At 45.0% G+C, this 72,089-nt stretch overlaps 1 protein-coding gene and 1 pseudogene across 1 annotated transcript; both read right to left on the bottom strand.

Annotated features, from left to right (window-relative positions):
- Positions 1-33,053: 33,053 nt before the first annotated feature.
- LOC125548876 (uncharacterized) lies at positions 33,054-33,903 on the bottom strand. Its single transcript, XM_048712401.2, has one exon. It carries the CDS (start codon positions 33,728-33,730, stop codon positions 33,287-33,289), a length of 444 nt encoding a protein of 147 aa, XP_048568358.1. The 5' UTR covers positions 33,731-33,903; the 3' UTR covers positions 33,054-33,286.
- A 2,074-nt stretch (positions 33,904-35,977) lies between these two features.
- On the bottom strand, positions 35,978-36,482 carry LOC147980758 (uncharacterized; annotated as a pseudogene).
- Between the last annotated feature and the right edge of the window lie 35,607 nt (positions 36,483-72,089).

Raw genomic sequence — 72,089 nt, 5'->3', positions numbered from 1 at the left:
AGCAACTAGCAAGCAAAGATAGAAGTGATTTTGAGGGTATGGTCATCTTGCCTGAGATCCCGCAAGGAAGAAGAACGAGTCCATGAAGAAGACAAACGGACGGAGTCGAACGAATCCTCACAAACGTGATGTTAACGGAACCAACCCGAAGAAGCACACCGGAAAGAAGTAAACAACATGGTAAACAACCACCACATAAACAACATGGCATGATGCACAACCAAGTATGATGCATGTCTGGTTTAAAGGAGCATGGCATGGCAAAGTGCACAAGCAAAACTACAAGTTAAGTGGAGCTCAATATGCAACGAGTTGCATATTGACGGAACACCACATGACTTATTTAGTTCTCTCTTGTTTAAGTACCCAACAATATTAAATGTTGATTAACATGGCAAGAGGTGAATCATAAATAAAATACACAGTTAGGCATTTTAAATGAGGTTGGAAACATCAAACAAAAATTCCGGTAAATCCTCATAAGCATTTAGCAATTTAATGCAAACAACAATTTTAAACATTCTTGATGTTGTTATCATGATGCGGATGACATGTGCAAGTTTTATGCAATTTTTATTAAAATTTGACATGAGCATGATGAGAGCATTTGTGTCACCGTGGTAGAAAGAAAGGGGTGGCACGGCGACGAAACGGAAATGATGTCGCGACAACATTTCGATGATCCGGTAGCTCACGGGGATACCGGTGCAAAAGGAAGTGGGTGCGAGTGTGTCATGCAAGAAGATGGGGTGCTCCCGGATATCGGGTTCCCACGGGTCGACGACAGTGCCAAGCGAGGGAAAACAACTAACATTCTTGGGAGCATACAACATCCAAACATGCATCTCATACAACACATGCCTTCGTTCACGGGTAGTCGTCTCGGGGTTATACCTTTCGAAGCGTGCATTATCGGAACGGATCAAGTTCGTAGAGGGAAGTAGGCGTTCTCGCGACGGCGGTAGTGGAAGTAGTCGTTCTCGCTTCATAGATGTTCACACTTCGTAGGTGTTCGGGGTCAAAACAAGGAACTTGACGTCCACAGGTCTTCGAGGGTCGACGGTACATGTTCTGTAGACGTTCGTGTTGGGGATCGTAGCAGAAATTTAAAATTTTCTACGCATCACCAAGATCAATCTATGGAGTCATCTAGCAACGAGAGGGAGAGGAGTGCATCTACATACCCTTGTTGATCGCGAGCGGAAGCGTTCAAGAGAACGGGGTTGATGGAGTCGTACTCGTCGTGATCCAAATCACCGATGATCCTAGCGCCGAACGGACGACACCTCCGCGTTCAACACATGTACGGAGCAGAGACGTCTCCCGTGCCTTGATCCAGCAAGGAGGAGGGAGAGGTTGAGGAAGAGAGCTCCAACAGTAGCACGACGGCGTGGTGGTGGTGGAGCGGCAGTACTCCGGCAGGGCTTCGCCAAGCTCTTAACGGAGGAGGAGAAGTGTTGGGGAGGGGTGGGGCTGCGCCATTGATGTGGTGTGCAGCCCTCCCCTTACCCCTCTATTTATAGGGGAAGGGGGAAGGGGGCCGTCCCCCTCTAGATGAGATCTAGAGGGGGGGCGGCGGCCAAGGGGAGGGGCTTGCCCCCCAAGCAAGGGGGGGCGCCCCCTCTAGGGTTTCCCCCCAACCCTAGGCGCATGGGCCCAAGGGGGGATGCGCCCAGCCCTCCAAGGGCTGGTTCCCTTTCCTCTACGGCCCATGAGGCCCTCCGAGAGAGGTGGCCCCTCCCGGTGGACCCCCGGAACCCCTCCGGTGGCCTCGGTATAATACCGATATGCCCCCGAACTTTTCCGGTGACCGTATGACAACTTCCCACATATAAATCTTCACCTTTGAACCATTTCGGAACTCCTCGTGACGTCCGGGATCTCATCCAGGACTCCGAACAACATCCGGTAATCACATATAAGTCTTCCTAATAACCCTAGCATCATCGAACCTTAAGTGTGTAGACCCTACGGGTTCGGGAACCATGCAGACATGACTGAGACAACTCTGCGGCCAATAACCAACAGCGGGATCTGGATACCCATGTTGGCTCCCACATGTTCCACGATGATCTCATCGGATGAAACACGATGTCGAGGATTCAAGCAATCCCGTATACAATTCCCTTTGTCAATCAGTATGTTACTTGCCCGAGATTCGATCGTCGGTATCCCAATACCTCGTTCAATCTCGTTACCGGCAAGTCACTTTACTCGTTCTGTAACACATCATCCCGTGACCAACCCTTAGTCACATTGAGCTCATTACGATGATGTCTTACGGAGTGGGCCCAGAGATACCTCTCCGTCATACGGAGTGACAAATCCCAGTCTCGATTCGTGCCAACCCAAGAGACACTTTCAGAGATACCCGTAGTGCACCTTTATGGTCACCCAGTTACGTTGTGACGTTTCGCACACCCAAAGTATTCCTACAGTATCCGGGAGTTGCACAATCTCATGGTCTAAGGAAAAGATACTTGACATTAGAAAAGCTTTAGCAGACGAACTACACAATCTTGTGCTATGCTTAGGATTGGGTCTTGTCCATCACATCATTCTCCTAATGATGTGATCCTGTTATCAATGACATCCAATGTCCATGGTCAGGAAACTGTAACCATCTATTGATCAACGAGCTAGTCAACTAGAGGCTCACTAGGGACATGTTGTCGTCTATGTATTCACACATGTATTACCATTTCCGGATAACACAATTATAACATGAACAATATACAATTATCATGAACAAGCAAATATAATAATAACCATTTTATTATTGCCTCTAGGGCATATTTCCCGCAGTCTCCCACTTGCACTAGAGTCAATAATCTAGTTACATTGTGATGAATCGAACACCCATAGAGTTCTGGTGTTGATCATGTTTGGCTCGAGGAAGAGGTTTAGTCAACGGATCTGCGACATTCAGGTCCGTATGCACTTTACAAATATCTATGTCTCCATTTTGAAAATTTTCACGAATGGAGTTGAAGCGACGCTTGATATGCCTGCTCTTCCTGTGAAACCCGGGCTCCTTGGCAAGGGCAATAGCTCCAGTGTTGTCACAGAAGAGAGTCATCGGGCCCGACGCATTGGGAATAACTCCTAGGTCGGTAATGAACTCCTTCATCCAGGTTGCTTCTTGTGCTGCCTCCGAGGCTGCCATGTACTCCGCTTCACATGTAGATCCTGCCACGACGCTTTGCTTGCAACTGCACCAGCTGACTGCCCCACCATTCAAAATATACACGTATCCGGTTTGTGACTTAGAGTCATCCAGATCTGTTTTGAAGCTAGCATCGACGTAACCTTTTACGACGAGCTCTTCGTCACCTCCATAAATGAGAAACATATCCTTAGTCCTCTTCAGGTACTTCAGGATATTCTTGACCGCTGTCCAGTGTTCCATGCCGAGATTACTTTGGTAACTTCCTACCAAACTCACCGCAAGGTTTACATCAGGTCTGGTACACATCATGGCATACATAATAGACCCTATGGCCGAGGCATAGGGGACGACACTCATCTTTTCTCTATCTTCTGTCGTGGTCGGGCATTGAGCCATGCTCAATCTCACACCTTGCAATACAGGAAAGAACCCCTTCTTGGACTGATCCATATTGAACTTCTTCAATACCTTGTCAAGGTACGTACTTTGTGAAAGACCAATGAGGCGTCTCGATCTATCTCTATAGATCTTGATGCCTAATATATAAGCAGCTTCTCCAAGATCCTTCATTGAAGAACACTTGTTCAAGTAGGCCTTTATGCTTTCCAAGAATTCTATATCATTTCCCATCAATAGTATGTCATCCACATATAATATGAGAAATGCTACAGAGCTCCCACTCACTTTCTGGTAAACACAGGCTTCTCCATAAGTCTGCGTAAACCCAAACGCTTTGATCATCTCATCAAATCGAATGTTCCAACTCTGAGATGCTTGCACCAGCCCATAGATTGAGTGTTGGAGCTTGCGCACCTTTTCAGCATTCTTAGGATCGACAAAACCTTCCGGTTGCATCATATACAATTCTTCCTTAAGGAAACCATTAAGGAATGCCGTTTTGACGTCCATTTGCCATATCTCATAATCATAGAATGTGGCAATTGCTAACATGATTCGGACGGACTTCAGCTTCGCTACGGGTGAGAAAGTCTCATCGTAGTCAACCCCTTGAACTTGTCAATAACCCTTAGCGACAAGCCGAGCCTTATAGATGGTCACATTACCATCCGCGTATGTGTTCTTCTTAAAGATCCATTTATTTTCTATGGCTCGCCGATCATCGGGCAAGTCAGTCAAAGTCCATACTTCGTTTTCATACATGGATCCTATCTCGGATTTCATGGCTTCCAGCCATTTGTCGGAATTTGGGCCCGCCATCGCTTCTTCATAGTTCGAAGGTTCACCATTGTCTGACAACATGATTTCCAGGACAGGGTTGTTGTACCACTCTGGTGCGGAACGTGTCCTTCTGGACCTACGAAGTTCAGTAGCAACTTGATCTGGAGTTTCATGATCATCATCATTAACTTCCTCTCTAGTCGGTGCAGGCACCTCAGGAACATTTTCTTGAGCTGCGCCACTCTCCGGTTCAAGAGGCAATACTTCATCAAGTTCTAATTTCCTCCCACTTACTTCTTTCGAGCGAAACTCTTTCTCTAGAAAGGATCCATTCTTGGCAACAAAGATCTTGCCTTCGGATCTGAGGTAGAAGGTATACCCAATAGTTTCTTTAGGGTATCCTATGAAGACGCATTTTTCTGATTTGGGATCGAGCTTTTTAGGTTGAAGTTTCTTGACATAAGCATCGCATCCCCAAACTTTCAGAAACAACAGCTTAGGTTTCTTACCAAACCACAATTCATACGGTGTCGTCTCCACGGATTTCGACGGAGCCCTATTTAAAGTGAATGCGGCAGTCTCTATAGCAAAACCCCAAAATGACAGCGGTAGATCGGTAAGAGACATCATAGATCGTACCATATCCAATAGAGTGCGATTACGACGTTCGGACACACCATTACGCTGAGGTGTTCCAGGCGGCGTGAGTTGTGAAACAATTCCGCATTTCCTTAAGTGCGTGCCAAATTCGTGACTCAAATATTCTCCCCCATGATCTGATCGTAAGAACTTGATTTTCCTGTCACGTTGATTCTCAACCTCACTCTAAAATTCCTTGAACTTTTCAAAGGTCTCAGACTTGTGTTTCATTAAGTAGACATACCTATATCTACTCAAGTCATCAGTGAGGGTGAGAACATAACGATAGCCACCGTGAGCCTCAACACTCATTGGACCGCACACATCAGTATGTATGATTTCCAATAAGTTGGTTGCTCGCTCCATTGTTCCGGAGAATGGAGTCTTGGTCATTTTGCCCATGAGGCATGGTTCACACGTGTCAAATGATTCATAATCAAGAGACTCCAAAAGTCCATCTGCATGGAATTTCTTCATGCATTTGACACCAATGTGACCAAGGCGGCAGTGCCACAAGTATGTGGGACTATCATTATCAACCTTACATCTTTTGGCATTCACACTATGAATATGTGTAACATCACGTTCGAGATTAAATAAGAATAAACCATTGACTAGCGGGGCATGACCATAAAACATGACTCTCATATAAATAGAACAACCATTATTCTCAGATTTAAATGAGTAGCCATCTCACATTAAACGAGATCCAGATACAATGTTCATGCTCAAAGCTGGTACTAAATAACAATTATTGGGGTTTAAAACTAATCCCGTAGGTAAATGTAGAGGTAGCGTGCCGACGGCGATCACATCGACCTTGGAACCATTCCCGACGCGCATCGTCACCTCATCCTTCGCCAGTCTCCGTTTATTCCGCAGTTCCTGTTTTGAGTTGCAAATATGAGCAACTGCACCGGTATCAAATACCCAGGAGCTACTACGAGCGCTGCTTAGGTACACATCAATAACATGTATATCACATATACCTTTGGCATTGCCGGCCTTCTTATCCGCTAAGTACTTGGGGCAGTTCCGCTTTCAGTGACCGTTTCCCTTGCTATAAAAGCACTTAGTCTCAGGCTTGGGTCCATTCTTTGGCTTCTTCCCGACAGCTTGCTTACCGGGCGCGGCAACTCCCTTGCCGTCCTTCTTGAAGTTCTTTTTACCCTTGCCTTTCTTGAACTTAGTGGTTTTATTCACCATCAACACTTTATGTTCCTTTTTGATTTCCACCTCCGCTGATTTCAGCATTGAATATACCTCAGGAATGATCTTTTCCATCCCCTACATATTGAAGTTCATCACAAAGCTCTTGTAGCTAGGTGGGAGCGATTGAAGGATTCTGTCAACGACCGCATCATCTGGGAGATTAATTCCCAGCTGAGACAAGCGGTTGTGCAACCCAGACATTTTGAGTATGTGCTCGCTGACGGAACTGTTCTCCTCCATCTTACAACTGTAGAACTTGTCAGATACTTCATATCTGTCGACCCGGGCATGAGCTTGGAAAACCATTTTTAGCTCTTGGAACATCTCATATGCTCTGTGTTGCTCAAAATGCTTTTGGAGCCCCGGTTCTAAGCTGTAAAGCATGCCGCACTAAACCAGAGAGTAATCATCACTACGCGTCTGCCAAGCGTTCATAACGTCTTGTTCTGCTGGGAAAACAGGTGCTTGACCTAGTGGTGCATCAAGGACATATGCTTTCCTGGCAGCTATGAGGATAATCCTAAGGTTACAGACCCAGTCCGTGTAGTTGCTGCCATCGTCTTTCAGTTTGGTTTTCTCTAGGAACGCGTTGAAGTTGAGGGCAACATTAGCATGGGCCATTTGCTCTACAAGACATATTGCAAAGATTTTAGACTATGTTCATGATAATTAAGTTCATCAAATAAAATTATTTAATGAACTCCCACTCAGATAGACATCCCTCTAGTCATCTAAGTGATACATGATCCGAGTCAACTAGGCCGTGTCCGATCATCACTTGAGACGGACTAGTCATCATCGGTGAACATTTTCATGTTGATCGTATCTTCTATACGACTCATGTTCGACCTTTCGGTCTTCCGTGTTCCGAGGCCATGTCTGTACATGCTAGGCTCGTGAAGTCAACCTAAGTGTATTGCGTGTGTAAATCTGGCTTACACCCGTTGTATGCGAATGTTAGAACCTATCACACCCGATCATCACGTGGTGCTTCGGAACAACGGACCTTAGCAACAGTGCACAGTTAGGGGGAACACTTTCTTGAAATTATTGCGAGGGATCATCTTATTTATGCTACCGTCGTTCTAAGCAAATAAGATGTAAAACATGATAAACATCACATGCAATCAAATAGTGACATGATATGGCCAATATCATTTTCCTCCTTTTGATATCCATCTTCGGGGCGCCATAATCATCATTGTCACCGGCATGACACCATGACCTCCATCATCATGATCTCCATCATCGTGTCTTCATGAAGTTGTCTCGCCAACTATTACTTCTACTACTATGGCTAACGGTTAGCAATAAAGTAAAGTAATTACATGATGTTTATGTTGACACGCAGGTCATAAATAAGTTAAGACAACTCCTATGGCTCCTGCCGGTTGTCATACTCATCGACATGCAAGTCGTGATTCCTATTACAAGAACATGATCAATCTCATACATCACATATATCATTCATCACATCCTTTTGGCCATATCACATCACACGACATATGATGCAAAACAAGTTAGACGTCCTCTAATTGTTGTTGCAAGTTTTTGCGTGGATGCTGTAGGTTTCTAGCAAGAACGTTTCTTACCTACGCCAAAACCACAACGTGATTTCTATTTACCCTTCATAAGGACCCTTTTCATCGAATCCGATCCGACTAAAGTGGGAGAGACAGACACCCGCTAGCCACCTTATGCAACTAGTGCATGTCAGTCGGTGGAACCAGTTTCACGTAAGCGTACGTGTAAGGTCGGTCCCAGCCGCTTCATCCCACGATGCCGCCGAATCAAGATAGGACTAGTAACGGCAAGTAAATTGACAAAATCGACGCCCTCAACAACTTGTGTTCTACTCGTGCATAGAAACTACGCATAGACCTAGCTCTGATACCACTTTTGGGGATCGTAGCAGAAATTTAAAATTTTCTACACATCACCAAGATCAATCTATGGAGTCATCTAGCAACGAGAGGGAGAGGAGTGCATCTACATACCCTTGTAGATCGCGAGCGGAAGCGTTCAAGAGAACGGGGTTGATGGAGTCGTACTCGTCGTGATCCAAATCACCGATGATCCTAGCGCCGAACGGACGACACCTCCGCGTTCAACACACGTACGGAGCGGAGACGTCTCCCGCGCCTTGATCCAGCAAGGAGGAGGGAGAGGTTGAGGAAGAGAGCTCCAACAGCAGCTTGATGGTGTGGTGGTGGTGGTGGAGCGGCGGTACTCCGGCAGGGCTTCGCCAAGCTCTTAACGGAGGAGGAGAGGTGTTGGGGAGGGGAGGGGCTGCGCCTTTGAAGTGGTGTGTAGCCCTCCCCTTTCCCCTTTATTTATAGGGGAAGGGGGAAGGGGGCCGGCCCCCTCTAGATGAGATCTAGAGGGGGGGCGGCGGCCAAGGGGAGGGGCTTGCCCCCCAAGCAAGGGGGGGCGCCCCCTCTAGGGTTTCCCCCCCAACCCTAGGCGCATGGGCCCAAAGGGGGGATGCGCCCAGCCCTCCAAGGGCTAGGTCCCTTTCCTCTATGGCCCATGAGGCCCTCCGAGAGAGCTGGCCCCTCCCGGTGGAACCCCAGAACCCCTCCGGTGGCCCCGGTATAATACCGATATGCCCCCGAACTTTTTCGGTAGCCGTATGACAACTTCCCACATATAAATCTTCACCTCCGGACCATTCCGGAACTCCTCGTGACGTCCGGGATCTCATCCGGGACTCCGAACAACATTCGGTAATCACATATAAGTCTTCCTAATAACCCTAGCGTCATCGAACCTTAAGTGTGTATACCCTACGGGTTCGGGAACCATGCAGACATGACTGAGACAACTCTCCGGCCAATAACCAACAGCGGGATCTGGATACTCATGTTGGTTCCCACATGTTCCTTGATGATCTCATCGGATGAACCACGATGTCGATGATTCAAGCAATCTCGTATACAATTCCCTTTGTCAATTGGTACGTTACTTGCCCGACATTCGATCGTTGGTATCCCAATACCTCGTTCAATCTCGTTACCGGCAAGTCACTTTACTCGTTCCGTAACACATCATCCCGTGACCAACCCTTAGTCACATTGAGCTCATTATGATGATGTCTTACCGAGTGGGCCCAGAGATACCTCTCCGTCATACGGAGTGACAAATCCCAGTCTCGATTCGTGCCAACCCAACAGACACTTTCGGAGATACCCGTAGTGCACCTTTATAGTCACCCAGTTACATTGTGACGTTTGGCACACCCAAAGTATTCCTACAGTATCCGAGAGTTTTAGCAGACGAACTACATGATCTTGCGCTATGCTTATGATTGGGTCTTGTCCATCACATCATTCTCCTAATGATGTGATCCCGTTATCAATGACATCCAATGTCCATGGTCAGGAAACCGTAACCATCTATTGATCAACGAGCTAGTCAACTAGAGGCTCACTAGAGACATGTTGTGGTCTATGTATTCACACACGTATTACGATTTCCGGATAACACAATTATAGCATGAACAATAGACAATTATCATGAACAAGGAAATATAATAATAACCATTTTATTATTGCCTCTAGGGCATATTTCCAACAGTTCGGGCGGCGGTAGTGGTACACGTTTTCACGTCGACGGTAGTTGTTCACGGTTTGTAGACGAACTTGACGGATCCGAGGGGTCCGGGGTTCAGCGTTGAACTTGACGAAACCCACGGCGACGGAGAGGTACGCGTCGGCGGGAGTCGTTCGGGCGGCGAGCGTCGTCGAACTTGGCGGGTGTCGTGTAGTCGTACAATTCGATGGTAGTCGTTCGTATTGGTACTTGGCGCCATTGTTTCTCGAGTACTTGATGGTTCCAGTCGGGACAGCAAAACATAGTCGACCGTGAAGATGTTTCGGTGCGGAACTTGGCGAACCAAAACAAAGCAGCACCATGCGGTCTTGGCGGCCAACAAAGGGGTCACGGTGACAACGATGATGAACAGGGGCGCGACACCATGGCGGGGAGGCGGCGTGCCCGTTTCGTTTGTCACGGGAAAACCACGGCAGCAGCAGGGCCTTGCTGGAATCAAGGGCGCATTGTAGGTACTTGGCGTGATGCAGGGGCGTCGGTCGCGGGACGCCTGGACCCGAAGCAGAGGAGTGGGTGCTGTTCCGGCGATGCAGCAGTGCAGGGAACGGAAGGAGGTGTCGTGGAGCTGAGCAGCAGCAGTAGGGGAGGTCGCACGTGAGGTGGAGGAGCTGCAGGGGGCGGCTGGAGAGTCGACGGGGCGGCGCTCGCCGGAGTCGGGGCCAAAGGGAACGGATCGAGGGGATCCTCCCCTGGCGACGGAGCTGACGAGTCGGTGGCGCCGGGTAGACGAGGAGGCGGCGAGGAGGTCCTGGACCGGCTGAGGGACACGAGGCGCTTGAGGGCGCGGCGATGCCATGGTCGTGCGACAGGCGAGCTCACGGGGCTGCGGGGTGGTTGGCTTGAGCGAGAGGAGAGGGAGAGGTCGCTATGAGGGGGAGGCGGCACAAGGGAACGAGGGAAAGGATGCGGTCAGGTCGAGGCAGAGGACTGCGCCTGCGAGCGTGCCTCTGGCGGCGATAGAGGAGGAGTCGAGGGAGATGGCTTCTGGCGGCGGTGGGAACGAGCAGGGGAGCGAGAGGGAGAGGTTGGTCGATGCTATGGTAAGGTGTGGTAGGGCCGTGGGAGATGGGCCTAGGGATAGGAAGGAAGGGCCGCGAGGATGGTTGGGAGGCCCAGGTGGCCAGAGGCCTGGCTGGGCTCTCTCTCTCACAGTTTTTTTAAAAAATAGGATCAAAGAGAAAAGAATCCAGGGCTTGGCAATAATATGGAAGATATAAAAAAATGTCGATGGAATCCCGGATTTAACTAGTATTTGAATAAAATTCCTTGGCAATTTTTAGAGGCTGCAATTTTATGCAAGTTTGAAAATAACTCAAACTCGAATAAATCCTTAGCCCAACCAAAACACTTCCAAAAGACCTGAAAAATGGAGGAGGTGGTCTTGGCATGGTCTTGGCAATATGAAAGAGGAGAAAGCCACTTGCAATAAATGGGTGAGAATTTAAAGAAAGAAACTATTGATGGGGGTGATGCACTTGATGAGGGATTGGTGGCAAGAGAAAGATGCAAGTGTATTTTGGTTGATTCCATAAGAATGGAATATTTATTATAGCTCCCTAATAATATTGGGAGTATATGTTATAAAGAGAAGTCACCCTTCCCTCGATTTAAATGGACCGAAGATCCATGCAATTTATTTAGTTGATTTAAGAAAAAGAAAATGACATGATGGTATGATGACATGATGCAATGCATATGATGCAATGATGAATGCAAAGAACCAAACAAATCACACGACGAAACCCGAAAACCCTGGAAGGCATCTGAAGCTCCGGTCTTGGGGCGTCACAATAGAACTGCGAAGTTAAGCGTGCTCGGGCTGGAGTAGTGTGAGGATGGGTGACCTTTCGGGAAGTTTGACCACAGAGTGTGATTTGACTTGAGATTAAGCATATTGACCCGAGGTTAAGCCATAGTGACCTGAAATTAAGAAAAAAATCAAAAAAAAATTTCAATTTTTTTTAAAAAAATTGTTACTAATGGCGCACTTCTATGTGGTGTGCCATTAGTATACCAGATACTAATGGCGCACCTGTGGGATACTAATGGCGCACCTGTGGTGCGCCATTAGTAAAAAATACTAATGGCGTGGTACTAGTAGCGCACCTGTAGTGCGCCACTAGTAGCGAAAACAGGTGCGCCACCAGTAGGCCTTTTCCTAGTAGTGCGGAATTCTTCAATAAAAGTTCACTCGACAAAAACTAAGAATGGATCAAGGCGACTGAAAAAGAAGTTGGTGTCGTCACCTCAGATTGTTGATCCAGAACAAGATATACTCATAGCACGAAAAATGAGTCGGAAGTGTTCTCAACTCCTTCCTCACTCAAACCCTGATCCATTCGGGGGCTAATGATGAAGCTATGTACCTAGGGTAGGGTCATGGATCTGTCCAAGATACCCTTCCCAAGGACATCTCTAAAAGAACCAGAAGCATTCGAAGAAAAATCATCATCCACTCAACCATGAAGCTATGTTCCACTCGACAGTATTGAAGACACTCGACCGTATGGACAATCACTCGATTACCAGAAGATCTAGAGCCACTCCACTCTGCAACGGTCAGGAATTAAGTCATAGCTTTAATGGTCATTATGTATCTTTATTGCAGGCGTTACCAGTAACGTCCCCAGCTTTATGTACCTTAAACCCTTTGTAACTGAGGGCGGGAGGGGTCTGGCGAACTCTATATAAGCCACCCCCCTCCTCAGGGACAGGGGTTCGCACCCTCTGTAACACACACACATATAATCTAGTCGACCTCCTCCGAGCTCCGAGACGTAGGGCTGTTACTTCCTCCGAGAAGGGCCTGAACTCGTAAAACTCGCGTGTACAATTCCTCCATAGTTAGGACCTTGCCTCTACATTCCTACCTCCCATTCTACTGTCAGACTTAGAACCACGACAGTGCCTCCACCTAACACCAAAGGAGGCGACAACAGCCGCAGTTCATTTGAACTACACCATCTTTGGAAAAAATCCTTGCGCAAAACAGTCTCGATTTCATGAAGATTGTGTCCTCCGCATCTGGTATGGGAAGCCCTAATAGGATGTAGTTCAATTCAGCGGGAGACAAGATCTTTGTATAGAAATTCGCTTCCAAGTGTGACAAGGACCATGCTCGGTATGGCTCATTGATACGGGTGATTAATCGGCCGTCCTTGTAAGTGTACATGGATGGTTAAGAGCTTATCTTTGTGAAACAGTCCAGATACACAAGGAAATAGCAAGGTAACATAACTAACAACAAGATAAAATAATATATGCTCCAATGTTGTAACCTAACATTTCCTAGACATCTCTATATTAAGTTCGCTGGGAATAGAGAACTGTGAGCGCTTCAAACTTTGATCACACCGTGGACCCCATGGGTCAGATGGAAAGGAACCAACAATGGACCCCCTATGGTCCCTCCATGCTTTTATGCGGATGCTAGGGACTCGATGATGCACCACTTTCTAAAATCCGGTTGGCTTCTACTCCCTCCGATTCTCTTTAGTCCGCGTATAACTCACATCACACATACCAAGGAGTGCTGCTCGAAATTGATTTCGGACGGAATTACCCCCGCGCTGGATGAATTGCGACGACCTGAAAAGCTGCAAAGCGGTAATCACGCGAGGCAGTTAATTAGCCCGTCCGCCTTGTTTCCCCTGCACATTTCTCTGCGTGGTTGTCGTTGGCCCATCCTCCTTTGCATGCGCTGCATGCGTGGCCGGAATTAATGCACAAGAGGAGGCAGCCTTGCATGCAGTGACGAAGAGTAGGGATAGATTTGGAAGAAATCGCTACAAATCTGGATCGCGCAGAGCATTGCAAAAAAAATGAGAAAAACTTATGCGCAGACTAAAAGGGATCGGAGGGAGTACTTTACAAAGCTCACTATGAATAGAGCGATGTGAATACTTCGAGCTTAGATCACGATGTTCACCCCACATGTCAAATAGAAACGAAGACACCCTTGGACACTGTGGTCCCTCCAAAGCTTTCATTTGGCTGTTAGGGACTTAATGCACCACTTTCGGCAATTTTGGTCTCCACATGTTTAACTATGCTACACATCCTTTAGAGTTGGGTGTTTTTCCTTCTCTACTAAAATTAATGCCCTAGGTCCAACTTGTTGACGATCTTGCATGACAGTCTTGGTCCATCTCCTAGCCTGCTTGTGGTACGAAGGCAAAAGCAATATACTTGTGGTTGAGACTCGCTCCTTGGGTATGTTATTTTGGCTAGCATCACGAATAATTTTTAGCATACATTTTGTTTTTAGCATAGTGCCAGAGTTGAATATGTGTGGATGCTACTCAACATGTGTCGTGGGGTCCTCAACATGCATAACACGAGTAGGCCAGACTATTGGGTCTTCCAATCATACAATTTTCAAAATGTTTAAATTGTCAAAATATTGGTTCAAACATTTAAAAGTGTCAATGTTTATGCATTGAGCTTTGTTTGGTCAAGAAGCATATGTGTGATATATTTATTTAGCAGAACATACAAAGCCCATGGTATAAAAAGAGAATCGGGAGAAGACATCACTACAATGCGCGTGACTCCTAGTTCTTTAAGGTGTTGACTATCAAGTAAACACACTAACACATATTACTAATAGTAATCCAAAAAAGAGCGTTCCCATAGCTGATGTCTGTTGGGGAACGTAGTAATTTAAAAAAATCCTACGCACACGCAAGATCATGGTGATGCATAGCAACGAGAGGGGAGAGTGTGTCCACGTACCCTCGTAGACCGAAAGCGGAAGCATTAGCACAACGTGGTTGATGTAGTCGTACGTCTTCATGATCCGACCGATCAAGTACCGAACGTACGGCACCTCCGAGTTGTGCACACGTTCAAATCGATGACATCCCCCGAACTCAGATCCAGCTAAGCTTTGAGGGAGAGTTCCGTCAGCACGACAGCGTGGTGACAATGATGATGTCCTACCGACGCAGGGCTTCGCCTAAGCACCGCTACGATATGACCGAGGTGGATTATGGTGGAGGGGGGCACCGCACACGGCTAAAAGATCAAACGATCAATTGTTGTCTCTAGGGTGCCCCCTTGCTCCTTTATATACGGGGCAAGGGGGGAGGTGTGGCCGGCCAGGAGGGGCACGCCAGGAGGAGTTCTACTCCCGCCGGGAGTAGGACTCCCTCCCTTTTCCTTGTTGGATTAGGAGTGGAGGGGGAAAGAGGAGGGAGAGAGGAAGGAAGGGGGGGCGCCGCCCCCCTCTCCTTGTCCTATTCGAACTAGGGGGGAGGGGCGCGCGGCCCTGCTCTGGCCGCCTCTCCTCTTCTCCACTAAGGCCCACTATGGCCCATTAATCCCCCGAGGGGTTCCGGTGACCCCTCGGTACTCCGGTAAAATCCCGATTTCATCCGGAACACTTCCGATATCCCAATATAGGCTTCCAATATATCAATCTTCATGTCTCGACCATTTCGAGACTCCTCGTCATGTCCGTGTTCACATCGGGGACTCCGAACAACCTTCGGTACATCAAAACTCATAAACTCATAATATAACCGTCATCAAAACTTTAAGCGTGCGGACCCTCCGGGTTCGAGAACTATGTAGACATGACCGAGACACGTCTCCGGTCAATAACCAATAGCGGAACCTGGATGCTCATATTGGCTACTACATATTCTACGAAGATCTTTATCGGTCAAACCACATAACAACATACGTTGTTCCTTTTGTCATCGGTATGTTACTTGCCCGAGATTCGATCGTCGGTATCTCAATATCTAGTTCAATCTCATTACCGGCAAGTCTCTTTACTCGTTTCGTAATACATTATCCCGCAACTAACTCATTAGTTGCAATGCTTGCAAGGCTTATAGTGATGTTCATTACCGAGTGGGCCCAGAGATACCTCTTCGACAATCGGAGTAACAAATCCTAATCTTGATCTATGCCAACCCAACAAGTACCTTCGGAGACACCTGTAGAGCACCTTTATAATCACCCAATTACGTTGTGACATTTGGTGGCACACAAAGTGTTCCTCCGGTAAACGGGAGTTGCATAATCTCATAGTCATAGGAACATGTATAAGTCACGAAGAAAGCAATAGCATCAAACTAAATGATCAAGTGCTAAGCTAACGGAATGGGTCAAGTCAATCACATCATTCTCCTAATGATGTGATCCCATTAATCAAATGACAACTCATGTCTATGGTTAGGAAACATAACCATCTTTGATCAACGAGCTAGTCAAGTAGAGGCATACTAGTGACACTCTGTTTGTCTATGTATTCACACATGTATTATGTTTCTGGTTAATACAATTCTAGCATGAATAATAAACATTTATCATGATATAAGGAAATAAATAATAACTTTATTATTGCCTCTAGGGCATATTTCCTTCAGCCTCCCACTTGCCCTGGAGTCAATAATCTAGTTCGCATCTCCATGTGATTTAACACCAATAGTTCACATCACCTTGTGATTAACACCCATAGTTCACATCGTCATGTGACCAACACCCAAAGTGTTTACTAGAGTCAACAATCTAGTTCACATCGCTATGTGATTAACACTCAAAGAGTACTAAGGTGTGATCATGTTTTGCTTGTGAGAGAAGTTTAGTCTACGGGTCTGCCACATTCAGATCCGCATGTATTTTGCAAATTTCTATGTCAACAATGCTCTGCACGGAGCTACACTAGCTAATTGCTCCCACTTTCAAAATGGATCCAGATTGAGACTTAGAGTCATCTGGATCAGTGTCAAAATTTGCATCGACGTAACCCTTTACGACGAACCTTTTGTCACCTCCATAATCGAGAAACATATCCTTATTCCACTAAGGATAATTTTGACCGTTGTCCAGTGATCTACGCCTAGATCACTATTGTACTCCCTTGCCAAAAAAATAGTGTAGGGTATACAATAGATCTGGTACATAGCATGGCATACTTTATAGAACCTATGGCTGAGGCATAGGGAATGACTTTCATTCTCTTTCTATCTTCTACCGTGGTCGGGCTTTGAGTCTTACTCAATTTCACACCTTGTAACACAGGCAAGAACTCTTTCTTTGACTGTTCCATTTTGAACTACTTCAAAATCTTGTCAAGGTATGTACTCATTGAAAAAACTTATCAAGCGTCTTGATCTATCTCTATAGATCTTGATGCTCAATATGTAAGCAGCTTCACCGAGGTCTTTCTTTGAAAAAACTCCTTTCCAACACTCCTTTATGCTTTGCAGAATAATTCTACACTATTTCCAATCAACAATATGTCATTGGGATAATTGCATTTTTACCCCTAGTCGGTTCCTACCCAAGGGTTTTGCCCTTACTTTTCGAGCTTGCTCAGTTTTGCCCTTACTTTTTCCGTCGAGGTCTCTCGAATGCCCTTTGACCGTTTGACCAAAACTTTGAAAATTCATAACTAATTCATATGAACTCAGAAAAATGCAAATAAGATATCAAAATGTTCAGATAAACATTACCTTTATGTGCATATCATTTGCATTCGGGACAAACGCACCCTTTAAACTACCTGAGGTAATTAATGTTATTAACATTATTAAAAATAAAAGGTATAAACAATATTTTTTCATGAATAAAAATTACATGCAAATGTAGGTGATATTTTCTGAACATCCCGATATCTTATTTGCATTTTTCTGAGTTCGTATCAACTTGTTATGAAGTTTCCAAATAATGTTCAAAGTCGTTAGAACATTCTTAACAAGATGATACCAACTCATAAAAATGCAAATAAGATATCTAGCTGTTTAGAAAACATCACCTACATTTGCATGTAATTTTTATTCATGAAAAAAATATTGTTTATACCTTTTTATTTTTAATAATGTTAATAACATTAATTACCTCAGGTAGTTTAAAGGGTGCTTTTGTCCTGAATGCAAATGATATGCACACACAGGTAATGTTTATCTGAACATTTTGATATCTTATTTGCATTTTTCTGAGTTCATATGAATTAGTTATGAATTTTCAAAGTTTTGGTCAAACGGTCAAAGGGCATTCGAGGGACCTCGACGGAAAAAGTAAGGGCAAAACTGAGCAAGCTCGAAAAGTAAGGGCAAAACCCGTGGGTAGGAACCAACTAGGGGTAAAAATGCAATTGTCCCTATGTCATTTAGATATACTTATCAGAAATGCTGTAGTGCTCCCACTCACTTTCTTGTAAATATAGGCTGCACCACAAGTCTGTATAAAACTATATGCTTTGATCAACTTATCAAAGCGTATATTCCAACTCCGAGATGCTTGCACCAGTCCATAGATGGATCGCTGGAGCCTGCATATTTTGTTAGCACCTTTAGGATTGACAAAACCTTCTAGTTGCATCATACACAACTCTTTCTTTAATAAATCCTTGAAGGAATGCAGTTTTGTTTATCCATTTGCCAGAATCCATAAAATGCGGCAATTTGCTAACATGATTCGGACAGACTTAAGCATCGCTACGAGTGAGAAAATCTCATCATAGCCAACACCTTGAACTTTGTCAAAAACCGTTTTCGACAAGTCTAGCTTTGTAGATAGTAACACTACTATCAGCGTCCGTCTTCCTCTTGAAGATCCATTTATTTTCTATGGCTTGCTGATCATCGGGCAAGTCAACCAAAGTCCACACTTTGTTCTCATACATGGATCCCATCTCGGATTTCATGGCCTCAAGCCATTTCACGGAATCTGGGCTCATCATCGCTTCCTCATAGTTCGTAGGTTCGTCATGGTTAATTAACATGACCTCCAAAACAGGATTACCGTGCCACTCTGGTGCGGATCTCACTCTGGTTGACCTACGAGGTTCGGTAGTAACTTGATCTGAAGTTACATGATCATCATCATTGGCTTCCTCACTAATTTGTGTAGGAGTCACAGAAACAGATTTCTGTGATGACCTACTTTCCAATAAGGGAGCAGGTACAGTTACCTCATCAAGTTCTACTTTCCTCCCACTCACTTCTTTCGAGAGAAACTCCTTCTCTAGAAAGGATCCATTCTCAGCAACAAATATCTTGCCTTCGGATCTGTGATAGAAGGTGGACCCAATAGTTACTTTTGGGTATCCTATGAAGATGCACTTCTCTGACTTGGGTTTGAGCTTATCAAGATGAAACTTTTTCACATAAGCATTGCAACCCCAAACTTTAAGAAACGACAACTTAGGTTTCTTACTAAACCACTGTTCATACGGTGTCTTCTCAATGGATTTAGATGGTGCCCTTTTTAATGTGAATGCAGCTGTCTCTAATGCATAACCCCTAAACAATAGTGGTAAATTGGTAAGAAACATCATAGATCACACCATATCTAATAAAGTACGGTTACGACGTTCGGACACACCATTACACTATGGTGTTCCAGGTGGCATGAGTTTGTGAAACTATTCCACATTGTTTTAATTGAAGACCAAACTCGTAACTCAAATATTCGCTTCTGCGATCAGATCGTAGAAACTTTATTTTCTTGTTACGATGATTCTCCACTTCACTCTGAAATTCTTTGAACTTTTCAAATGTTTCAGACTTGTGTTTCATCAAGTAGATTGTTGGGGAACGTAGCAGAATTTTAAAATTTTCTACGCATCACCAAGATCAATCTATGGAGTCATCTAGCAACGAGGGAGAGAGGAGTGCATCTACATACCCTTGTAGATCTCGCGCGGAAGCGTTCAAAAGAACGGGGTTGATGGAGTCGTACTCGTCGTGATCCAAATCACTAATGACCTAGCGCCGAACGGACGGCACCTCCGCGTTCAACACACGTACGGTTGGGAAGATGTCTCCTCCTACTTGATCCAGCAAGGGGGAACGAGATGTTGATGAAGATCCAGCAGCACGACGGCGTGGTGGTGGAAGCAACGGTGATCTCTGCAGGGCTTCGCCAAGCTCAGGGAGAGGCAGGAGTGTCACAGGAGGGAGAGCGAGAGGCCAGGGGCTAGGGTGCGTCTGCCCTCCCTCCCCCCCCACTATATATAGGACCCCTAGGGGGCGCCGGCCCTAGGAGATTGAATCTCCAAGGGGGGCGGCCAAGGGGGGTGGAGTGCCCCCCAAGCCAAGTGGGGCGCCCCCACCCCTAGGGTTTCCAACCCTAGGCGCAGGGGAGGCCCATGGGGGGGGTGCACCAGCCCACTAGGGGCTGGTTCCCCTCCCACTTCAGCCCATGGGGCCCTCCGGGATAGGTGCCCCCACCCGGTGGACCCCCCGGACCCTTCCGGTGGTCCCGGTACAATACCGATTACCCCCGAAACCTTCCCGATGGCCGAAACTTGACTTCCTATATATAAATCTTCACCTCCAGACCATTCTGAAACTCCTCGTGACGTCCGGGATCTCATCCGGGACTCCGAACAACTTTCGGGTTACCGTATGCTAATATCTCAACAACCCTAGCGTCACCAAACCTTAAGTGTGTAGACCCTACGGGTTCGGGAGACACGCAGACATGACCGAGACGACTCTCCGGTCAATAACCAACAGCGGGATCTGGATACCCATGTTGGCTCCCACATGCTCCTCGATGATCTCATCGAATGAACCACGATGTCGAGGATTCAATCAATTCCGTATACAATTCCCTTTGTCAATCGGTACGTTACTTGCCCGAGACTCGATCGTCGATATCCCAATACCTCGTTCAATCTCGTTACCGGCAAGTCAGTTTACTCGTACCGTAATGCATGATCCCATGATCAACCACTTGGTCACATTGAGCTCATTATGATGATGCATTATTGAGTGGGCCCAGAGATACCTCTCCGTCATACGGAGTGCCAACCCAACAGACACTTTCGGAGATACCTGTAGTGTACCTTTATAGTCACCCAGTTACGTTGTGACATTTGGCACACCCAAAGCACTCCTACGGTATCCGGGAGTTGCACAATCTCATGGTCTAACAAAATTATACTTGACATTCGGAAAAGCTATAGCAAACGAACTACATGATCTTAGAGCTATGCTTAGGATTGGGTCTTGTCCATCACATCATTCTCCTAATGATGTGATCCCGTTATCAATGACATCCAATGTCCATAGTCAGGAAACCATGACTATCTTTTGATCAACGAGCTAGTCAACTAGAGGCTCACTAGGGACGTGTTGTGGTCTATGTATTCACACATGTATTACGATTTCCGGATAACACAATTATAGCATGAACAATAGACAATTATCATGAACAAAGAAATATAATAATAACCATTTTATTATTTCCTCTAGGGCATATTTCCAACAGTCTCCCACTTGCACTAGAGTCAATAGTCTAGTTACATTGTGATGAATCGAACACCCATGCAGTTCTGGTGTTGATCATGTTTTGCTCTAGGGAGAGGTTTAGTCAATGGATCTGCCACATTCAGGTTCGTATGTACTTTACAAATATCTATGTCTCCATTTTGAACACTTTCACGAATGGAGTTGAAGCGACGCTTGATATGCCTGGTCTTCCTCTGAAACCTGGGCTCCTTGGCAAGGGCAATAGCTCCAGTGTTGTCACATAAGAGAGTCATCGGGCCCGACGCATTGGGTATGACTCCTAGGTCGGTAATGAACTCCTTCACCCAGATTGCCTCTTGTGCTGCCTCCGAGGCTGCCATGTACTCCTCTTCACATGTAGATCCCGCCACAACGCTTTGCTTGCAACTGCACCAGCTTACTGCCCCACCATTCAAAATATACACGTATCCGGTTTGTGACTTAGAGTCATCCAGATCTGTGTCGAAGCTAGCATCGACGTAACCCTTTACGACGAGCTCTTCGTCACCTCCATAAACGAGAAACATATCCTTAGTCCTCTTCAGGTACTTCAGGATATTCTTGACCGTTGTCCAGTGTTCCATGCCGGGATTACTTTGTTACCTTCCTACCAAACTTACGGCAAGGTTTACATCAGGTCTGGTACACAGCATAGCATACATGATAGACCCTATGGCCGAGGCATAGGGGACGACACTCATCTTTTCTCTATCTTCTGCCGTGGTCTGGCATTGAGCCATGCTCAATCTCGTACCTTGCAATACAGGCAAGAACCCCTTCTTTGACTGATCCATTTTGAACTTCTTCAATATCTTGTCAAGGTACGTACTCTGTGAAAGACCAATGAGGCGTCTCGATCTACCTCTACAGATCTTGATGCCTAATATATAAGCAGCTTCTCCAAGATCGTTCATTGAAAAACACTTGTTCAAGTAGGCCTTTATGCTTTCCGAGAATTCTATATCATTTCCCACCAACAGTATGTCATCCACATACAATATGATAAATGCTACAGAGCTCCCACTCACTTTCTTGTAAATGCAGGCTTCTCCATAAGTCTGTGTAAACCCAAACGCTTTGATCATCTCATCAAAACGAATGTTCCAACTCCGAGATGCTTGCACCAGCTCATAAATCGAGCGTTGGAGCTTGCACACCTTGTCAGCATTCTTAGGATCGACAAAACCTTCCGGCTGCATCATATACAATTCTTCCTTAAGGAAACCATTAAGGAATGCCGTTTTGACGTCCATTTGCCATATCTCATAATCATAGAATGCGGCAATTGCTAACATGATTCGGACGGACTTCAGCTTCGCTACGGGTGAGAAAGTCTCATCGTAGTCAACCCCTTGAACTTGTCGATAACCCTTAGCGACAAGCCAAGCTTTATAGATGGTTACATTACCATCCGCGTCTGTCTTCTTCTTAAAGATCCATTTATTTTCTATGGCTCGCCGATCATCGGGCAAGTCAGTCAAAGTCCGTACTTCGTTTTCATACATGGATCCTATCTCGGATTTCATGGCTTCCAGCCATTTGTCGGAATCTGGGCCCGCCATCGCTTCTTCATAGTTCGAAGGTTCACCGTTGTCATGACTTCCAAGACAGGGTTGCCGTACCACTCTGGTGCGGAACGTGTCCTTGTGGACCTACGAAGTTCAGTAGCAACTTGATCTGAAGTTTCATGATCATCATCATTAACTTCCTCTCTAGTCGGTGCAGGCACCTCAGGAACATTTTCTTGAGCTGCGCCACTTACCGGTTCAAGAGGTAATACTTCATCGAGTTCTACTTTCCTCCCACTTATTTCTTTCGAGAGAAACTCTTTCTCTAGAAAGGATCCATTCTTGGCAACAAAGATCTTGCCTTCGGATCTGAGGTAGAAGGTATACCCAATAGTTTCTTTAGGGTATCCTATGAAGACACATTTTTCCGACTTGGGTTCGAGCTTTTCAGGTTGAAGTTTCTTGACATAAGCATCGCATCCCCAAACTTTTAGAAACGACAGCTTAGGTTTCTTCCCAAACCATAATTCATACGGTGTCGTCTCAACAAATTTCGACGGAGCCCTATTTAAAGTGAATGCGGCAGTCTCTAAAGCATAGCCCCAAAATGACAGCGGTAAATCAGTAAGAGACATCATAGATCGCACCATATCCAATAGAGTGCGATTACGATGTTCGGACACACCATTACACTGAGGTGTTCCAGGCGGCGTGAGTTGTGAAACTATTCCACATTTCCTTAAGTGTGTGCCAAATTCCTGACTCAAGTATTCTCCCCCACGATCTGATCGCAAGAACTTGATTTTCTTGTCACGTTGATTCTCAACCTCACTCTAAAATTCCTTGAACTTTTCAAAGCTCTCAGACTTGTGTTTCATTAAGTAGACATACCCATATCTACTCAAGTCATCAGTGAGGGTGAGAACGTAACGATAGCCACCGCGAGCCTCAACACTCATTGGACCGCATACATCAGTATGTATGATTTCCAATAAGTTGGTTGCTCGCTCCATTGTTCCTGAGAACGGAGTCTTGGTCATTTTACCCATGAGGCATGGTTCGCACGTGTCAAATGATTCGTAATCAAGAGACTCCAAAAGTCCATCTGCATGGAGCTTCTTCATGCGTTTGACACCTATGTGACCAAGGCGGCAGTGCCACAAGTATGTGGGACTTTCATTATCAACCTTACATCTTTTGGTATTCACACTATGAATATGTGTAATATTACGCTCGAGATTCATTAAGAATAAACCATTGACTAGCGGAGCATGACCATAAAACATATCTCTCATATAAATAGAACAACCATTATTCTTGGATTTAAATGAGTAGCCATCTCGAATTAAACGAGATCCAGATACGATGTTGATTCTCAAAGCTGGCACTAAATAACAATTATGGAGGTTTAAAACTAATCCCGTAGGTAAATGTTGAGGCAGCATGCCGACGACGATCACATCGACCTTGGAACCATTCTCGACGCGCATCGTCACCTCGTCCTTCGCCAGTCTCCGCTTATTCCGCAGCTCCTGCTTTGAGTTACAAATGTGAGCAACCGCACCGGTATCAAATACCCATGAGCTACTACGAGTACTGGTAAGGTACACATCAATTACATGTATATCACATATACCTTTAGTGTTGCCGGCCTTCTTGTCTGCTAAGTATTCGGGGCAGTTCCGCTTCCAGTGACCACTTCCCTTGCAATAAAAACACTCAGTCTCAGGCTTGGGTCCATTCTTTGACTTCTTCCCGGCAGCTTGCTTACCGGGCGCGGCAACTCCCTTGCCGTCCTTCTTGAAGTTCTTTTTACCCTTGCCTTTCTTGAACTTAGTGGTTTTATTCACCATCAACACTTGATGTTCCTTTTTGATTTCCACCTCCGCTGATTTCAGCATTGAATATACCTCAGGAATGGTCTTTTCCATCCCCTGCATATTGAAGTTCATCACAAAGCTCTTGTAGCTCGGTGGAAGCGACTGAAGGATTCTGTCAATGACCGCGTCATCCGGGAGATTAACTCCCAGCTGAGTCAAGCGGTTATGCAACCCAGACATTTTGACTATGTGCTCACTAACAGAACTATTTTCCTCCATCTTACAACTGAAGAACTTGTCGAAGACTTCATATCTCTCGACCCGGGCATGAGCTTGGAAAACCATTTTCAGCTCTTCGAACATCTCATATGCTCCGTGTCGCTCAAAACGCTTTTGCAGCCCTGGTTCTAAGCTGTAAAGCATGCCGCACTGAACAAGGGAGTAATCATCACCACGTGACTTCCAAGCGTTCATAACGTCTTGGTTCTTTGGGATGGGTGCGTCACCTAGCGGTGCTTCTAGGACATAATCTTTCTAGGCAGCTATGAGGATGATCCTCAGGTTCTGGACCCAGTCCGTATAGTTGTTGCCATCATCTTTCAGCTTGGTTTTCTCTAGCAACGCGTTGAAGTTGAGGGCAACATTAGCGTGGGCCATTTGATCTACAAGACATAGTGTAAAGATTTTAGACTAAGTTCATGATAACTAAGTTCATCTAATCAAATAATTCAATGAACTCCCACTCAGATAGACATCCCTCTAGTCATCTAAGTGAAACATGATCCGAGTTAACTAGGTCGTGTCCGATCATCACGTGAGACGGACTAGTCAACATCGGTGAACATGTTCATGTTGATCGTATCTTCTATACGACTCATGCTCGACCTTTCGGTCTTCCGTGTTCCGAGGCCATGTCTATACATGCTAGGCTCGTCAAGTCAACCTAAGTGTATTGCGTGTGTAAATCTGGCTTACACCCGTTGTATTCGAACGTTAGAATCTATCACACCCGATCATCACGTGGTGCTTCGAAACAACGAACCTTCGCAACGATGCACAGTTAGGGGGAACACTTTCTTGAAATTATTTCGAGGGATCATCTTATTTAAGCTACCGTAGTTCTAAGAAAATAAGATGTAAAACATGATAAACATCACATGCAATCAAATAGTGACATGATATGGCCAATATCATTTGCTCCTTTTGAGATCCATCTTCGGGGCTTCATGATCATCGTTGTCACCGGCATGACACCATGCTCTCCATCATCATGATCTCCATCATCGTGTCTTCTTGAAGTTTTCTCATCATCTATTACTTCTACTACTATGGCTAACGCTTTAGCAATAAGGTAAAGTAATTACATGACGTTTATGTTGACACGCAGGTCATAAATAAATAAAGACAACTCCTATGGCTCCTGCCGGTTGTCATACTCATCGACATGCAAGTCGTGATTCCTATTACAAGAACATGATCAATCTCATACATCACATATATCATTCATCACATACTTTTGGCCATATCACATCACACGGCACATGCTGCAAAAACAAGTTAGACGTCCTCTAATTGTTGTTGCAAGTTTTTATGTGGCTGCTATAGGTTTCTAGCAAGAACGTTTCTTACCTACGCCAAAACCACAACGTGATATGCCAATTTCTATTTACCCTTCATAAGGACCCTTTTCATCGAATCCGATCCGACTAAAGTGGGAGAGACAGACACCCGCCAGCCACCTTATGCAACTAGTGCATGTCAATCCGTGGAACCAGTCTCACACTAAGCGTACGTGTAAGGTCGGTCCAGGCCGCTTCATCCCACGATGCTGCCGAATCAAGATAAGACTAGTAACAGCAAGCAAATTGACAATATCCACGCCCACAACTGCTTTCTGTTCTACTCGTGCATAGAAACTACGCATAGACCTAGCTCTGATGCCACTGTTGGGGAACGTAGCGGAATTTTAAAATTTTCTACGCATCACCAAGATCAATATATGGATTCATCTAGCAATGAGGGAGAGAGGAGTGCATCTACATACCCTTGTAGATCTCGCGCGGAAGCGTTCAAGAGAACGGGGTTGATGGAGTCGTACTCATCGTGATCCAAATCACTGATGACCTAGCGCCGAACGGACGACACCTCCGCGTTCAACACACGTACGATTGGGAAAACGTCTCCTCCTACTTGATCCAGCAAGGGGGGAGGAGAGGTTGATGAAGATCCAGCAGCACGATGGCGTGGTGGTGGAAGCAATGGTGATCTCGGCAGGGCTTCGCCAAGCTCAGGGAGAGGTAGTAGTGTCACGGGAGGGAGAGGGAGAGGCCAGGGGCTAGGGTGCGGCTGCCCTCCCTCCCCCCCCCCCCCCCACTATATATAGGACCCCTAGGGGGGCGCCGGCCCTAGGAGATTGAATCTCCAAGGGGGGCGGCGGCCAAGGGGGGTGGAGTGCCCCCCAAGCCAAGTGGGGCGCCCCCACCCCTAGGGTTTCCAACCATAGGCGCAGGGGAGGCCCATGGGGGGTGCACCAGCCCACTAGGGGCTGGTTCCCCTCCCACTTCAGCCCATGGGGCCCTCCGGGATAGGTGTCCCCACCCGGTGGACCCCCGGGACCCTTCCGGTGGTCCTGGTACAATACCGATTACCCCCGAAACCTTCCCGATGGCTGAAACTTGACTTCCTATATATAAATCTTCACCTCCGGACCATTCCGAAACTCCTCGTGACGTCCGGGATCTCATCCGGGACTCCGAACAACTTTCGGGTTACCGTATGCTAATATCTCAACAACCCTAGCGTCACCAAACCTTAAGTGTGTAGACCCTACGGGTTCGGGAGACACGCAGACATGACCGAGACGACTCTCCGGTCAATAACCAACAGCGGGATCTGGATACCCATGTTGGCTCCCACATGCTCCTCGATGATCTCATCGGATGAACCACGATGTCGAGGATTCAATCAATCCCGTATACAATTCCCTTTGTCAATCGGTACGTTACTTGCCCGAGACTCGATCATTGGTATCCCAATACCTCGTTCAATCTCGTTACCGGCAAGTCCCTTTACTCGTACCGTAATGCATGATCCCGTGATCAACCACTTGGTCACATTGAGCTCATTATGATGATGCATTACCGAGTGGGCCCAGAGATACCTCTCCGTCATACGGAGTGACAAATCCCAGTCTCGATTCGTGCCAACCCAACAGACACTTTCGGAGATACCTGTAGTGTACCTTTATAGTCACCCAGTTACGTTGTGACGTTTGGCACACCCAAAGCACTCCTACGGTATCCGGGAGTTGCACAATCTCATGGTCTAAGGAAATGATACTTGACATTCGGAAAAGCTATAGCAAACGAACTACATGATCTTAGAGCTATGCTTAGGATTGTGGATTTTGGCTGATAGTTTTCGATGAAGCCACAGATACTACTCTTTTCCATCACATCATTCTCCTAATGATGTGATCCCGTTATCAATGACATCCAATGTCCATAGTCAGGAAACCATGACTATCTTTTGATCAACGAGCTAGTCAACTAGAGTCTCACTAGGGACGTGTTGTGGTCTATGTATTCACACATGTATTACGATTTCCGGATAACACAATTATAGCATGAACAATAGACAATTATCATGAACAAAGAAATATAATAATAACCATTTTATTATTGCCTCTAGGGCATATTTCCAACATAGATATACTCATATCTTCTCAAATCATCTGTGAAGATCAGAAAATAATGATACCTGCCGCGAGCCTCAATACTCATCGGACTGCATACATCAGTATGTATTATTTCCAATAAGTCTGTTGCTCGCTCCACTGTTCCGGAGAACGGAGTCTTAGGCATCTTGCCCATGAGGCATGGTTCGCAAGCATCAACTGATTCATAATCAAGTGATTCCAAAAGCCCATCAGCATGGATTTTCTTCATGTGCTTTACACCAATATGACCTAAACGGCACTGCCACAAATAAGTTGCACTATCATTATTAACTTAGCATCTTTTGGCTTCAATATTATGAATATGTGTATCACTACGATCGAGATCCAACGAACCATTTTCATTGGGTGTATGGCCATAGAAGGTTTTATTCATGTAAACAGAACAACAATTATTATCTAACTTAAATGAATAACAGTATTGCAATAAACATGATCAAATCATATTCATGCTCAATGCAAACACCAAATAACATTTATTTAGGCTTAACACTAATCCCGAATGTATAGGGAGTGTGCGATGATGATCATATCAATCTTGGAACCACTTCCAACACACGTCGTCACTTCACCCTTAACTAGTCTTTGTTCATTCTGCAACTCCCGTTTCGAGTTACTACTCTTAGCAGTTGAACCAGTATCAAATACCGAGGGGTTGCTATAAACACTAGTAAAGTACACATCAATAACATGTATATCAAATATACCTATGTTCACTTTGCCATCCTTCTTATCCGCCAATTACTTGGGGTGGTTCCGCTTCCAGTGACCAGTCATTTTGCAGTAGAAGCACTCAGTTTCAGGCTTAGGTCCAGACTTGGTTTTTTTCACTTGAGCAGCAACTTGCTTGTCGTTCTTCTTGAAGTTCCCTTTCTTTCCCTTTGCCCTTTTCTTGAAACTAGTGGTCTTGTTAATCATCAACACTTGATGCTCTTTCTTGATTCCTACCTTCATCGATTTCATCATCATGAAAAGCTCGGGAATCGTTTTCGTCATCCATTGCATACTATAGTTCATCACGAAGTTCTACTAACTTGGTGATGGTGACTAGAGAATTCTGTCAATCACTATTTTATATGGAAGATTAACTCCCACTTGATTCAAGCGATTGTAGTACCCAGACAATCTGAGCACATGCTCACTACTTGAGCTATTCTCCTCCATCTTTTAGCTATAGAACTTGTTGGAGACTTCATATCTCTCAACTCGGGTATTTGCTTGAAATATTAACTTCAACTCTTGGAAGATCTCATATGATCCATGACGTTCAAAACGTCTTTGAAGTCCTGATTCTATGTTGTTAAGCATCGTGCACTAATCTATCAAGTAGTCATCATATTGAGCTAGCCAAACGTTCATAACATCTGCATCTGCTCCTGCAATAGGTTTGTCACCTAGCGGTGCATCAAGGACATAATTCTTCTGTGCAGCAATGAGGATAAACCTCAGATCACGGATCCAATCCGCATCATTGCTACTAACATCTTTCAACTTAGTTTTCTCTAGGAACATATCAAAAATAAAACAGTGGAGCTAAACGCGAGCTATTGATCTACAACATAGATATGCTAATACTACCAGGACTAAGTTCATGATAAATTTAAGTTCAATTGATCATATTACTTAAAAACTCCCACCTAGATAGACATCCCTCTAATCCTCTAAGTGATCACGTGATCCATATGAACTAAACCATGTCCGTTCATCACGTGAGATGGGGTAGTTTCAATGGTGAACATCACTATGTTGATCATATCTACTATATGATTCACGCTTGAATTTTCGGTCTCAGTGTTCCGAGGCCATATCTGCATATGCTAGGTTCGTCAAGTTTAACCTGAGTATTCTGCGTGTGCAAAACTGGCTTGCACCCGTTGTAGATGGACGTAGATCTTATCACACCCGATCATCACGTGGTGTCTGGGCACGACGAACTTTGGCAACGGTGCATACTCAGGGAGAACACTTTTATCTTGAAATTTAGTGAGAGATCATCTTATAATGCTACCGTCAATCAAAGCAAAATAAGATGCATAAAAGATAAACATCACATGCAATCAATATAAGTGATATGATATGGCCATCATCATCTTGTGCTTGTGATCTCCATCTCCGAAGCACCGTCATGATCACCATCGTCACCGGCGCGACACCTTGATCTCCATCGTAGCATCGTTGACGTCTCGCCAACTATTGCTTCTACGACTATCACTACCGATTAGTGATAAAGTAAAGCATTACAGGGTGATTGCATTGCATACAATAAAGCGACAACCATATCGCTCCTGCCAGTTGCCGATAACTCGGTTAAAAAACATGATCATCTCATACAATAAAATATAGCATCATGCCTTGACCATATCACATCACAACATGCCCTGCAAAAACAAGTTAGACGTCCTCTACTTTCTTGTTGCAAGTTTTACGTGGCTGCTATGGGCTGAGCAAGAACCGTTCTTACCTACGCATCAAAACCACAACGATAGTTCGTCAAGTTAGTGATGTTTTAACCTTCTCAAGGACCGTGAGTAGCCACACTCGGTTCAACTAAAGTTGGAGAAACTGACACCCGCCAGCCACCTGTGTGCAAAGCACGTCGGTAGAACCAGTCTCGCGTAAGCGTACGCATAATGTCGGTCCGGACCGCTTCATCCAACAATACCGCCGAACCAAAGTATGACATGCTGGTAAGCAGTATGACTTGTATCGCCCACAACTCACTTGTGTTCTACTCGTGCGTATAACATCAACGCATAAAGCCTGGCTCGGATGCCACTGTTGGGGAACGTAGTAATTTCAAAAAAATTCCTACGCACACGCAAGATCATGGTGATGCATAGCAACGAGAGGGGAGAGTGTGTCCACGTACCCTCGTAGACCGAAAGCGGAAGCGTTAGCACAACGCGGTTGATATAGTCGTACGTCTTCACGATCCGACCGATCAAGTATCGAACGTACGGCACCTCCGAGTTCTGCACATGTTCAACTCGATGACGACCCTCGAACTCCAATCCAGCCGAGCTTTGAGGGAGAGTTCCGTCAGCACGACGGCGTGGTGACGATGATGATGTTCTACCGACGCAGGGCTTCGCCTAAGCACCGCTACGATATGACCGAGGTGGATTATGGTGGAGGGGGGCACCGCACACGGCTAAAAGATCAAACGATCAATTGTTGTATCTTACGTACCCCCTTGCCCCCGTATATAAAGGAGCAAGGGGGGAGGTGTGGCCGGCTAGGAAGGGCGCGCCAGGAGGAGTCCTACTCCCACCGGGAGTAGGACTCCCTCCCTTTTCCTTGTTGGATTAGGAGTGGGGGGAGGAGGGAGAGAGGAAGGAAGGCGGGCGCCACCCCCCTCTCCTTATCCTATTCGGACTAGGGGGAGGGGCGCGCGGCCCTACTCTGGCCGCCTCTCCTCTTCTCCACTAAGGCCCACGATGGCCCATTAATCCCCCGGGGGGTTCCGATAACCCCTCGGTACTCCGGTAAAATCCCGATTTCACCCGGAACACTTCCGATATCCAAATATAGGCTTCCAATATATCAATCTTCATGTCTCGACCATTTCGAGACTCCTCGTCATGTCTGTGATCACATCCAGGACTCCGAAAAACCTTCGGTACATCAAAACTCATAAACTCGTAATATAACCGTCATCGAAACTTTAAGTGTGCGGACCCTACGGGTTCGAGAACTATATAGACATGACCGAGACACGTCTCCGGTCAATAACCAATAGTGGAACCTGGATGCTCATAATGGCTCCTACATATTCTACGAAGATCTTTATCGGTCAAACCGCATAACAACATACGTTGTCCCTTTTGTCATTGGTATGTTACTTGCCTGAGATTCGATCGTCGGTATCTCAATACGTAGTTCAATCTCGTTACCAGCAAGTCTCTTTACTCGTTCTGTAATACATCATCCCGCAACTAACTCATTACTTGCAATGCTTGCAAGGTTTATAGTGATGTGCATTACCGAGTGGGCCCAGAGAAACCTCTCCGACAATCGGAGTGACAAATCCTAATCTCGAAATACGCCAACCCAACAAGTACCTTCGGAGACACCTGTAGAGCACCTTTATAATCACCCAGTTACGTTGTGACATTTGGTGGCACACAAAGTGTTCCTCCGGTAAACGGGAGTTGCATAATCTCATAGTCATAGGAACATGTATAAGTCACGAAGAAAGCAATAGCATCAAACTAAACGATCAAGTGCTAAGCTAACGGAATGGGTCAAGTCAATCACATCATTCTCCTAATGATGTGATCCCGTTAATCAAATGACAACTCATGTCTATGGTTAGGAAACATAACCATCTTTGATCAACGAGCTAGTCAAGTAGAGGCATACTAGTGACACTCTGTTTGTCTATGTATTCACACATGTATTATGTTTCTGGTTAATACAATTCTAGCATGAATAATAAACATTTATCATGATATAAGGAAATAAATAATAACTTTATTATTGCCTCTAGGGCATATTTGCTTCAATGTCATCCAACTGTGTGTTTCCCTTTGGGTTCTCACCTTCACACAAAACAAGGAGCAATCAAATCCATGCACATATTCTGACTCTAGTCTTCTCTCATTATCTTCCAACTGTTCAGAAGTGTCTAAATGAGTGGACTGTTTCCTAGGAACACACTTTGAGTTGCTCTGTCAACTTATTGTGTGGGTATCATAAGTCAAAAATTACTTAAATTAGAACAAGTTTATATGTATTAATAACATATAGCAATACTTACAACACCAAATTAGTTTAATTCATTGACTTAGAAGGAAGAAGAACCATATCTTCCCTCCGAGAGTGTTGCACCTTCCAATTAGCTCATCGAATAGGTAGACCCTTTTCTTTTTCTTTGTTTTCTTTTTGCTTTTGTATAACTACATTCATAAACTTTACAAATACATGTAGCAGAAATAAATTCCTACTATTTTCCTTGAAGAAGAAGAAGTTTGATGTAGGATAAATTAGACCTACAATTAATTTGGAAAAAAAATACTACCCCCGGCATATGGCAAAATAACAAGCTATCATGATCTCTCGGCTTATTACCAGTGTGGTACATATGTCTCTCTAGTATTTCCAACAAATTTTGTAGTACTACTGCACATCACGAATTACAAGATCAAGATAAGCAAGCCTCAACTTTTCAGCACGCCGGCAGACGCCGTCTGCCCACCCCTGGCGTCTCTTCGGTCGGGCGACGCTGCCGGCGAGCAGAACGCCGGCGTTGCCACCGTCGACGTGCCCTTCTCCGTGGCCTCCTCTATCGTGGACAGGCACCTAGTGGGCCCACCGAACAACCTTTTCCACCTCTCGAGCTCGCCCTCGTCCGGCTCGTCATCCGCCTGCTCGCCGCCGCGGGCCGCCCGCTGCCGGCTCCTGGCCAGGGACGTCGTCCGGACGAACCGGCCCTGGGTGCCGTCCTGGCAGCAGACGCCGAACAGGACGAAGCCGCGGCCGGACGCCACGCCCTCGCGGTCGAGCCACCGCCTCCGGACAAGGACGACGACGAGCAGGACGAGCAGCACGACGAAGATTGCGCCTGTCAACGCGGCGGCGAGCACCAGGCCGGCGTCGTCCATGATTTCTGCCTCCTCCCTCGCCTGAGATAATTCGAAGCAAGAGCTGTGCAAGAATGTGCACTACTCTTTTTTTTAGAACAATGTGCACTACTCTCTCTGGTAGAATTTCTGCACTTGAGATGTGTCTGTCAGGGACCAAGTAGTTGCCGGTCTTTCTGCTCCCGGGCTGCCAGTGACAGTGAAAACGGCGGGTTCGTCTCTCCGTCCTCGGAGACGAATTGAATGCACAATGACTCGGGTTGTGGTCATTGGTCAATGGCAATTCACCACACGGTGCCTCCCGGCGACCATTCCATACTTGCGATATTTCTTGGTGCGGATTTTTCAGTATTCTTCGGATAATTCTGTGGAGGGGAGGAGCTGATGCTTGCGTTGTTGTTGTTTGCTGCTGGTGAGCTCCGCTGGCCTGATTCTCCCTCGAGAAGGTCGTTGCCGTCAAGCAGCGGCATGAACCCTAGCGAGTTGATACAGTCTCAGTACGACTCGTTGTGAGAAACTAAATACGTGAATATTTATAAACTGAACAACTCTAGATATATATGATTATTATTTTTCCAGAAATGATATTGGGCGAACATCAGATTTGTAGCGAGTTCCATCGAATCGTCCCTCAGACTGGTCATAGTGGGGAGTAACTTAGACTAGTGTCATATATATGACACTAGACTAAGAGGGTGCTTGGATACGTTTTAATCTCATGACTAAAAGTAGTGGGACTAAAACTTACTAGCCTCTCCCATGCTTGGATCCAAATACTGAAGAGACAAAAATCAAGTTAACGAGCATTTATTATCTTCCAAACCCTCCAATCAGAACTCGCCTGTGTTAAAGGAGAGGAGTTAAATAAGGAGAGAGAACTAATCCACATTTTAGTAGTGGTACCCCTGACTAAAACATTTTAGTCTCAAGACTAGTTTTAGCCTCTCTTTAGTCAGGGGTGCTTGGAACTTTAGCCTCTTAAACAGACTATTTTTAATCAGACTAAAATAAGTCCCTTGGATCCAAGCACCCTCTAAGTTACTACCTTCATAATGCAAAGTAACATAATGGTAGTATCATAGATGACTTCATTTATTACCTTCTAGACTCATCTTGTCTTGGAAAACGCTATGTTACATTAACATATTATGTTACCAGCTCTCATTAATTACTTGCCACATAAGCAGAATTTTCTTGAAGTGCGGTATGTTACTAGCAAAGAGGGTGCTTGGATACGTTTTAGTCCCATGACTAAGGATGCCCGTAATGGGAGTATCATAGGTAGTATCATGCATGCCAACTAAGCAATTTTGATGAGGTGGCATAGAATTAAATGAAGAAAAAGAGGCTTGAGTATCATATCATGATATCGTATCATATTAAATGATGTGCTACTTTGTGTCATGCATGGCAATAAATGTAGTCCTCTATGATATCAACATATGATACTATACATTAGGGATGTAGTATCATATGCATGATACTAGTATATGATACTCCCCATTACAACCAGCCTAAAAGTAGTGGGACTAAAACTTGCTAGCCTCATCCATGCTTGGATCCAAATACTAAAGAGACTAAAATCAAGTTAATGAACATTTATTATTCTCCAAACCCTCCAATCCAGAACTCGCCTGTGTTAAAGGAGAGGATTTAAATGAGGAGAGAGATGACTAATCCACATTTTAGTAGGGTTACCTTGACTAAAAAAATTAGTCTCAAGACTAGTTTAGCCCCTCTTTAGTCAGGGGTGCTTGGAACTTTAGCCTCTTAAAAAGACTATTTTTAGTCAGACTAAAATAAGTTCCTTGAATCCAAGCACCCTCTAAGTTACTCCCACTATGACTAGCCTCATGCCGTCGGATCACATGCATGCATGTTGGCGCAAAAAGTCATGCCACGTCAGATCCGAAACTCGTTCGCTCGAGACAAAAGCAGCGCAAACGTAACTAAACAAAATAGGGCCACTTTAGAGCATCTCCAGCCATTCGGCCCCCTCAGGGCTTGAAATAGCGTCGTCCTAGGGCCCGCCGGCTAAAAAAACAACATGGGGCCGATCGGATTTCCAGCCGCCGCCCCCAGATCGCCCTAGGCGTCGTTTTTTAAAGGTTTTTAAAAAACATACTTGGCCAAAATTCAGCCGGACACGACATAGATTCGGCACAATTTAGGCGTTTCATCATTTTTTACATATTTAAGACATAATCTAAAACAAAAATAGAAAAACAACAACTACTATTGCTGCACCACCGCCGCCCGCCGCGCCACCTACAGGCTGAAGAAGTTGCTGAAGGCGATGTAGTCGCCGATGTCGTCGTCCTCCTCCTCCTTCTTCACACCGCCACCGTCTCTGCTGGACCCCTGCCCGGGGTCGCCCTGGCGGACTGGTTTGGCTGGCGGCGGCGCCTCGTCGTCGCCGTCCTCGAGGACGATGACGCTGCCCTTGTCGTGACCGCGGGATCTCCTCTAGGGTGCGGCGCTTGTGCTCCATCTCCAGTCGGACCCAGTCCTCATGCGCCCACTTGATAGCGGCCTCATCGGCGATGGCCATGTCCTTGTGCTCGCTCTTCATGGCGTCGAGGCCCGGCTCCGTCTTCGGCTTGACGAGACGGGAGGAAGGAGCAGAGGAGGAAGAGGCACGGCCGCCCTCGTTGATGACGAGGGCGCCGCCGCGGGTGCACCGGCCGAGCGGCGTCTCCACGGGCTTGGCCTTGACGTTGGCGAGCGCCGGCGACCCGGAGGAGCGAGAGGAGGAAGAGGTCCCGCCCACCATGCACCTCGGAAGCTAAGGGCCGCTGTCGGTGTCAAAACCGGCGGATCTCGAGTAGGGGGTCCCGAACTGTGCGTCTAAGGTCGATGGTAACAGGAGACAAGGGACACGATGTTTACCGAGGTCCGGGCCCTCTCTATGGAGGTAATACCCTACGTCCTGCTTGATTGATATTGATGAATATGAGTATTACAAGAGTTGATCTACCTCGAGATTGTAATGGCTAAACCCTAGAGGTCTAGCTTGTATGGCTATGATAATGAGTCTCCCCTATCCGGATTAAGTCCTTCGGTTTATATAGACACCGGGAAGATCTAGGGTTACACAAGGTCGGTTACAAAGAAAGGAATCTACATATATGGTCGCCAAGCTTGCCTTCCGCGCCAAGGAGAGTCCCATCCGGACACGAGTGCAGTCTTCGGTCTTCGTATCTTCACAGCCCATCAGTTCGGCCCATGGTTAATAGGCCGGACGCCCGAGGACCCCTTAGTCCAGGACTCCCTCAGTAGCCCCCGAACCAGGCTTTAATGACGAGGTGTACGGCACGCAGACTGTCTTCGGCATTGCAAGGCAGATTCCTCCTCCGACGTCTCCCAAGTATGTGTTTGGCCTTCAATTCAGTGTCGCACCCTTCGGCTCCTGTGCATTTATGACTTCATCCTCCATGTGTTGGGCGAATACGGACGGTCGGGGTATCTTTTGCAAATAACGCCCTAGCCCTGCAAGAAAGAGTGTCTATTTAAAGAGATAGGATCTCAGATCCTTTCGGCACCACACGGAGAAAATCCTCAGATACTGCCATGCAAAACCATTCTAACATGGCCAACATACCCAGCTCCTCTTCTCGTTCCAACCCAGAGAGAGGCGAGTGGGAGAGGTGCTCCGTGTCGCACAACCAATTGGTGAAGCTGCAAACGCAGGGATTTCTCCCTCCTGCGGATCTGGTCCCTGTTCGAGCAGTATTGGCCTCCTTCAATGGCAAAACCCAGGCGGAGAGTTTCCCCAATCCATCTGCGGGAGAATGAGTGTGCTTCGTCCCCTATCTGCTGAGGGGCGTGGGATTTCCAATTCACCCATTTCTCTGAGGGCTTCTGGAGTACTATGGCCTCCAGCTGCATAATTTTACCCCGGCCTCCGTCATGCACATTGCAGGTTATGTCGCTTTATGTGAACTTTTCCTGGGTTGCGAGGCCCATTTTGATTTGTGGAGAAGACTGCTCTGCCTCGTCCCTCGCAATCAAGGTGGGTCAATTTTTGAAGTGGGAGGAGCCGAATTGTGGCGCATCGTCGGGACCGGATACCTGTCCGGCACGCCGATGAAAGCTCCCGAAGAGTGGCCTTCCAAATGGTTCTACATCGACGACGTCGCTCTACCCGATCCCGTCCGCATGGGCCTCCCCGATTTTTCAAATGCTCCGCTGAAGAAACGCCATAGCTGGCGTCCTCGGAGCCTCGAGGAAGAGGATAGTGCGGAGGTCGTCCTGCTGCTGGGCAAGATCAAGGCGCTTGCCTAGTCCGGATTGTCAATAGTCGAGGTAATGGCAATCTCTATAACGCGGGGGGTCCAGCCACTCCAATACAGAGGGATGCCCATGTGGCATTATAACGGGAAGGACGACGCCTCACGCTATGGTTGGAAGGGCCCGAAGACCCCCACCGCCCTGGCCAAAATATTGGTCGAGATGTATAAAGGGGAGAAGGAGGGGTTCACCTGTCTCGAATATCGAGACGAATTTTCCATGTATAATCCTCCCAGCTGGGTAAGGTTCAGCTCCACTATTTTACTCTTGTCCCTGAATCATTCTTGACAGGCAGCGTCTTATCTGCTCATAACAGGAATGGCGAAAGGCTGTCGAGGGGATCCATGACCCTGCCCCTCAGCCGGAGAATCGCAACCGGGATCTTGACCCCGGATATGAGGAAGATCCGGACATATTTGTGGAGCTTGAGGATGGAATATTCTATCAGATGTGTTACGACGGTACATATGTACCCATTATCGCCGACTACCCCGGCCTCCTTCCTGCTTCACGTATAAGTAATCCAAAGACACCTTATCAAAAGAGTTTTCTCATTCCCCCTTACCCACCGCACTGTCCTGCGCTTTAGAAGGGGGAGCGTTCGGTGCGCCATGCTGCCCCGAGGGCATCTCCGAAGAGAGCGTCCCCCATACCAGGGAAGCCTTCCAAGAGAAAGGCCAACGAAGATACGGCCGAGCCTTCATCAAAGTGGTATGAATTTGCAAGTATGCATCTTGGCAGTCACATCCAACTGTGACCTTTCCGTTTACCCTGTATCAGGAAAAAGGCGTGCCAGACTATATCCGGGGGTCCGACCGGTCATACTTCCGCAGCCGGGATTCAAATCCTGCCGTGAAGACGGGGGGTGACGCCGGACTGTCCTCCAGCCGAGGACTCGGATGATGTATCCGTTACCAACTCGGAAGTGGAGAGCGCCATCAATCATCGGCGCCGCAAGACCGTTTTACAAGACCTGGGCTTTTGAAAAGAGTCATTTAACGCTTTCAGCTCGGCCGATGCATACATCCGAGCTGCTCAAGATGGGCTTAACAGAGCCACAAAACGACATTTAAAAGATGTGCAGGTAAGTTTGTTTTATGATAACCATATACCAGTAGCCACTGAGACTTAAAGTAGTTGAAACAACTGATTTAAGGATCAATGTACAACCAGGTGCTTACGGAGAAGAACACCCTGTTAACTCAGGAACTAGAAAAGTGTCGGAGCTAGCTGTCTGCTGCCAATGCCGACCTGGCGAAATCCAAGAAGGCATCCCCCGGTAATGTTTCCCTCCATCGAGAAATGATAACTGTACACTAATAATGCTAATCTGGTTGCTTATCTTTGTATTGGATTGTTAGACCAACTGCGAGAGCAGCTGGACGCCGCTCGAAGCGAAGAACACGGAGCCAAAAAACTGCTAGCAATGGGCGAGCGTGTGTTAACAAAAGTCGTTCAGGAGAAAAAGAAGCTCCAGGATTCGAACACCAAACTGGGCGAAGAACTGAAAGACGTGCGAGCTCAGCTAGCTGACTCCATGAAGGAGAACCAAAAACTGCGAGGCGGCAAATTCAGTATGTGGCCGCATTTATCTCATAATGGTGTGGAAGTAACAGTAGCTGATATAGCTATGATTGCAGGTGTATTGACGGGCCGCCCCGAAGAGGAGGTGTCCAGATCATCAAGTGGTCTTCTGCAAGAGCTGTCGCAGTTGCACGAGCAAGCTCGGCAGGCAATGCGGAGTGTAGCCAAGGCCTTATGGCCATCCGACTCCCCTCCAGGGAGTATGGAGAAACTTGTAGAGCTGTTCAAGGGAGCGCGGCGGCGTATCCCTCTATGGAAGATATCGGCATGCCGAGAGGGTGCGCCGGAAGCCTGGGCCATGATAAAAACGCGGTATACCAAGCTGGATCCGAATCACATGGCCCGGGTCGGACCGCTAGGGTCAAATGGGGAAGAAATTCATGTTAGTTTAGTATATGGCCAAGTAGAGGTGGCTGCTAAATACTCACAACAGGATTGTAAGTTTGACTGCCTGTTGGACGGTATAGAGGAGGAAGTTTTTGAGTCCTAAGTGAAGGAAATATGCCCTAGAGGCAATAATAAAGTTATTATTTATTTCCTTATTTCATGATAAATGTTTATTATTGGTACCTCTTGAGCACTACGTTGGATTTCCCTGAAGAGGAGAGGATGCTAAAGCAAACTAGCGTGAGTATTTCCCTCGGTTTTTGAGAACCAAGGTATCAATCCAGTAGGAGGCAACGCGCGAGTCCCTCGTACCTACAGAAAAACAATAGCTCAACGCAACCAACGCGCTTAGGGGTTGTCAATCCCTTCACGGTCACTTACGAAAGTGAGATCTGATAGAGATGATAAATAATATTTTTGGTATTTTTGGTATAGAGATGCAAAGTGAAAAGTAAAAGGCAAAGTAAAAGCAAAGCAATAATAAAGTGATGGAGATTGATATGATGAGAAAGAGACCCGGGGGCCATAGGTTTCACTAGTGGCTTCTCTCAAGAGCATAAGTATTCTACGGTGTGTGAACAAATTACTGTTGAGCAATTGACAAAATTGAGCATAGTTATGAGAATATCTAGGTATGATCATGTATATAGGCATCACGTCCGAGACAAGTAGACCGACTCCTGCCTGCATCTACTACTATTACTCCACTCATCGACCGCTATCCAGCATGCATCTAGAGTATTAAGTTAAAAACAGAGTAACACCTTAAGAAAGATGACATGATGTAGAGGGATAGTTTCATGCAATATGATAAAAACCCCATCTTGTTATCCTCGATGGCAACAATACAATACGTGCCTTGCTGCCCCTTCTGTCACTGGGAAAGGACACCGCAAGATTGAACCCAAAGCTAAGCCCTTCTCCGATGGCAAGAAAAACCAATCTAGTAGGCCAAACCAAACTGATAATTCGAAGAGACTTGCAAAGATAATCAATCACGCATAAAAGAATTCAGAGAAGATTCAAATATTATTCATAGATAGACTTGATCATAAACCCACAATTCATCGTTCTCAACAAACACACCGCAAAAAGAAGATTACATCGAATAGATCTCCATGAGAGAGGGGGAGAACATTGTATTGAGATCCAAAAAGAGAGAAGAAGCCATCTAGCTAATAACTATGGACCCGTAGGTCTGAAGTAAACTACTCACACTTCATCGGAGGGACTTGGATGATGATGTATAAGCCCTCCGTGATCGATGCCCCTTCCGACGGAGCTCCGGAACAGGCCCCAAGATGGGATCTCGTGGATACAGAAAGTTGCGGTGGTGGAATTAGGTTTTTGGCTTCGTCCCCGATTGTTTCGGGGTACGTAGGTATATATAGGAGGAAGGAGTACGTTGGTGGAGCTTCGAGGGGCCCACGAGGCAGGGGGCGCGCCCTAGGGGAGGCGCCCTCCACCCTCGTGACTGCCTCGTGGATTTCTTGACGTAGGGTCCAAGTCTCCTGGGTCTTATCTGATGAGAAAATCACGTTCCCGAAGGTTTCATTCCGTTTGGACTCCGTTTGATATTCTGTTTCTCCGAAACACTGAAATAGGCAAAAAATAGCAATTCTGGGCTGGGCCTCCGGTTAATAGGTTAGTCCCAAAAATAATATAAAAGTGGAAAATAAAGCCCAATATAGTCCAAAATAGTAGATAATATAGCATGGAGCAATCAAAAATTATAGATACGTTGGAGACGTATCAATTATTCATGCTAGAATTGTATTAACCAGAAACATAATACATGTGTGAATACATAGAAAAACATAGTGTCACTAGTATGCCTCTACTTGACTAGCTCGTTAATCAAAGATGGTTAAGTTTCCTAACCATAGACATGAGTTATTATTTGATCAATGGGATCACATCATTAGGAGAATGATGTGATTGACTTGACCCATTCCGTTAGCTTAGCACTTGATCGTTTGTTTACTGCTATTGCTTTCTTCATGACTTATACATGTTCTTATGATTATGAGATTATGCAATTCCCGAATACCGGAGGAACACTTTGTGTGCTACCAAACGTCACAACATAACTGGGTGATTATAAAGGTGCTCTACAGGTGTTTCCGATGGTACTTTTTGAGTTGGCATAGATCAAGATTAGGATTTGTCACTTCGATTGTCGGAGAGGTATCTCCAGGCCCTCTCGGTAATACACATCACTATAAGCCTTGCAAGCATGATAACTAATGAGTTAGTTACGGGGTGATGTATTACGGAACGAGTAAAGAGACTTGCCGGTAACGAGATTGAACTAGGTATTGGATACCGACGATCGAATCTCGGGCAAGTAACATACCGATGACAAAGAGAACAATGTATAGTGTTGTGCGGTTTGACCGATAAAGATCTTCGTAGAATATGTAGGAACCAATATAAGCATCTAGGTTCTGCTATTGGTTATTGACCAGAGACGTGTCTCGGTCATGTCTACATAGTTCTCGAACCCGAAGGGTCCGCACGCTTAAAGTTCTGTGACGATCGGTTTTATGAGTTTATATGTTTTGATGTACCGAAGGTAGTTCGGAGTCCTGGATGTGATCACGGACATGACAAGGAGTCTTGAAATGGTCGAGACATAAAGATTGATATATTGGAAGCCTACATTTGGACATCGGAATAGTTCCGGGTGAAATCGGGATTTTATCGGAGTACCGGAGGGGTTACCGGAACCCCCCGGGGACTAATGGGCCTTGTTGGTCCATAAGGGAAAGAGAGAGGGGCCGGCCTAGGGCAGGCAGCGCGCCCCTTCCCCCTGTCCGAATTGGACTAGGAGAAGGGGGGCGGCGCCCCCCTTTCCTTCTCTTTCTCTCCCTGCCTTTTCCCCTCCTAGTAGGAGTAGGAAAGGGAGGAATCCTACTCCTACTAGGAGGAGGATTCCTCCTCCTAGGCGCGCCAACAAGGGTCGGCCGGCCTCCTTTATATACAGGGGCAGGGGGCACCTCTAGACACACAAGTTGATCACAAAGATCTCTCCCAGCCGTGTGCGGTGCCCCCTCCACCATAATCCACCTCGGTCATACTGTCGCGGTGTTTAGGCAAAGCCCTGCTGCGGTAGCTTCATCAACATCGGCACCAAGCCGTCGTGCTGACGAAACTCTTCGCCGAGCTCTACTGGATCGTGAGTTCGCGGAACGTCACCGATCTGAACGTGTGCTGAACGTGGAGGTGCCGTACGTTCGGTACTGAGGATCGGTCGATCGTGAAGATGTACGACTACATCAACCGCGTTGTCATAACGCTTCCGCTTAACGGTCTATGAGGGTACGTGGACGACACTCTCCCCTCTCGTTGCTATGCATCACCATGATCCTGCGTGTGCATAGGAATTTTTTTGAAATTACTACGTTCCCCAACAGTGGCATCCGAGCCTGGTTTTATGCGTAGATGTTATATGCACGAGTAGAACACAAGTGAGTTGTGGGCGATACAAGTCATACTGCTTACCAGCATGTCTGATAACCCACAAGTATAGGGGATTGCAACAGTTTTCGAGGGTAGAGTATTCAACCCAAATTTATTGATTCGACACAAGGGGGGCCAAAGAATATTCTCAAGTATTAGCAGCTGAGTTGTCAATTCAACCACACCTGGAAACTTAGTATCTGCAGCAAAGTATTTAGTAGCAAAGTAATATGATAGTAGTGGTAACGGTAGCAAAAGGTAACAGTAGTAAAAGTAATGTTTTTGGGATTTTGTAGTGATGATAGCAATACCAACGGAAAAGTAAATAAGCGAAGAACAATATATGGAAAGCTCATAGGCAATGGATCGGTGATGGAGAATTATGCCGGATGCGGTTCATCATGTAACAGTCATAACCTAGGGTGACACAGAACTAGCTCCAGTTCATCAATGTAATGTAGGCATGTATTCCGAATATAGTCATACGTGCTTATGGAAAAGAACTTGCATGACATCTTTTGTCCTACCCTCCCGTGGCAGCGGGGTCCTTACGGAAACTAAGGGATATTAAGGCCTCCTTTTAATAGAGTACCGGAACAAAGCATTAACACATAGTGAATACATGAACTCCTCAAACTACGGTCATCACCGGTAAGTATCCCGATTATTGTCACTTCGGGGTTAACGAATCATAACACATAATAGGTGACTATAGACTTGCAAGATAGGATCAAGAACTCTCATATATTTATGAAAACATAATAGGTTCAGATCTGAAATCATGGCACTCGGGCCCTAGTGACAAGCATTAAGCATAGCAAAGTCATAGCAACATCAATCTCAGAACATAGTAGATACTAGGGATCAAGCCCTAAGAAAACTAACTCGATTACATGATAGATCCCATCCAACCCATCACCGTCCAGAAAGCCTATGATGAAATTACTCACGCACGGCGGTGAGCATCATGAAATTGGTGATGGAGGATGGTTGATGATGACGATGGCGATGGATTCCCCTCTCTGGAGCCCCAAACAGACTCCAGATCAGCCCTCCCAAGAGGTTTTAGGGCTCGGCGGTGGCTCCGTATCGTAAAACGCGATGAATTCTTCTCTCTGATTTTTTTCTCCGAAACCAAATATATAGAGTTGGAGTCGAGGTCGGAGGAGCTCCCGGGGGCCCACGAGGTAGGGTGGCGCGCCCCCCACCCTCGTGGACAGGTGGAGGGCCCCTGGCCTTCATCTTTTGCAAGGGTTTTTTATATTTTCTGAAAAGTTGTTCCGTGAAGTTTCAGGTCATTCCGAGAACTTTTGTTTCTGCACATAAATAACACCATGGTAATTCTGCTGAAAACAGCATCAGTCCGGGTTAGTTCCATTCAAATCATGCAAGTTAGAGTCCAAAACAAGGGCAAAAGTGTTTGGAAAAGTAGATACGACGGAGACGTATCAAATCGCCCAAGCTTAAACCTTTGCTTGTCCTCAAGCAATTCAGTTGATAAACTGAAAGTGATAAAGAAAAACTTTTACAAACCCTGTTTGCTCTTGTTGATGTAAATATGTAAAGCCAGCATTCAAGTTTTCAGCAAAGATTATAACTAACCACATTCACAATAACGCTTAGGTCTCAAGTTTACTCAAAACAATCATAATATGATATAATAAGATGGTATCTCGCTAACCCTTTCTGAGACCGCAAAACATAAATGCAAAGCACCTTTAAAGATCAAGGACTGACTAGACATTGTAATTGATGATAAAAGAGATCCAGTCAAGTCATACTCAATGTAAACTAATAGTAATGAATGCAAATGATAGCGGTGCTCTCCAACTGGTGCTTTTTAATAAGAGGATGATGACTCGTCATAGAAGTAAATAGATAGGCCCTTCGCAGAGGGAAGCATGGATTTGTAGAGGTGCCAGCGCTCGGTTTTGAAATAGAGATGAATAATATTTTGAGCGGTATACTTTCATTGTCAACATAACAACCAAGAGATGGCGATATCTTCCATGCTACACACATTATAGGCGGTTCCCAGACAGAATGGTAAAGTTTATACTCCCCCTTCCACCAATCCATGGCTTGCTCGAAACAATGAGTGCCTCCAACTAACAAGAGTCCCAGGGGGAGTTTTGTTTGCAATTATTTTGATTTAGTTTGCATAAAGCATGGGACTGGGCATCCCAATGACCAGCCACTTTCTCGTGAGTGAGGAGCGGAGTCCACTCCTCTTGAGAATAACCCGCCTAACATGGAAGATATGGACAGCCCTAGTTGATATATGGGCTATTCGAGCATACAAGACAATATATTTATTTGAAGGTTTAGAGTTTGGCACATACAAATTTACTTGGAACGGCAGGTAGATACCGTATATAGGTAGGTATTGTGGACTCATATGGAATAACTTTGGGGTTTATGGAGTTGGATGCACAAGTAGTATTCCCGTTTAGTACAGGTGAAGGCTAGCAAAAGACTGGGAAGCGACCAGCTAGAGAGTGACAACAGTCATGAACATGCATTAAGATTAATCAACACCAAATGCAAGCATGAGTAGGATATAATCCACCATGAACATAAATATCGTGAAGGCTATGTTGATTTTGTTTCAACTACATGCGTAAACATGCACCAAGTCAAGTCACTTAAATCATTCAGAGGAGGATACCACCCTATCATACCACATCACAACCATTTTAATAGCATGTTGGCACGCAAGGTAAACCATTATAAGCTCCTAGCTAATCAAGCATGGCACAAGACACTATGATCTCTAGTTTTCATTGCAAACATGTTTATTCATAATAGGCTGAATCGGGAATGATGAACTAATCATATTTACAAAAACAAAAGAGGTCGAGTTCATACCAGCTCTTCTCATCTCAGTCAGTCCATCATATATCGTCATAATTGCCTTTCCCTTGCACGACCGAACGATGTGAATAATAATAATAGTGCACGTGCATTGGACTAAGCTAGAATCTGCAAGCATTCAATAAACAGGAGAAGATAAGGCAATATGAGCTCTTTTGTAAGATCAACAATAATGCATACAAGAGCCACTTCAACAATTTAATTATGGTCTTCTCATATCGACCCCCAAAGAAAAGAAAAGAAATAAAACTATTTACACGAGAGAGCTCCCAACAAGCAAAAGAAGAACAGGAAATATTTTTGGGTTTTCTTTTTAATTACTACTACAAGCATGGAAAGTAAACTAATTAAAAGCTACAACTAATTTTTTTTGGTTTTCCTTAAGGTTTATTAAACACACAAGAAGAAAGCATAAAAGGAAAATAAATAGCATGGATGATACAATGAAAAAGTATGAGCACCGGCATCTAGCAATGAGTGTGTGAACATAAATGTAATGTCGGTGAGAAATACGTACTCCCCAAGCTTAGGATTTTGGCCTAAGTTGGTCTATGGCCATGGCTGGCCTGGCTGATATCCATAATAGAAGTTGGGGTCGTACTGATATGCAGCGTCTATCGCCTCCTGAGCTGCAGCGTGGTGACGAGCGGCCTTCGCCCTCCTCTCGTACTCATCTGTCTCCTCTCTGGTAATAACATATCTTCCTTTTGCCTGATAATCAAAGAAGGCAGGAGCAGGGAGAGTAATATGGACAACATGGCGTCTGTCAAAGATTAGTCGATGATGGAGAGGTGATTCATTCCTCTTGACAAACTGGTGGTGAACCATAGCATTAAAGTCTAGGTAAGCAGGGGGTAATTTAATATCATCTTCATGTATGGCTATACCAAGAAAATTAGCTATGCGGGTTGCATAAATTCCACCAAAGAAATATCCATTAAATCTATTAAGATGCAACCTACGTGCAACAATGGCTCTCAAATTATAAGATTTATCTCCTAACACAGCACTCCTAAGAATACTGAGGTCAGGGACACACATGTGACATGCCTCATCTTTACCATTAATGCATCTACCTATAAAGAGAGCAAAATAATGTATAGCAGGAAAGTGAATGCTCCCTATGGTAGCTTGTGTTATATCTCTAGATTCCCCCATAGTTATACTAGCAAAAAAAATCTCTAAATTCAGATTCGTGAGGATCCTTGATACTACCCCATTGTGGAAGTTTGCAAGCAGTGGTAAAATCCTCTAAGTCCATAGTGTAAGAATAAACATGATAGTTGGAGAGTTACATGAAGATGAAAATTCAAACGTCCTCACAAAGGAACAAGTGAGATGGTGATAATGGCTGCACTTTTCTTCCTCGAAGCTCTCAAGATCAGCGTTACGCAAATATGGGTTAAATTCTTCTTTAGTTCCCGCTCGATCCATAAAATTTTTCGAAGGCCATTCATAAGGACGCACTGGAGTGTCTCTTGGTGGCTCTTCGTCAGCATCACGCATTGCAAGCCTGGGTCCTTGCTTCCTTGAAGAACCACCTTGGAACATTTTCCTAAGCATATTTCTTCCTCTGAAAAATTCTGAAAATTTTTAGTAACTTCAAAATATAATTAAACCAAACTCAATAATATTGATAGCAACTACTCCTACAAGTGCCTAGGGCCTATATCATGCATCAAAACTACTTGGAACCATATAAATTTGACATGCAAGCTCAAGAACAGGGTCACCTAAGCAGCAAAAAATTGCAATGAATAAAGCACTAGAACAAAAACTAATTGGACCAATGGAGGAGTCACATACCAAGGAACAATCACCCCAAGCAGTTTTGTGAGAGGTACTTTGAGCAAGGAGATGGAAATGGCAGCAAAATGAGCTTGGACTCGGGTTTGAGCTGGATATTCGTGTTTGGGGGAGGAAGAAGGAGTGTGTGGGTGAAAGGATAAGTGGGGGAGGGCCATCGTGGGCCCACGAGGCAGGGGGCGCGCCCAGGGGGGTAGGGCGTGCCCTCCACCCTCATGGGAAGGTGGGTGACCCCCCCCCTGTTGTGTTCTCAGTGCCAAATATTCTCAAATATTCCAGAAAAAACATATTTAAATTCTAGGGCATTTGGAGAACTTTTATTTTTGGGGTATTTTTATATTGCACGGATAATCAGATAACAAGCAGAAAAATACTATTTTTATTTTATTTTATATAAATAACAGAAAGTAAAAGTGGGGTACAGAAGGTTGTGCCTTCTAGTTTCATCCATCTCATGATCATCAAAAGGAATCCACTAACAAGGTTGATCAAGTCTTGTTAACGAACTCATTCCGAATAACATGGAACCGGAGAAATTTCGAATAACACTATGTTACCTCAAAGGGGATATGCACATCCCCAATAATAAGAATATCATATTTCTTCTTGACAGTAGGAAGAGGAAATTCAAAACCTCCAAGTATAATCAATGGAATTTTTCCAATAGAGTTGATACTATGAACTTTAGGTTGTTTCCTCGGAAAGTGTACCGTATGCTCATTACCATTAACATGAAAAGTGACATTGCCTTTAGTGAAATCAATAACAGCCCCTGCAGTATTCAAAAAGGGTCTTCCAAGAATAATAGATATACTATCGTCCTCGGGAATATCAAGAATAACAAAGTCCGTTAAAATAATAACGTTTGCAACTACAACAGGCACATCCTCACAAATACCGACAGGTATATTATACGTCCATTTCGCATCATGCTTTTATATCAATATTTATTGCATTATGGGATGTTATTACACGTTATGTCATAATACTTATGCCTATTCTCTCTTATTATACAAGGTTTACATAAAGAGGGAGAATGCCGGCAGCTGGGATTCTGGCTGGAAAAGGAGCAAATATTAGAGACCTATTCTGCACAGCTCCAAAAGTCCTGAAACTTCACGGATGATGTTTTCCAAGCAATCCAGAAAGTAAGCTTTTCTCATCCTCTTCCTCACTTGGATCCAACATTTATTTTGAAGACTCAACAGCATGAAGCTCGCCGGACAACTCGGCACAGTGGCCAACAGGTCACCTCTGCCGGTTTACCTGATACTCTGGTTCGGAAGCGTCGGTCTGAGGTCTCTCCTACTTCTGACCATTCTTACCCCAAGGCAGGTTATTTCAGACAGCCTCTTAATCCGTCCGATTCAAATTATCAGGTGACACCTCCTTCCTCTTCTGGTGAATCGACAGCAACTCAACTCCCCCCTTTGAAAACTGTGGCCGGGTGAGTTATGAAAAACCTTTCCTTTCAATACGCCCTACATCTTTTGAACAGGATGTTAACCATTTTTTATTCTGTTTGCAGGGCCAAAGCCAGACCCAGCAAGAAAGCTCGGGTCACCAATCCGCCAGAAGACCCTGTTGCCGAAGAAGAAGAACCAAGAGGTGAACCGGAGCAGACTGGTGAACCGGAAGGCCTCCATCCTGAAACAACTTTTGATGATCCGCCCCTTGACGGCCAACATACGGACGAACCAACAGATGCTGAGCCTGCCGCCCCTGATACTGAATCGGCAGAACCAAACCGGGCTAGTCCAATGAAAAACATAAGGCCGGTTTACATTTACAGGCTGTAACCCGCCTTTGGGCCCTCCGTAAAGCGCCATCATCTTCACATCTTCATGGGCTTCTAATCTTCAAAGAGTCAACCCGGCTACATAAGGCCAGTTTACCTCCAGTAGTAATATCCCCAACATTAGGCCCCAGATTGGTTTGAACTTGTTCATGTCAATCTTCCACACTTCGAAAAAATCTTCTCTCTTATCTTCATTTTTGATCTTGTAAACCGCCGTGACGTCATATTTCGAAATTACGATAAACCGCCCTGACGTCATCCATCCGTTAATGTCGGAGATTTCCTTCGTTTAATATATATCCAGTCATCGAGGTGACACCTTTATTAACTTATCCATTTTTTGGGCTCCTCGATTCCCGTACTTGCCATTTTATCACATCGCCTTATAAATAGGACCGAGGGGTCATTTTCACCGTTCCCCCCATGCCTCTTCGCGTCGTCTTCCTCACGCCGCTCAGCCTCTGGAGCTCCGCTGCCACCGTCGACCGTCGCCTTTGCTCCGACCTTGGCCGCTGCATCACCCTGAACGCACCAGAATACTACGGTGCCATTTCGCTTCCTCACCAGCTCCGGTAAGTTCTCTGCTTTTTTCACCATAGATCTGTTCTAGGGTTTCGACATTCTTCGCAGTTCTTCCGAAGTTCATCAGTGATGTTCTTCCCTGTTCTTCCTTTAATATATAGATGAACACTTCATGCTTGACACATCTCTTGCCGTAGCTTACCTACCATGGTCATCACAAATCCTTATGTGCAAAGAACTGATCTAGTCTGTCAAAAATTGCTTCAGTTCTGCACCCCTTCAAGATCCAATTATTTTTGCCTTTCTGTCTTATCTTTAGATCCGAAAGTTTTATACATCACTGTGAGATCTGTTTCTATGTTCCTATGAGATCTGTTTCTCCTCTCACCAATATAAGCGGTTTAACATTGTATAAATAGTCTATGCCATTAGCCCTCTGATAAACCGGAAGAGCATTTTACCTTCATAATTATGCTCCAGTTTAACAGTGTCTGATCAATCCTGTGCTAGCATTACCTTTTTCTCTCATTACACTAGTCTCCGGTTGTACCATTTATCATATCAGTATGTTTCTTACTCCCTTGTCTCTTGTGTATAATCATGCATAATTTATAAACCGGTCCTTCATTTTCAGTTTGTTCGCTTTGCAATGGCCAAACAATTCACTGCCTGCAACTGGGCTCGTTCCTGGGTTACTGAGGCTCAATTGAATGAGATGGTTAGCATCGGCTCTTTGCCTAAGAAAACTGAGATCAAATGGCGAGTTCCAGGAATAGAGAATCCTCGAACCCCAAGGCAAGGCGAGGTGGTAGTCTTTGTTGACCATATAGGCCGTGGTTACAAACCGCCAGGGTCAAAATTTTATCGAGATGTGCTTGCCAGCTTCCAACTGCATCCACAAGATATTGGTCCCAACTCAGTCTCCAACTTATGCAACTTCCAAGTCTTCTGTGAAGTCTATTTACAAGAAGAACCAACTGCAGAACTGTTCCGGGATTTCTTTCACTTAAACCGGCGCACAGAGTTTGTAAATGGCCCGAACACAGAGCTTGGTGGTGTCTCGATTCAAAAGCGGAAAGAAGTGGAATTTCCTCATGCCAAACATCATAGCCACCCAAAGGAATGGAACCAAACATGGTTTTATTGCAGAGACACTTCGCGTGAGGATGAAAATCCCCTCCCGGGCTTCTGTGATCATAGACTATCCAACACTCACCCAATGCCACAACGCCTGAGCTCTTCAGAAAGGGCAAAATACGCTCCTCAAATCGCCAAGCTCCGGGCCTTTATGGAAAACGGTTTAACATGCGTGGATTTTGTGCGCTGTTGGATATCCTGGAGTATCTTGCCGCTAAGACAGCATCCCGGTTTAATGTGCGAATATACCGGTGAAGTTGACGATCCTCAACGCCACTGCAACATCCAATTATCTGAGGAAGAAGTTACTTAAGGTGTAAAGAAGATTCTAAATGAATCAGAACTGGTCTGTGGTCAAACCGGTCTGAGTCCCTTCTATACCAAGAACAAACCACCTACTGTAAGCATTACACTTCCTCTTCATCTCTAATATATTTAACTTATACAATCTGTAACCCTTCTTCTTTATATATATATAGGGTGATGACCCCTTCTAGAAATGGAAATCCATAGAGAAAGCAGCAAAGCCAACTGGAGACAAAGTGGTCAAGCCAACCCGCCCGAAGACCAAAGCCGTAAAACGGACGTCAAAGCGGAAAACGGCTGACCGGATTAATATGGAGCTTGATGATGATACTGATGACCCAGAAGTTGAGGTAGAACTTGACTCATTTGGCTCTCTTTTTATGCATCTTGTTAACAATGATCTTCCTCAGGAGGAGGCAGAAGCTAGTCAGGCTGATGACGTAGAGGTAATTACCTTTTCCTCCGGTTCAGACTCTATGCCAACACAAAAATCTCGCCAAGCAATCCAGAAAGTAAGCTTTTATCATCCTCTTGCTCACTTGGATCCAATATTTATTTTGAAGACTCAACAGCATGAAGCTCGCTGGACAACCCGGCACAGTGGCCAACAGGTCACCTCTGCCGGTTTACCTGATACTCTGGTTCGGAAGCGCCGGTCTGAGGTCTCTCCTACTTCTGACCATTCTTACCCCAAGGCAGGTTATTTCAGACAGCCTCTTAATCCGTCCGATTCAAATTATCAGGTGGCACCTCCTTCCTCTTCTAGTGAATCGACAGCAACTCAACTCCCCCCTTTGAAAACTATGGCCGGGTGAGTTATGAAAAACCTTTCCTTTCAATATGCCCTACATCTTTTGAACATGATGTTCTGTTTGCAGGGCCAAAGCCAGACCTAGCAAGAAAGCTCGGGTCACCAATCCGCCAGAAGACCCTGTTGCCGAAGAAGAAGAACCAAGAGGTGAACCGGAGCAGACTGGTGAACCGGAAGGCCTCCATCCTGAAACAACTTTTGATGATCCGCCCCTTGACGGCCAACATACGGACGAACCAACAGATGTTGAGCCTGCCGCCCCTGATACTGAACCGGCAGAACCAAACCGGGCTAGTCTAATGAAAAACACTGAAATTCCATCATCATCCACCAAAAATCCTGAAGGCCAAGGTGATGACGTTATTATTACTGGAATAGGCCACAGCTCTCCTGGTCATCCCGTCATTTTGGCTCAGCATAGTGCCAAAGAAGAGAAAATTGCCAGGGATAAAGGTAAATGGAGCAGCGACTTATCAAACTATGCTCATCTTAACGCTGATGAGCTTCATTCCGGCTTCTTGAACCGTCTGCACTCAAACCGGGATTATGAAGCCGGTTTGGTGAATTTGATGAAAGAACGATATGAGGTAAATTCTTCCCCCTTGTACATTGACTTATAGCTGAAATACTATTCCAAGTAGCCCCCAAGAGCCGTTTTATGATTGTTAATCATAAACCGGGTCTTTGTAACACTTCAAGCATCCCATCATTGATCCTTGCAAAGGCGTGTCCTCAATTATAGATAAGACTCATGTTTGAAAAAATTAGATAACTTTCTCCAGCATAGCCCCCAAAGGCCGGTTTAACTTGGCAAGTTAATCCGGTTTTTAATCCACACTGCCGGTTTAGAACAAACGTACATTAGCCCCCAAGTGTCAAGGATAATGCTTGCATTGTTCTGGAGACTTGCATAGAGTATAATATTTGAGAGCAAATAGGCATTAGCCCCCAAGTATGAAGTGGATAACTTGTTATATGGTTTATACTTAGTGCACAAATATGTTGTTTTGTTGAATATACCTTCAATGTTGTAGGCTGAACTGAGAAGCAAAGATGCCCAAAACTCTGACTTGCAAGAAAATGTGAAGTCTCAACAAGCCGAAGCTGCAAAAGCCAAAGAGGAGCTGACCCAGGCCCTGCCCGGAATGGAAAAGCTGAAAGAATCCTTCAACCAAGATCGTGCTGAATGGGAAACCGAAAAAGCCGGTTTAACCAAAAGAGCTGTAGACGCCGAGGAAGCCCTGAAACCGGTGGTTGAAGAACTAGCCGGTTTGAAGCGCCAAATCAATGCTATGACCTCTGCTATCTTTGGTAAGTGTCTGCTTATGTATGTTGCGCCAGTCAATGAATCTTAAAACTGACCAAAATGTTGATAAAATCTTTTGCAGGAACTCGGATCACTCATCTTGGTGCAGATATGCGAATGAAGCTCAAAGCGGCATATACATTGGTGGAGCAACTATACTCTGGGTCTCAGCGAGCTATTAGTACGGCGGCTTATAACAAACCGGCGCCAACGTTGATTAAGGAGACCCTTGAGAAGATGGGCATGTTACCAGCGCGTATTGTCGAGTTGAAGAGAGCCGCTGCGAGAACAGGAGCATTAACCGCCCTTATTCGAGCCAAGGCCTGGATTCCAGACCTTGAAGCGGAGGATATCATTAAAGGATATCCAGGCGTTAAAGAAGACGGTTCAAACTTTGACAATGATGATCTTCGGTGGCTGACCAAACAGATGCAGCCAGCGGCCAGCAAATTGGCTGAGGACACCGATTTGTCCCATTTTCAACCGTTTTATGATGCAGAAGGGAAAAGACAGCCAGCCGATATCCATGAAGTCGAAGAACTTGTGCCTCCAATTCGTAAGCACACTTACGCCCCTGATATTAACCCTTCTGATCTTATCCATGAGGAAGCAGTGTTCCAAGCTTTAACCGGAATCGATTGGTCAACGGCTGATTTCCAGCGGCTGGGGAGGGATGAAGAAGTGCCTACACCAACTGATCCGCAACCATCAAACCATCATGATGAAGAGTCCTGATCCGGTCGCCGGTTTATATGGCTACTGTGAAAAATAATGGCACTGTTTGAGCCGCTTTGAAGCTTCATGTAATAAGATAGCTGAAACTTTGTTTATCTGCCATGCCATCGAGCATGTTTCATAACGCTTTGTGACAATCTGTGCCGCCCTTCAGGATATATTTTATGCATAGCCTATGATGACTTGCCTTCCTGGGTCCAAAAAACTTAAAAGTGTCTAGCGGTTTACCGCTAGACATGTCATAATATCCAAGAAGTATATAGTACTTTAGCTGAATAATCAAGTGTTTGTACAAAAAATAATGTACAGAACATACCTCATTGATTGACCAAATGTGTATACAGCAAAGGTGTTTAACACCAACCCGATACGTTTGATAATTTTATCTTCATAATGCCGGTCTATATATCAAACCGGACCGGTATACCTACCGGATTTTCTTTAAAACACTGGTGATTTAGTCAAACCAGACCGGGTCAATGACCACCGTTTTATAATTGATCATGTGCCAACAACTGGTAGTTGGAAAGCAAGCCGGGTCAAGGACGCCGGTTTATCAAAAAATAGTTATGATTTTCAACAAACAAAATTAAAATAGGAAAATATGCGAGGCTTTTTACGAGCTGCCAGGCTCCAAATCGAGGCTTTTCATGGGCTGTCAGGCCTCTGAATTAAACCATTTATCAAAGCCTTTTAAGATGGGCCTCCAATTAACCAATCATCGTTTTAACTGTGACAAGTTTAGGGTCTATAAAAGATTGACTTGTCAAACATTCGATGGGTCATACCAGGATTACCTGGATAGGAGTGGCTTACTTGATGAAGGCAGGCTAACCCGGGGTTTTAGGTGAATACACCAGGCTTCCAAGCCGTGGCTTGATAGCCAATTACGAGGGTCCTTTCAAACTCTTTGGTGCTTTGCAAAAAAGAGCCCCCAAGTAACTTTGTGAGCGATGCTCAGTGTGTGCCTATGTTTGAGTCTGTACTATGTACAACACTCTCTTTGGCTCCACAAATTTTCCTTGTATGGCTTGAAATGCCTATCAAGAGGTGTAGCTGAGGTTCAAACATGACCAAGCCCCTTAGTGATTTTCTTTATCTCTATGCAGCTGCTAAAGCCGGTTTAACAAAGGCTCCGCTTTGTTAGTTATCGTGTAAAAGTACACACATGATATAAGAAAGAACAGATACCCTGCTTATAACGGAGGCTCCGGTTTATTATATGATATATACACTGTCATAAATACGTACAGATGAAGAGCCTATGGCTTCAAGTATAATAAGGCCGAAGGAGAGCTATGTTCCATGGCCGCTTTGTCTCCTCCTCCGATTGACGTGAGTCTTCATGCTCTCGAACATCAATGAGGTAGTAAGATCCGTTGTGCAGGTTTTTGCTGACCACAAAAGGTCCTTCCCAAGGGGGGGATAACTTGTGCATATCAGTCTGATCCTGGATGAGCCGGAGCACCAAATCACCTTCTTGAAAGGTTCTAGTTTTAACCCGGCGGCTGTGATAACGTCGAAGGTCTTGTTGATAAATCATCGAACGTGCTGCTGCAAGATCACTCTCTTCATCCAACAGGTCCAGAGAATCCTGACATGCCTTCTCATTATTAGCCTCTACGTGCCTTCTCATTATTAGCCTCAACATAAGCTGCAACACGGGGCGAATCATGACGGATGTCACTAGGAAGAACTACCTCCGCTCCATACACCATGAAGAAAGGTGTGTAACCCGTAGACCTATTGGGTGTGGTGTTGATGCTCCATAACACAGAATGTAGCTCCTCAACCCAACAACCTGGCGTCCGCTTTAAGGGAACCATAAGCCTTGGTTTGATACCCCTTAGAATCTCTTGATTTGCCCTTTCCGCTTGACCATTAGATTGGGGGTGAGCCACTGATGCTAGATCAAGCTGGATGTGCTCACGTTGACAGAATTCTTCCATATCCCCTTTTGACAGATTAGTGCCATTATCTGTTATAATACTGTGTGGAAAACCAAACCGGAATATCACCTTTTTGATGAATTGAACCGCCGTGGCTGCATCACACTTGCTGACTGGCTCTGCCTCTACCCATTTAGTGAATTTATCAACTGCTACTAACAGGTGGGTCTTCTTGTTGTTAGAGCGCTTGAAGGGTCCAACCATATCAAGCCCCCAAGTTGCAAATGGCCACGTAATTGGAATCATACGCAACTCTTGAGCCGGAACGTGCGCACGGCGGGCAAATTTTTGGCATCCATCACATCTCTTGACTAAATCCTCCGCATCAGCATGCGCCGTCAACCAGTAAAAACCATGGCGAAAAGCTTTGGCAACCAATGACTTTGAACCAGCGTGGTGACCACAATCCCCTTCATGGATTTCTCACAAAATCTCACGACCTTCTGGAGGAGAGACACAACGCTGAATTGCTCCCGAAACACTGTAACGATGTAACTCCCCGTTGAGTATGGTCATGGACTTGGAAGGCCGGATTATCTATCGAGCCAACATTTCCTCATCTGGTAACTCGCCCCGGTTCACGTAATCCAGATATGGGATCGTCCAATCTGGTATGGCATGCAAAGCTGCCACTAACTGAGCCTCCGGACCAGGAATAGCCAAATCTTCTTTAGTTGGTATTTTGACTGACGGATTGTGCAACACATCAAGAAAGACATTGGGCGGAACCGGTTTACGTTGGGAACCAAGACGACTTAAAGCGTCCGCCGCTTCATTCTTCCACCGGTCTATATGGTCCACCTGATAACCTTTAAAGTGACCAGCCACTGCGTCTACCTCTCACCGATATGCAGCCATGAGTGGGTCTTTAGAATCCCAAGTGCCAGACACCTGCTGGGCCACTAGATCTGAATCGCCGAAGCACTTAACCCGGCTCAAATTTATCTCTTTAGCCATCCGAAGCCCGTGGAGTACAGCCTCATATTTAGCTGCATTGTTAGTACAAGGGAACATTAAACGGAGGACATAAAAAAACTTGTCACCTCGTGGGGAAGTTAATACGACTCCAGCCCCTGAGCCCTCCAACTGTCTGGACCCATCAAAATGAATAGTCCAATATGTATTATCCGGTTTCTCTTCAGGTGCCTGTAACTCCGTCCAATCGTTGATGAAATCCACGAGTGCCTGGGACTTGATCACCGTGCGGGGTATATATTTGAGCCCATGAGATCCACGAGTTGCCTCTCTGTTTTGAATGATGTCGCCCAGAGGAGCTGAACTGACCACTGTGATGGGATGGCCCTGAAAATAGTGTTTAAGCTTTCGGCTTGCCATAAACACCCCATACACCAGTTTCTGCCAATGTGGATACCTCTATTTTGACTCAATGAGCACCTCACTGATATAATAAAACGGTCGTTGAACCAGATACTCCTTTCCAGGCTCCTTGCATTCTACCACAATGGCTACGCTAACAGCTCGGGCATTAGCAGCCACATATAACAATAATGGCTCTTTATCGATCGGCGCCGCAAGCACGGGCGGTTCAACTAGCTGCCTCTTCAGATCCTCGAACGCCTTATCCGCTGTCTCACTCCAGACAAAGTCATCTGTTTTCTTGAGCATCTGATATAAAGGGATGGCCTTTTCTCCAAGGCGGCTGATAAACCGGCTCAAGGCTGTAATCCGGCCGGCCAGACGTTGAACATCGTTAATACACACCGGTTTAGCCAAGGATGTAATTGCTACAATCTTTTCCGGATTAGCCTCAATGCCTTTGTTTGAGACCAGAAAACCTAAGAGCTTGCCTGCCGGGACACCAAAAACGCACTTCTCCAGATTGAGCATCATCTTGTAAACCCGGAGATTGTCAAAGGTTTCCCGTAGATCATCTATCAATGTCTCCTCCTTTCTGGATTTGACCACAATATCATCCACATACGCATGAACATTACGCCCAATTTGTTTATGTAGGCAATTCTGAACACATTGCTGGTAAGTCGCCTGGGCACTCTTGAGTCCAAAGGGCATAGAAACATAGCAGAAGGATCCAAAAGAAGTTATGAAGGCTGTTTTCTCTTGGTCCTTAACTGCCATTTTGATCTGATGATAACCAGAGTAAGCATCCAGAAAACACAAACGGTCACAACCCGCCGTAGCATCAATTATCTGATCAATGCGAGGGAGAGCAAAGGGGTCTGCAGGGCAAGCTTTGTTTAAATCCGTGTAGTCCACACACATGCGCCAAGTGTCGTTTTTCTTCAGAACCAGTGCCGGATTGGCTAACCACTCTGGATGAAAAACTTCGACAATAAACCCAGCAGCCAACAGACGGGCTACCTCTTCACCTATAGCCTTGCGTCTCTCTTCATTGAAACGGCGGAGGAACTGCCGGACCGGTTTGAACTTAGGATCAATTTTGAGTGTGTGCTCAGCGAGTTCCCTCGGTACACCTGGCATGTCAGAAGGCTTCCATGCGAAGATGTGCCGATTCTCATGGATGAACTCGATGAGCGCGCTTTCCTATTTGGGATCCAGGTTAGCGCTGATGCTGAACTGTTTGGATGAATCGCCAGGAACAAAGTCAACCATTTTAATGTCTGTAGCCGATTTGAACTTCAAAACTGGATCATGTTTCGTGGTTGGCTTTTTTAAAGAGGTCATGTCTGCCGGATCAACTTGATCCTTATAGAACTTTAACTCCTCCGTGGCATAAACCGACTCCACATAAGCCGCATCGCCTTCTTTGCACTCCAAAGCAATCTTTCTACTTCCATGTACTGTGATAGTCCCTTTATGACCTGGCATTTTAAGCTGAAGATAAACATAACATGGCCTTGCCATAAACTTAGCATAAACCGGCCGCCCAAACAAGGCGTGGTATGGACTTTTGATCTTCACCACCTCAAATGTCAAAGTTTCTGACCTTGAATCATAGTCATCTCCAAAAGCTACCTCCAAAGCTATCTTACCAACAGGATATGCAGACTTACCAGGCACCACACCATGAAAGACCGTATTTGACAGTTTAAGATCCTTATCTGTCAACCCCATACGGCGGAACGTATCATAATACAAAATATTGATACTACTTCCCCCATCCATGAGCACTTTAGTGAACTTGTATCCCCCGACTTGAGGGGCTACCACCAAGGCCAAATGACCTGGATTATCAACCCGGGGCGGATGATCATCTCTACTCCACAAAATAGGTTGCTCAGACCAGCGTAAATACTGAGGTACTGCCGGCTCAATAGAGTTGATTACCCTTTTGTGAAGCTTCTGATCACGTTTGCACAAACGAGTAGTGAAGACATGATATTGCCCGCCATTCAGCTGTTTGGGATTGCTCTGATAACCCGACTGTTGTTGCTGCTGCTGACCCCCGTGATGGTTGTAGCCTCCCTGGTTGCCTTGGTGTCCTTGATTGACGTGTCCGGGTTGGTTTCCTGGAAACCCTGAACCGGAACCACCACCTCCGTAACCCGGCCCGTGGAAATCTCCTCCTGAACCGCCGGGTGGGCCGTTGTCATATTGGAACATATTGGAATTCTTGAAATCCCGCATGATATAACAATCTTTCCAGAGATGTGATGTCGGTTTCTCCTTCGATCCATGCTTTGGACAGGGCTGATTTAACAAACGCTCCAAATTGATGCCTAGACCTCCACCCCTCTGGGGCTGCTTGCCTTTACGGTGCTGACCATTCTCCTGCGCGTTGGTATTTGCGACAAAGTCCAAACTACTATCGGCCTTGCACTTACCAGCGTTTCCATGGCCTGCCGGATTATGTTGTTGGCCTTTGGCATTGCCGTTCTTCTTACCTTTCTCTGGTTTGTCCTCCTCTGAATCCGGATCCTTGGTATTATCTGAATCGGCATATTTAACCAAAGCGGCCATGAGTGTTGACATGTCGTTGCAGTGACGGTTGAGCCTTCCCAACTTCTGTTTTAACGGTTTGAAACGGCAATTGCCCTCTAACGTTAACACTGCGGTGTCTGCATTGATACGATCTGATGAATGCAAAATCGCCGAGACCCGTTTGATCCAATGGGTCGTGGACTCTCCTTCCTCTTGGACACAAGCGGCCAGATCTACAATTGACATTGGCTGCTTACATGTATCCTTGAAGTTCTGGATAAACCAGTGCTTCAGTTCGGCCCATGATCCAACAGAGTTGGTCGGCAAGCTCTTCAACCAAGTGCGAGCTGTTCCTTCCAACATCATGGTGAAATATTTAGCACACACCGCCTCATCCACATCTAACATCTCCATTGCCATCTCATAGCTCTCCACCCACGCCTCTGGCTGCAAATCAGCGGTGTAATTTGGTACCTTACGAGGTCCCTTGAAATCCTTGGGCAGTGTCACATTACGCAAAGCAGGAGTTAAACACGGTACCCCTAAGGAACTGAACATCGCCCCTGGCTCCACGGAGGCCGTGGGGTGAACCGGAGTATGTTGTCGTGCTCCGTGACGAGCTGTCAACTCGGCCTCTCGACGTGCGCGGCCATGGTCCACAACATCTTGCGCATTAGCACCTCCCCCGGCCGGGTTGTTCCCTCATGGCGAATTTCGGCGACGTGCACTACTGGACACGGCCGGTTCGTCCTCCACGTGTCTGCTATAACTCCGGCTTGGACGGGGAGTGGAATGAATCCTCTCACGGCTGTGTGAATATGCTTGCTGTTGGTTTAGTGCTGTTTGAAGGAGATCCCTGACCCGACGCGCTTCCACTGCAACTGGTGACTCGCCGTCGGTTGGGAGGGCCGCCAGGCGTGAAGCGGCGGCCACAATGTTGTCCAACGGGTTGGAATAATGCCCAGGCGGCGTTGATGGCACAACGTTGTTCTGGCGAGGCAGGTCCATCATGCGTGGCTGAACCGGCGCTCCTGCTCCCGGCGCCCCCGCCCGATTTAGCGTGGGTTGGTTACCAGCTCCTGCACCTGGTGTGTTGAAAAGATTCTGTGGCTCATAAACCGACGGGAGACGTGATCGATACCTTCTTCTCATGACTTCCTCTGAAGCATTCTGATCCAGTCTAATCCGGTAGGCCTATGCTTCCAACTCGGCCCGCTCCGTAGCCATCCTGGCATTCTCTGCTGCCAGGTCCGCTTTAGCCTGGGCTATCTAATCTTTCACTTTTACAATCTCCGCATTGTGTTGATCCCTGGCTGCTGCGTCCACCTCCGCGAACATTAATGTTGCCAGAGTGTCAAACAAATCAGACAAGACTTGGGCTGGAGGTGGCACCGAGCTTCCTGCCCCTAATGGTGTGGCCGTCGTTGAACCGGAGAGCATTGCTGCGGCGGTAGATGAATGAGGCGCCGATTGTGTGCCGGCCATGAAGATGGCGGCCCGGTTTGGCAGACCGGGGGAATCCGGAATACTGTTGCCCTCGGATCCTTCCTCAATCCGTCCGTCCTGCAACTGGTAAAGCGATTCAGTCTCTCCAGAAGACTCGTCATCAGAGCAGACTACGGTTTCTCCATCGGACACTGGTCCATCCTCGTACCCCGATCCATGGACGACACCTACGAAAACATGCCTTGCCTCAGGCTGAACCGGCGAAGAACTTGCATGCCGAGCCATTTCGATGATGTCGGTGCAGATGTCCGGCTCGGGGGCCGGTTCGCCGATCTTGCCGATGAAGACGTGAATCCCACCAAAGGGGACCCGGTACCCGTATTCGATTGAATCGGCCTCGGGACCCCATCCTGCATTGTCGATGTAGAGCTTGCCGCGACGACTCTTCGTCATCCGGCCCACAGCGTATCCCTTAAGTCCATCGAAGCTACCCTTCAAGAACTCAAAACCATCGTGCGATAGCCCCACGGTGGGCGCCAACTGTCGTGGGTTTGTCACGGCAGATGTCCTCCTGAAAGGACTTAGTCGTGGAGCCATCACAACGGGTTAGCTTAAAGGGGTTAAACCGGACAAGGGGACATGAGAGTTTATACTAGTTCGGCCCCTTCGATGAAGGTAAAAGCCTACGTCTAGTTGTGATTGGTATTGCTAGGGTTTCGAAGGCCAGGGAGCGAATCCGCTTTGTCTGGCTCTCGAGTTGTTGTTGTCTGTCCCTAAACCGCCGCTGGGTCGTCCCTTTATATACATAGGTTGACGCCCGCCGGGCTATAGAGTCTCGAAGCCGGATCATAAACGTATCCAGTTCGGCCTCTCTCTCTCTCTATCTTACTATACAAGTTACATGACTAGGCCGGTTTACATTTACAGGCTGTAACCCGCCTTTGGGCCCTCCGTAAAGCGCCATCATCTTCACATCTTCATGGGCTTCTAATCTTCAAAGAGTCAACCCGGCTACATAAGGCCGGTTTACCTCCAGTAGTAATATCCCCAACAGGGTCCATAGTTATTAGCTAGATGGCTTCTTCTCTCTTTTTGGATCTCAATACAAAGTTCTCCCCCTCTCTCGTTGAGATCTATTCGATGTAATCTTCTTCTTTTTGCGGTGTGTTTGTTGAGACCGATGAATTGTGGGTTTATGATCAAGTCTATCTATGAATAATATTTGAATCTTCTCTGAATTCTTTTATATATGATTGGTTATCTTTGCAAGTCTCTTCGAATTATCCGTTTGGTTTGGCCAACTAGATTGGTAGTTCTTGCCATGGGAGAAGTGCTTAGCTTTGGGTTCGATCTTGCGGTGTCCTTTCCCAGTGACAGAAGGAGCAGCAAGGCATGTATTGCATCGTTGCCATCGAGGATAACAAGATGGGGTTTATTTCATATTGCATGAATTTATCTCTCTACATCATGTCATCTTGCTTAAAGCATTACTCTGTTTTTAACTTAATACTCTAGATGCATGCTGGATAGCGGTCGATGAGTGGAGTAATAGTAGTAGATGCAGAATCGTTTCGGTCTACTTGTCACGGACGTGATGCCTATATACATGCTCATGCCTAGATATTCTCATAACTATGCTCAATTCTGTCAATTGCTCAACAGTAATTTGTTCACCCACCGTAGAATACTTATGCTCTTGAGAGAAGCCACTAGTGAAACCTATGGCCCCCGGGTCTATTCTCATCATATCAATCTCCATCACTTTAATCTTGCTTTACTTTTACTTTTCACTTTGCATCTCTATACCAAAAATACCAAAAATATTATATCTATCATATCTCACTCTCGTAAGTGACCGTGAAGGGATTGACAACCCCTAATCGTGTTGGTTGCAAGTAGCTATCGTTTTGTGCAGGTACGAGGGACTTGAGCGTGGCCTCCTACTGGATTGATACCTTGGTTCTCAAAAACTGAGGGAAATACTTACGCTACTCTGCTGCATCATCCTTTCCTCTTCGGGGAAATCCAACGAAAGCTCAAGAGGTAGCAATGAAGACTATTGAATTCAAATGGGATTTATTGGAAAGAATTAAATGCAACTCCGAAGATTGGGACCTCGACAATGGTAAGGAGTCAGGTACGATACCTAGTTTTGATTGTGTTAAATCTTTTATGGATACCGATATTTTTCATAAATTTAGCAGTAAATATGGACTTGACTCTGAGATAGTAGCTTCTTTCTATGAATCTTTTGCTGCTTATGTTGATCTCCCCAAGGAGAAGTGGTTTAAATATCATCCTCCCATAGAAGTAAAAGTAGCTACACCTATTAATGTTGAAGAAAAGACTATTACTTATAATGATCCTATTGTTCCTACTTCTTATGTTGAGAAACCGCCTTTCCCTGTTAGGATCAAGGATCATGCTAAAGCTTCAACCGTGGTTCGTAAAAGCAATATTAAAACATATACACCTCCTAAGCAAGTTAAAGTTGAACCTAATATTTCTATTGTTAAAGATCTCTTGTCTGTTAATATAGATGGGCATGTTATTTATTTCTGTGATGAAACTGCTAGACCCCGTGATACAGATAAACCTAGACCTATGGTAGGTATGCCTGTTATTTCTGTTAAAATAGGAGATCATTGTTATCATGGCTTATGTGATATGGTGCTAGTTCTAGTGCAATACCTATTGACTTATACAAAGAAATTATGCATGGCATTGCACCTGTTGAGTTAGAAGATATTGATGTCACAATTAAACTTGCTAATAGAGATACTATTTCACCAATGGGAATTGTTAGAGATGTTGAAGCCTTGTGTGGGAAAACTAAATATCCTGCTGATTTTCTTGTTCTTGGTTCCCCACAAGATAGCTTATGTCCCATTATATGTGGTAGACCCTTCTTAAATACTGTTAATGCTACCATAGATTGCAAAAGAGATGGTGTTACTATCGGTTTAGATGATATGACTCATGAATTTAATTTTTCTAAATTTAGTGGACAACACCGTGAAGAAGAATTACCTAGTAAAGATGAAATTATTGGTCTTGCTTCTATTGTCGTACCTCCTAGTGATCCTTTAGAACAATATTTGCTAGACCATGAAAATGATATGTTTATGAATGAAAGAAGGGAATTGGATGAAGTATTCTTTAAACAGGAACCTATTTTGAAACACAATTTACCTGTTGAAATCCTAGGAGATCCTCCTCCACCCAAGGGTGATCCCGTATTTGAGCTTAAACCGTTATCGGATACTCTTAAATATGCTTATCTTGATGAGAAAAAGATATATCATGTTATTATTAGTGCTAACCTTTCAAAACATGAAGAAGAGAGATTATTGAAAACTCTGAAGAAGCACCGCGCTGCTATTGGGTATACTTTTGATGATCTTAAGGGCATTAGTCCCACTCTATGTCAACATAAAATTAATTTGGAAGAAGATACTAAACGAGTTCGTGATCATCAACGCCGACTGAATCCTAAAATGAAAGAAGTGGTAAGAAAGGAGATACTAAAGCTCCTTGAGGCAGGTATAATTTACCCCGTTGCTAATAGTCAATGGGTAAGCCCTGTCCATTGTGTCCCTAAGAAGGGAGGTATTACTGTTGTTCCTAATGACAAAGATGAATTGATTCCTCAAAGAATTATTATTGTTTATAGGATGGTAATTGATTTCTGCAAATTAAATAAGGCTATTAAAAAGGATCATTACCCCTTACCTTTTATCGATCAAATGCTAGAAAGATTATCCAAACATACACATTTTTGCTTTCTAGATGGTTATTCTAGTTTCTCTCAAATACCTGTGTCAGCCAAAGATCAATCAAAGACTACTTTTACATGCCCTTTTGGTACTTTTGCTTATAGACGTATGCCTTTTGGTTTATGTAATGCACCTGCTACCTTTCAAAGATGCATGATGGCTATATTCTCTGAATTTTGTGAAAAGATTTGTGAGGTTTTCATGTATGACTTTTCCATCTATGGATCTTCTTTTGATGATTGCTTGAGCAACCTTGATTGAGTTTTGCGGAGATGTGAAGAAACTAATCTTGTCCTGAATTGGGAAAAGTGCCACTTTATGGTTAATGAAGGTATTGTCTTGGGGCATAAAGTTTCTGAAAGAGGTATTGAAGTTGATAAAGCCAAGGTTGATGCTCTTGAAAAGATGCCATGTCCCAAGGACATCAAAGGTATAAGAAGTTTCCTTGGTCATGCCGGTTTTTATAGGAGGTTCATTAAGGACTTCTCAAAAATCTCTCGGCCTTTGATTTATTACAAAAAGATATGCCATTTGTCTTTGATGATGATTGTGTAGAAGCATTTGAAATACTTAAGAAAGCATTGATCTCCGCACCTATTGTTCAGCCACCTGATTGGAATTTACCCTTTGAAATTATGTGTGATGCTAGTGTTTATGCTGTAGGTGCTGTTCTAGGACAAAGAGTTGATAAGAAACTAAATGTTATTCAATATGCTAGTAAAACTCTAGACAATGCTCAAATAAATTATGCTACTACTGAAAAAGAATTCTTAGCAGTTGTATTTGCCTGTGATAAGTTTAGACCTTATATTGTTGATTCTAAAGTAACTATTCACACTGATCATGCTGCTATTAAATATCTTATGGAAAAGAAAGATGCTAAACCTAGACTTATTAGATGGGTTCTCTTGCTTCAAGAATTTGATTTACATATTGTTGATAGAAAAGGAGCCGAGAACCCCGTTGCAGACAACTTGTCTAGGTTAGAAAATGTGCTTGATGACACACTACCTATTGATGATAGCTTTCTTGATGGGCAATTAAATGTCATAAATCCTTCTCATACTCCTCCATGGTATGCTGATTATGCTAATTACATCGTTGCTAAGTTTATACCACCTAGTTTCACATACCAGCAAAAGAAAAGGTTCTTCTATGATTTGAGACATTACTTTTGGGATGACCCACATCTTTATAAACAAGGAGTAGATGGTGTTATTAGATGTTGTGTACCTGAGCATGAACAGGAACATATCCTACACAAGTGTCACTCTGAAGCTTATGGAGGGCACCATGCTGGAGATAGAACTGCACATAAGGTACTGCAATCTGGTTTTTATTGGCCTAATCTCTTCAAGGATCCCCGTAAGTTTGTCTTATATTGTGATGAATGTCAAAGAATTGGTAATATTAGTAGACGTCAAGAAATGCCTATGAATTATTCACTTGTTATTGAACCATTTGATGTTTGGGGCTTTGACTATATGGGACCTTTTCCTTCCTCTAATGGTTATACACATATTTTAGTTGCTATTGATTACGGTACTAAGTGGGTAGAAGCAATTCCAACTAGTAGTGCTGATCATAACACTTCTATTAAAATGCTTAAAGAAGTTATCTTTCCAAGGTTTGGAGTCCCTAGATATTTAATGACTGATGGTGGTTCACATTTTATTCATGGTGCTTTCCGTAAAATGCTTGCTAAATATGATGTTAATCATAGAATTGCATCCCCTTATCACCCTCAGTCTAGTGGTCAAGTAGAATTGAGTAATAGAGAACTCAAATTAATTTTGCACAAGACTGTTAATAGGTCCAGAAAGAATTGGTCCAAGAAACTTGATGATGCATTATGGGCCTATAGAACTGCATATAAAAATCCTATGGGTATGTCTCCGTATAAAATGGTCTATGGAAAAGCATGTCACTTACCTCTTGAACTAGAACACAAGGCTTATTGGGCTATTAAAGAACTTAATTATGATTTTAAGCTTGCTGGTGAGAAGAGGTTATTTGATATTAGCTCACTTGATGAATGGAGAACCCAAGCATACGAAAACGCCAAGTTGTTTAAAGAAAAAGTTAAAATATGACATGACAAAAGGATACAAAAGTGTGAGTTTAATGTAGGTGATTATGTATTGCTATACAACTCTCGTTTAAGATTTTTTTGCAGGAAAACTTCTCTCTAAATGGGAAGGTCCTTACGTTATCGAGGAGGTCTACCATTCCGGTGCCATAAAAATCAGCAACTTCGAAGGCACAAATCCGAAGGTGGTGAATGGCCAAAGAATCAAACACTATATCTCAGGTAATCCCATAAATGTTGAAACCAATGTTATCGAAACCGTAACCCCGGAGGAATACATAAGGGACACTTTTCGGAACATTTCAGACTCCAAAAAGGAATAGGTATGTGGTACGGTAAGTAAACTGACTCCAAAACAGTTTTAAGGCAATATTTCTCCGTTTTGGAATATTTAGAAAAATAGAAAAATAAGCAGCAGTCCAGGAAGGACACAAAGCCTCCATGAGGGTGGAGAGCGCACCCTACCCTACTGGGCACACCTCCCTACCTCGTGGGCACCTTGTGTGCTCTCCGGACTCAGTTTTCATACACGACACGTATTTTGGTCGGTAAAAATTCATTATATAATCTCCCGGAGGTTTTGACTCCTGTATCACGCAATTATCAATTGTTTGTGTTTCGAGCTGTTGTTGCTGTAGATTAGAGCAGGATGTCTTCGCAAGAGTCAATCGGGGAGAGCCGGGTGTCTCATCCGGCACCGAGATCAACGACAAACAATCATGTTGACCCCTTTGGGCCAGCAACGGAGGAAGAGATGGAGGCTGATTTGAAGAGGATAGATGCCATGGAAGAGGATCAAGAAGTCACTTCCCGCATCCAAGCTGGATTCACAATGGGAGAACTGCAGAGCTCAGCTATTCCAAACTCGGTTATCCCTTCCAATGTTAGATTTCTTTCTTATGAGAATATGAAAAAGAGTGTCACTGGTTCTCCCGCAGCTATGCAGCACCCTTGGCTGCAAGGAGCTTTGGCTGTTATAGGAAAACTCCGAAAGGAAATAATGGACCTCAAGCGGCAAGTCAACAAGCTTGAGGAGGAGAACCGTATCTTGAGGGGCATCATCGCCAAGAATATCACATCACCATCCCGAAAAGAGAGACATAATCACATGGGTATGGGCACTCCACTTAGCAACTGCCAAGCTTGGGGGAGTGCCCCGGTATCGTATCACCATCACTTTTATCTTTACCGTTTTTCTTAGTTTGATCCTTTAGGTAATATTTTGATCTAGTAGAATAAAAGTTCTTAGTATGATCTAGTCATGAGTTTTTCTTTATTATCCTTCTATGTAATCGAGTCCTTGAGCTATATAATAAAGACTAGTCATTGAGTCAAGGGCTTGCTTGTTTTTGCCATGATCCCAAATAAAAGAAAAGAAAAGAGAAAGAAATAAAAAGAAACAAAGAGATCATGTGACTCTTATGGAGAGTAATGAGCTCACATAGAAAGAGTATGATGAATAAAAGTTATTGAGGGTTGACAAACATGGTTTTGGTCATCGTTGCAATTAATAGGAAGTAATAAAGAAAGAGAGGTCTTCACATATAAATATACCATCTTGGACATCTTTTATGATTGTGAGCACTCATTAAAATATGACATGCTAAAGAGTTGACATTGGACAAGGAAGACAACATAATGGGTTATGTTTTCTTACATCTGAGATAAATTATATTGTCTTGGATCCTCCAACATGTTGAGCTTGCCTTTCTCCCTCATGCTAGCCAAATTCATTGCACCAAGTAGAGATACTACTTGTTCTTCCAAATACCCTTAAACCAGTTTTGCCATGAGAGTCCACCATACCTACCTATGGATTGAGTAAGACCCATCAAGTAAGTTGTCATCGGTGCAAGCAATAAAAATTGCTCTCTAAATATGTATGATTGATTGGTGTGGTAGAAATAAGCTTTATACAATCGTGTGATATGGAAGTAATAAAAGCGATAGACTGCATAATAAATGTCCATATCACAAGTGGCAATATAAAGTGACGTTCTTTCGCATTAGGATTTTGTGCATTTACCCACAAAAGCGCATGACAACCTCTGCTTCCCTCTGCGAAGGGCCTATCTTTTACTTTTATCTCCTACACTGCAAAAGAGTCATGGTGATCCTCACCCTTCCTTTTTACATTTTATCCTTTGGAAAGCACAATATGTTGGAAAGATCCCGGTATATATGGCTAATTGGATGTGAGTTTTCATGAACTATTACTGTTGACATTACCCTTGAGGTAAAACATTGGGAGGCAAAACTATAAGCCCCTATCTTTTTCCGTGTCTGATTAAAACTTCATACCCATAAGTATTGCGTGAGTGTCAGCAATTGTGAAATACTATATGATGGTTGAGTATGTGGACTTGCTGAAAAGCTCTTATACATTGACTCTTTCCTATGTTATGATAAATTGCAATTGCCTCAATGACTGAGATTATAGTTTGTTAGTTTTCAGTGAAGTTTACGATTCATACTTGATATTGTGATTGAATTATTACTCTAGCATAAGAAATAATATGACAAGAATTATATAAGTTGCTATTCTAAGAATGATCATGATGCCCTCATGTCCGTATTATATTTTTATCGACACCTTCTTCTCTAAACATGTGGACATATTTTTCGTTTTTGGCTTTTCACTTGAGGACAAGCGAGGTCTAAGCTTGGGGGAGTTGATACGTCCATTTTGCATCATGCTTTTATATCAATATTTATTGCATTATGGGCTGTTATTACACAATATGTCAAAGTACTTATGCCTATTCTCTCTTATTTTACAAGGTTTACATAAAGAGGGAGAATGCCGACAGCTGGGATTCTGGCTGGAAAAGGAGCAAATATTAGAGACCTATTCTGCACAGCTCCAAAAGTCCTGAAACTTCACGAATGATGTTTTCCAAATATATAAAAAAACATTGAGCGCAAGAACTTCACCAGGGGGGCCACACCCTGCCCATGAGGGTGGGGGTGCGCCCTACCCCCCTGGGCGCGCCCCCCTACCTCGTGGGCCCCCTGGTGGCCCTCCGGTGACCATCTTCTGCTATATGGACTCTTTCGATGGGAAAAAATCATAAGCCATCTTCTCAGATGAAACTCCGCCGCCACGAGGCGAAACCTTGGCGGAGCCAATCTAGGGTTCTGGCGGGGCTATTCTGCCGGGGAAACTTCCCTCCCGGAGGGGGAAATCATCGCCATCGTCATCACCAACGCTCCTCTCATCGGGAGAGGGCAATCTCCATCAACATCTTCATCAGCACCATCTCATCTCAAAACCCTAGTTCATCTCTTGTATCCAATTCTTGTCTCCAAGTCCGGGATTGGTGCTAGTAGGTTGCTAGTAGTGTTAATTACTCCTTGTAGTTGATGCTAGTTGGTTTAATTGGTGGAAGATCATATGTTCAGATCCTATATGCATATTAATACCCCTCTAAATATGAACATGTTTATGCTTTGTGAGTAGTTACTTTTGTTCCTGAGGACATGGGAGAAGTCTTGCTATTAGTAGTCATGTGAATTTGGTATTCGTTTGATATTTTGATGAGAAGTATGTTGTCTCTCCTCTAGTGGTGTTATGTGAACGTCGACTACATGACACTTCACCATCGTCTGGGCCTAGAGGAAGGCATTGGGAAGTAATAAGTAGATGATGGGTTGCTAGAGTGACAGAAGCTTAAACCCTAGTTTATGCGTTGCTTCGTAAGGGGCTGATTTGGATCCATATGTTTCATGCTATGGTTAGGTTTACCTTAATACTTTTGTTGTATTTGCGGATGCTTTCAATAGAGGTTAATCATAAGAGGGATGTTTGTCCAAGTAAGGGCAGCACCCAAGCACCGGTCCACCCACATACCAAATTATCAAAGTACCGAACGGGAATCATATGAGCGTGATGAAAACTAGCTTGACGATATTCCCATGTGTCCTCGGGAGCGCTTTACATCATATAAGAGTTTGTCCAGGCTTGTCCTTTGCTACAAAAAGGATTGGGCCACCTTGCTGCACCTTATTTACTTTTGTTACTTGTTGCTCGTTACAAATTATCTTATCACAAAACTATCGGTTACCACTTATTTCAGTACTTGCAGAGGATACCTTGCTGGAAACCGCTTATCATTTCCTTCTGCTCCTCGTTGGGTTCGACACTCTTACTTATCGAAAGGACTACGATAGATCCCCTATACTTGTGGGTCATCAGTATAGCAGTTGATTTATCAGTCATTTGCAACGATATTTCAGTAGGT

The sequence above is a fragment of the Triticum urartu genome, chromosome 3A, assembly GCF_056163025.1.
Source record: "Triticum urartu cultivar PI428250 chromosome 3A, HENAU_Tu73, whole genome shotgun sequence".
NCBI classification, from domain to species: Eukaryota; Viridiplantae; Streptophyta; class Magnoliopsida; order Poales; family Poaceae; genus Triticum; species Triticum urartu.
This window is presented reverse-complemented; position numbering and strand designations above follow the sequence as displayed.

What these genes read in the sequence shown, in the direction of transcription:
- LOC125548876 (XM_048712401.2), bottom strand. Translation starts at nt 33,730, where the DNA reads ATGGACGACGCCGGCCTGGTGCTCGCCGCCGCGTTGACAGGCGCAATC.